The 72,089-nt window shown below is 46.3% G+C and overlaps 1 protein-coding gene across 1 annotated transcript; it reads right to left on the bottom strand.

Annotated features, from left to right (window-relative positions):
* Positions 1-27,767: 27,767 nt before the first annotated feature.
* On the bottom strand, positions 27,768-47,345 carry LOC138250404 (glutamine amidotransferase-like class 1 domain-containing protein 3, mitochondrial). The gene is made up of 4 exons (XM_069205257.1): positions 47,192-47,345; positions 36,600-36,771; positions 35,060-35,264; positions 27,768-28,003 (listed from the first exon to the last, which is right to left on the bottom strand). The coding sequence occupies exons 1-4, from the start codon at positions 47,303-47,305 to the stop codon at positions 27,811-27,813; spliced, it is 684 nt and encodes a 227-aa protein (XP_069061358.1). The 5' UTR covers positions 47,306-47,345; the 3' UTR covers positions 27,768-27,810.
* Between the last annotated feature and the right edge of the window lie 24,744 nt (positions 47,346-72,089).

Raw genomic sequence — 72,089 nt, 5'->3', positions numbered from 1 at the left:
ATTACATGCCTGGGAGCGCCCAAACACATACACTCACAGGTTATTCCTGTACAAGGATATGGGCCCCTTATAAGAGCCATATCCGACTGTCAATATCATTCTCCCAAAGGTATTCATACGGATACAGTTTTACATAAGTAGTAGTGTGTGGGATAGGATGTTACAAGTTTTATGTAGCTTGGAGGAGTTAGTTGGGGTGGGTGGGGAAGGGGAGTGTCGTAAGTTGCATGTTTTAGGTCAGGCTATAATGCGTACCCATGCGGAGCAACTCTTAGTCTTAGTCTTTAACTTGAAAGCGATGGTCTGGGTCTGGGAGGGCACAGACAACTGGAATGCGAAATATGCAGATACATCACACAATGACTCATGGCTCAAACTGTAAACCGCAACACGTACAGCTATGAGATAGTCACGTGGAATGTAAGGGGATTGGGCATGCCAGGCAAAGGATCTCGAGTACTAGTCCGGCTTAGACGCCAGGGTATTCATATTGCCATCCTACAAGAAACACACCTATTGGAGGCTGATCTTCAAGAAATGCGGGGGAAATGGGGAGGACACATTATAGGCACAACATACTCAGCCTACGCTAAAGGAGTACTGGTGTGGATAGCAAGTGGGGTCCCATATGTCCAAACCACACATAGGATAGATCAAGGCTGTAGATATGTGGTAATAGAGGGACAACTAGATGGGAAACAGCTTACGATAATAGGGATTTATGCCCCCAACAGTGCGACATCTGAGTTTCTGGGTACGCTCACACCACCATTACTAGTAAACCCCGAAGCCCCGATCATCTGGGGGGGAGACTTTAATAGCATACCGGAAGTGTCACTAGACAGGTCAAATACACCTCCAAAAGGGCTGTCGAACAGAAATGCCACAGGCCCATTGGTGACATGGGCGGGTGATATGAGATTATACGACTTATGGCGCTTGAAACACCCAGAACAGAGAGAATATTCATTCTATTCACTACCCCCACAAGGTACATACCAGAATAGATATAATATGGGGAACCCTTAGTATATGCCCACTGATCAAGAAGATAGAATATTTGGCCAAAACTTTGTCAGATCACTCTCCGCTGAAATTATCTATAGACTGGGGCAGACAAAGTTCAGCAATTAATGCCTGGCGGCTGCAGGTGGAGGCACTCCAAGACCAGGCTTTTGCAGAGGGACTGAACACAAAAGTGAGACAATATTGGGAAATAAATAAAGACACCACAGATACAAGAGCGATTGAGTGAGACGCGCACAAGGCAGTAGTTAGAGGGCATTGCATCTCAACCACTTGGGGGGTGAGACGCACCCTCCGAGTGGAGGTCAGCAAAATGGAAAAGGAGTTGAGGGAATTGGAGAATGCAGTGGCAAAAAGCGGAATACCATACTCAGCGCTAAAAGAAGCATGCACAAAATATAATGAAGCGGACCAGCGTCTCCGCCGGTATGACTATAAATACTATCTGATGCGCTTACAAACAGAGGGAGACAGATCAGGGAGGTTCCTGGCGTGGCTTCTTAGTGAGAACCGTCAGCAGACCCCCATTGGCACTATACGACTAGATGGGGGTAGGATGGTTAATACTCAAAAAGAGATCAATGGGGCGTTTAAGGATTATTACACAAACCTATACACTAGACGCACAGAATGTTCTGGCCAACAACTGAGAGCCTTCCTTGCTGGGACGATTGTCGCAGGCAGATAGGGAGACGCTGGAAGCTCCCTTAAGAATGGAGGAATTGGAGTTGGTTCTAACGCAATTGCCTAAAAGCAAGGCACCAGGAATAGATGGCCTGCCAATCGAATACTATACCTCTTGCGCAAAGCACTTAAAGCCCCACTTGCTGCAGGTATTTGAGGAGGTATGGACTCGCAAGCTACTGACCCCAACACAGAGAGAGGCCATGATAGTGGTTTTACCTAAGCAGGGACGTGACCCCACTGACGTCAAATCATACAGACCACTTTCGCTTATCAACCTGGATTGTAAAATTCTGGGTAAAATACTGGCCAATAGGATAGCTCCTATTATACACACTTTAATTCATGAAGATCAGAATGGATTCATTCCAAAAACGAAATACATTTTTAAATATCCGGAGGCTGTTGAGTGTTATGGGAGATACCCCTCCAGAGGCGGTAGATGATGTGGTATTGTCGCTGGATATTGAAAAGGCTTTCGATACATTAGGGTGGGACTTCCTGTTTGTCACAATGCAGGATATGGGATTTGGCCCCAATTACATACAGTGGGTACAGACATTGTATGCTCATCCTACGGCCAGGGTGAGGACGGGAGGGGTAATTTCTGACAGTTTCCCGGTCGGAAGAGGCACAAGGCAGGGCTGACCCCTGTCTCCCTTCCTATTCGCAATTGCAATGGAACCTCTGGCGACTCGACTGCGAGCCATGAAAGAAAGATGGGGAATAATTAGGAATGGGTCACACCGTATAATATCATTATACGCACATGATGCCTTGATATATGTGCGTAAGGGATGTGAGGCGATATCCTCATTGATCTCCCTACTGAATGAATATGGTGAAATATCAGGGCTGGTGATAAACTGGGGAAAATCATGTGCATTTCCACTGTCTGGTCTCCGGAGAGAAAAGAGTTAGCCCCTAGGGGACACCTGAAGTGGTGATCAGATCACATAAAGGGAAGCTCAGGCTGAGTATTATACAAAAGTCTTGAAGCATAATATAGCCGCACTACTCAACAGAATAGATATCAATATTACAGCCCTCACCTTCACAGACACAATTTGTGATAAGAGGAAAATATGCAGACAAGATGTTGAATTGTTAATACTCCAAGAATGATGTTTTTAGAATTCAGGGCTCGCCGCATTAGTAATATATTCGGAAAGAGATAACCAGACCTAGATTGTTTTTGTTTTTGTTTTTCGAATGTAACATGTTAATAAGGACTAAACAATTATTTTTATTGTACAAATAGATTCACCGTACATATGGTCTGTATGAAGATAAAAAAATAAAAAAATGGGAAAAAAATCAATAAAATCTTTAACAAAAAATAATATATATTGTTTTTTGGTTGGACACTTGCACACCTTTAGTCTCAACATTTTATTAAAATCTATCGTACCACTCATTTTTCCTCTTCAGCACCATCTTTTCACTCTATTCTAGACATTCTTTCTTCCCCCGGAACATATCAACTCCAAACTAAATAAGTAAATTAGCAAAACCAAAATATGCACATTAATTTCAGATTTCAAAGCAGATAATAGCGACATCAGTAAATCCTCAAAATTCAGTTAACATTCAGATTTCAGGGCTGGGCCATTCCTATCACTAACACAAATTTGAATGTGTGGGAACAGGCTAACGTGGGCAAAAGAAAAGGACAAAAATAATTTAGGAGAATCATCTACTAAGCCAACTCACTTTAAAAATATGCTGGTGTAAGTATATAAGCTGAAAAGGAGACAAGAAACCACATTTAGTTATAACTCTCCTCTTTGGAAAGCAGACAAGTACTTCCTCAGATAGAGTGTTCACCTTCTCCCAGCATCACTAGACATCATCAGGACAGTGCAGAAAACGGGCTGCACACAGGACAAGTCAGCAGTTTAGAATTGTTTGTGTATATTAGTACTGAACAGCATGAGCAAATGGGGCAATTAAGGTAAGAAAAAACTCATTAGATGATTTGTAGGAGGATGGGGTGACAACAGCAGATTGATTCTGGCAGGGCTAAAAGGGCTAAACAAAACTAACAGACTCAGGGTAAAAGCCAAACTCCCTCCAAGTTCCAAAGTCTCTCCCTGATTATTAGAAATATCCATGGTCATCTTGATTGGTCCTTCAGGTGGGCTCATCTTACGCACAAGATTCGGTATCCAATGGCTGTCGGTGGCACCATCAAGTTTGCAACTATTCCGGATTTCGTCAGAAAATTACATTGTCATTTCAATGATTTCATACAGATTCAACAAAATCATACTTTTTCTACTTATTTGTTTACTTCAGAATCCTCTCACGATAAACAGGATAGGCTAAACAGCTCTCATATGGGAATCATTAAGTCTTCTGTCTTGTTCAACAGTTAGAACAAATATTGTTACATAATATTCAATGGAACATGCTCCTCGCCTTCAATACAATAGGACGTTCAATATCACGTAAGCAACCTAGGGAAAAAATCCAAATCAGAGGGAATAGAATTAAGCAAGTAATTTTCCTCTACTGCTGCAAAAATAAAACTTCAGGCCTAATTCAGCTAAGAAAACCTAAATTCACATTAATACAATCAATAAACATAAACCCTATTGCGCACCTTACAATTTGAATCAAATATTCAAAGCAAATTATTTTATTGCAAACATCGTTTACAACATGTTAGAGCAGATTAAACGTGCATTTATTTTTCTGCACACATGTAGCTCATGTTAATGTAAACCAATGTAAGTACGATTAATTTATATTCATTTAATACTCATAATAGGCTTGACTTCTGTTTCTCTTCAAATAATACTTTCATCATTAATTCTTGCCAGTAACTTACTCCTCAAATATAAATGTGCAGTATCTTTTATGTTAAAATGTGGTGTAAAAAATATGAGTGGCATCCATTGTCCACCATAATTTAAACATGCATGTTTTATATTTCTGTGTTATCTGTCTGTAAGACAATTGAAATGAAAATGAATTTGTCATTACACGGTAACGTCTATGCCACTAAGATATTAGTAAAATTAGATCACTCAAGAAACTTGTACTGCCTTCACCTTGAACACCATCTCTCCATCTTGAACACCTGCTCCCACCTAAACTCCTTGAAAAAGCTTCACAGACAAATCCTATAGAAAACACATTCTTAGAGAATGCAAAAGTAAAAAAAAAAAGTGAACAGAAGCAGTATCAATGGCATGGATTACTTTAATTTCTTTTATTTTCTTACAGTTCTTGTTCAGAAAACAACCAGCGTTTTGCCCTTTTAGTTGAGGACTACACATAAGGATCAGGAAGGACCCATTTCAATGTCCATTTCAATTACTGCTGGGTTCAAGATCGAGCGACCCCTCACACCACTTAAAGCTTTGAGAATAGCCCATTTGGTGGCATCTGACTCTTTGCATCATGCCATCCTTACTGGAAACTGCGTTATTGATTGGAAAGGTGGAAGCCTCACACACTCAGGCAACAACCATAATCGTTTTCCAGATGAACAACAGATGCTAAATGTAGTTTAGCATAAAAGCAGTCACGTTTAACGTGGAGGTAATGTGTAAAGTGCATCACACAAACAGTAATAAGGTGAAAAAAAGAAACATTCCAAACCAATTTAAAAAATAGAATACATTTTAATAAATACAATATCAGTGTGGCAAAAATCCACTCCCTAGAACCAGAGATATAAAATGTTAACATTTTTAGTGAAAATAGCACCTAGAAGCACAAAGCATCACACAGTTATCTGGTCGCACGAGTCCAGGAGAAAGTCACAAGTTCAGGCTGACTGCAATGGAGCACAGGCTGGATATAGAGACCAGGTAAGTCCCACTGAAGTTACCTTCTCAAGTCCCGCAGAGAAGAGTTCATGGTGGAGAAGGCTTCTACCACAAAGAGCAAGTTGAGTGTCACAGGCAGTCGTGGCTGTACCAACAAGATCCTGCCATCACTGCAGCTTTGCACTAGGAGGTGGTTGTAGCCCAAAGGCTAGGTCCCACATTGCTGGTCAGCATGAAGAGCACATCTGACCAGAGCTTCATGTTGGTGGTGGTTACAGGTAGCAAGGTTTTGGCACTAACTGGCCTGTGCAAGGGAACAAGGAGACCAAAAATTCAGGAATTTTCTTTCTTTGGATGAACTTCCACTAATACCAGCTGATTGTCCAAGGCCTTGGGGGGAGAGGGAGTGAGAGGGGCAGAATGGAGGGCACATCTTGGGATTCAGGACTCACTCCAGCAGAGACCAGGGCTCACTCAGATTCTGTGCAATTGAAGGAGGGCCTCTAAAGATTGTTGTGTCCCTGTAGCTCACACTGATTAGCCAACTGACCCTTGGAGTCACTATGTAGCCTGGCTACAAGGCAAGTAGGTCCAATCTTCCTTCTTCGGGGAGCAAGGCAGTCCTGAATCTTTAACAGGTCCAGGAGTGTTCCAGAGGTTCACTATTTATGCTGCCTGGTGCCTGCATGTGTGTAGTACTCACCAACCTCCCACCACAACTAGGTCTGAAAAGTTACTTCTCCACCCCTGGCCAACGCTTCAAACTGTCTGGGGGTGCCAAAAGGCAGGATAGCCACAGTGCCAGGTTTCTTTGTGTGCTATGGGCAAAGCCATTTCCATTGTAAGCAGGGCTGAGTGCAGCCCTTCCCCAGTCATTCTCTCAGGATGAGCCTTCCTGTCCACACCTAAGCCCCCTTTGTCTTCTTGTCTGGAAACAATAGAAAACCCTCAAAAACATAGCTATTCAGTCACGTGACCACTGGCAGAAGGCACTGGTGGCTGAGATATGAAAAAGGCAGCTTTCTAGAAGTAGCATTTTAAGAATTTTGACTTTAAAAAACAAAAAAATTCAGACTACCATTAAAGAGGATTTACAAATGCAAATTGTTTGAGTCTAAACAGTATATTTCTATTTGTTCCCCTTTAATTTATTAAAAGTAATAAGGTAACCAGGTGTTAATTAATGGGAGAGATGGGTCTTGCAGTGAAAAACTACTTTAGGAATTTTTCCCTGCCAATGCATGTAAAACGTATGTGCACATGTCCTACTTTTTAAAATACAATGCACTCTGCCCAATGAACCTTTAGGGCTTACCTTAGGGGTGACTTATCAGAACGTTAACAGATCTGGATACAGGAAGCTGAAATTCAGTGTTACCACACAATCTTAATATTTTCACCATACTAGAGGATATTTAAGTGAAGCTTGGAACCTGGTGGATTTCTAAAACCTTTACTGGATTCTAGAATTAGCTTTGATGTTGAAGGCCCTGTAAACTCTATAGTATCTGCATTGAAAAAGAGCAATCAATTCCCAGAACTTAGACAATCGCTGTACTGACTCCCTGTAGACTGCACCCTTAAGAAATCCATCACCCATAAAACCCAAGACAGCCTGGTACCACCTCTCTACTAAATAAAGTGAAACATTTTCCCAGAAAGCAACTTCGGAACTGTTGTTCAAGGTTTTGCACCCTTGAATGTGGGTGGTGGCACGACCCAGCTTCACAGCCTTCCAGACTCCACAAACTGTTTTGAATGCATTCCTCAAGACCTTCCGCAACTCCATCGCCGTAAGCAGTGACAACAGTTGGCAAGTTTGGCTGTTCGATACATGCAACACTATGTATTAATCAGCACATGCATAGTAGATCGAAATGCCTGTGACTAACTAGCTGCTCCTGTCAAATTCATTTTAAACAACCTGTGTGCACCAGACATTTTGCCCATGCATCCAGCGGAGTTTTAGGAGCATCAGGGTTTATGCTCTGGGACAGGCATCAGCAAGCAAAATCAGCTGTTCATCTGAGGGCAGAGTCCGAGATCGGAGGGAGTATTTATAATCATTAATTGGTACAAAGTCAGCAAGGGAGCAGCAACACCATTCTAAGCTGCAAATGGTGCTTAATGGCACAAGTAAACAACTAGATTGTAGGGGGACCAAGACTACTTAGAAAATAATAAAGCGTTTATAAATACAGAAGCTAAATTTAGAATTGAAAAGTTTAATAATGTAATGTAAATGTGAAGGAATTTGAAATTGGAGGCTAAGAATTAAAGTAGTATCCTCGGATTGATTTGCGAGAGCAGTGCAGGTGCATCAAACAGAATATAGTATGGATGAGTGGCCTCAATTAAATTTGGAAAAGCTGCAACATTTCTATTAACATTTTGATTTAGTTAGGGGTTTGAGAATTAAATGCGTCATTTGTTTTTGATTTTTTTCTTCATTTCAACAGTTCTTGATTAAATTAAATTCATACAACAGTTACCACCACAATTATAATCAAAATCCTTGCACAAATAAGCAATATTATGCAGTCACTTTGCAGGTCTATTTATGACAGCTTTCCTATATGTACATCCAGTTAGGTTGATTGCCTACTATATCTAGTCCATACCTCTAATCTCCAGAGGTCCTAGTCGATAGGTACTCTGTGAGTGGATTCCAAATGTCCTTTGGCCTACAACTTTTCAGTTGTTCCTCAGCATACATTTCCAATTGGTCTCAGCAATATGTCATGTCTTTCAACCATTCTGAGAGCGTGGGGGCCTCACGGCTTTTTGAGTGTATTACCACTCTTCTCTTTGCCATCAGTAGGACTATCTCCCCCCCCCAAATTTATGACTATCCACCTGCAGCGATTGTACCAGGCCCAGCAAGCACATCCTAGGCATGCATTCAAATTGTTCCAAGATCATTCCTGCGAAGGACCCGGTCACACTTAGCCAGAATTTGTGCACCCTCTCGCAGCTCCATGCCATATGCATGAACCCGGCATCTTCAATTCTGCATTTCAGGCATGCCGGGTTGTCCCTGAGACCATATCTAAATAGCTGTGATGAGGTGTACTATGTTTGTTGCAAGTATTTAAAGTGTATAATTTGTAGGTTACTGTTAGGTGTTAGCATTCCCGTTAGTGCACAACAGGAACACCATTCTTCAGGACTCAGGGGCACCTCCAGCAGCTCATTCCATTTCTCGCAAGTCTGCTGCCCCGCATGTTCCCTATCCTTGTGAGATTCAGCATAAAGCTGGGTCACCATTTTGCGTGGTGAAGTGTTGGTTAGTAGCGTCTGCAGGGTACATTGTGCAGGAGGCTCTGCGAGAAACAGGGTACAGCGCCTTCAAGGCAGCTCTCAGTCAAATATAAATGAAGGACCATGACATCTTTGTGGGCAGCGCCTGTAGTATATCTGTTACTTCCATAAATATCCCATCTATATATAGGTCTCCCATTTTCTCCAGTCCCTGCCCTTTAAGTAGCACTTCTGTGCCTTTTTTTAATGCAGCGCTGAGAGACCAGAGTGGCATTGTAACAGTAGGGCAGGGGCGTATAGTAGGAATTTGTTTGCCTGAGTTCCCAGCTGTCTCCATGCCAACACCATGCAGTCTACTATATTTATTTCATCAGTCTTCAATAACCTGTGGTGTGTGAACATTGCGGGTAATGGGATGGGGTGAGCATCATCTATTTCAATAGTTAAATGTGCCATGTATTTTGGTTGCTGTATCCAGTAAGGTGCAAAATGTGCTTTGGCGCATAGATAATACAAAGAGAAGCCAGGAGCTTAAAATTCACCTTGCCCATTTGGTAATATTAGTGTGTCCCATTTTATGCGGGGCTGCTTCCCTGCCCAGATGAAAGTGGTGAGATGTGTGCAGTGTTTTGAAAAATTGTTTTGTACGTCTAACAGGTATATTAACAAACCTGTAAAGAATTGTGGGAGGACGACCATTTTAATAATAGCCATTCTATCCACTAGTGACAGAGGGAGCCTCACCTATCTTGTTGTCTGCTTCTCAAGCTTCGAGATCGAGGCATGGCCATTTATCCTTATCCTTGCTACTGGATAGGTATAGAGAAGGCTTACTCATTGTAGAAATGACTGGGGGAACCCCCTAGGCTGTAATATTGTGAACAGGGACACCCACTCTATAGAGTCAAATGCCTTTGCAGCGTCAAGTAGTACTGCTGTGGCATGTATGCCTGGACTCGCCTGATGCAAAAGAGCGAACAAGGTGCGCAGATTGTGTGAGGTGGATCGTTGTGGAATGAAGCCGGCTTGATCCAGCAGTATCAGGTTCATGAGGAGTGGCTGTAGGAGCCTTGCAATTATTTTAGCTAATATTTTAGTGTCCAAGCTAATCAAGGACAGCGGTCTATGAGGCTTGCAGCATTCAGCCATCTTATAAGGCTTAAGGAGCATGATTATTAAAGCCCCTCTGAGGGAGGTAGTTCTTTATGTGCGTAAGTGTTGATAAATTCTTTATCAAATTTGCTTGTGATCTGGTCTGCCCAGGGGCTTTTCCATTTGGGAGCAAACCCACTGCCTCTTTAATCTCTTCCTCTGTTAGTGACTGGGCCGAATATGCTCTCTGCCCCGCTGTTAGCCACACAAGAGTGATATTGTCTAGATCATGGGTACTCACAAACATTTTCACAGGGGCCAAAAAGTTTGGTCTGTGATGTGCCCGAGGGCCGCCTCAATGCCAGAGGAATGGCAGCTGATCGAGGGAATTAGGGGGATTTGGCTGATAGGTATGGGTAGGCGAAGTGAAGGATATACGCCTAGTGAAGATTTGATCAATATGAAACTAGGAAACCTGGGATTAATCTTGTCTTGCCCACTTTTCCAAATTGTGTGATCCTAGACAATTGCTTACTTTCACTTTCCCTCCTTTTTGTCATTATCACATATGAGGACATCAAAATTTCAGCATCTACACTGTGAAAATATGCTCCTGTGTTTGATTTAAAAACGATAATATTGTTCATGTACAGTAGGAGACCAGGCCACTCAAAACGTGCACAGAACATCTGACTTGCCTCTTTAATTCACTATTGGCATATTTGTCAGGGTAGGGTAAGAATTAATGTTTCTGAATTTTGAAAATTATCACTTGTAAATTAATACTTCTCATTGCAATGTTATAATAACTTATACTTCGGCTGAAAGGTTCATCATGTTAACTTAATACACTTTTTGAATTTTGAAGCAACTGTTATATTTTTACACTTTACCTGCAAGATGTCTTTAAAAATGAACCTGTTTCTTAAGTGAAGCTCAGGAATCTCTAGTTACTTCCTTTCCACCAGTTAACCACAAAATATTTAAGATCTTTTATTTTTAGAGCTGAAACAAGTGAACAGCAGCCCTGTACTCCTGTTGCCCAGGGGGCCGCATGTAAAAGTCAAGGGGGGCCGCATGCGGCCCCCGGGCCGTACTTTGAATATCCATGGTCTAGATATTCATTTATTTCAGCCACTGTGACAAAGCTGCAGCTATTATAAAGGTTCTCCTAATATGTAAAGGTGGCTAGTATTTCTGGTGTGGTAGAGGACTGCACACCATCCTCTCACCTCACTTTGGTTATGTAGGTATTGGCCCAAGGTTCTTTTATTTTGGTTGCCAGGTACCTGACAGGCCTACCGCTCTCGCTGTGTGCCTCTTTGTAAGAAATCAAAGTCCTTGCTCCGCTGTCTCGTTATACTTCGTGACATGATCGCGTATTTCTGCTAGTAAATAGGGGCTTGCCGGGCTTTCATACTGAGTCTCAAGCGCTTTGATTTCCTGCTCTGTTTTCTGTAGCCGAGTGCGTATATCTCTCAAAACACCAGCCTGTAAGCTGATCCAGATCCTCCTAATATGGGCTGACAATGTTCAGAGCAGGTGGTGTACCTCCACTGCCCATGTGCTAGTTTCTTTTGTAGCTAACCAATAGTCAAGTAAGGAACATGTGCCATGGACTGACAACACAAACGACCCCTTCCTTCCCAGTGGGTTTCGCATCCACCACAAGTCCACCAACCCCATCTCCTGCAGCCCCTTTCAGAATGTGAGCTGATCATTTACTGTGCCAGACACCCGTGCCTGATGTACCCACAACAGAATCTAAGTGTATGTTTAAGTCCCCTCCCCATAATATGGGTGTCAGGGGTAGCCTACCTATGTAGTCTACTCCAGACGTCAGCATAGAAGTCAGGGTCATCTGTATTCAGGCCATATGTTGTAAGTATGGTAAGTGGGGTGTTATAAACCCTGCCTTGTACTACAATCAGTCTCCCGGCTTCATCCGTCTCATAGTGAGCAGGACACTTTTTGTTGTTTAAATAATCATTTATCACACCCCATTCCCCACACCCCATTCCCCACCCCCCGGCCCTCCCCTCAAGTATGTTGAGACTAATTTGATGCATGCCCATCTGGATCCTATGCTGCCAACTGTGTGGATGGTAAGGTAAGTCTCTTGTAAAGCAGCAATGCGCACATGGTGCCTATCTAAATATGAGATTAGTCTGACTTTGAGGTTGTTCAGGCCTCAGTCATAAATATCAGTTATCCTACATTGGTGCTAATCTTTGGACCGGAAGTTACTCCTGGACGTTCCAGACTGCATGTCCATGCATAGTAGTATACTTAGTGGCAATGCATGACTGGCATGTGGTGTATGAACAAAATTTTGAAACATCCTCCCATTTCAGCAACCCAATTTTGCCAAAGACATCCCCATATCTTAAAATTTCTGAACAATCACTCTCCCCCAATGTAGCAAAACAAGGCACTACAACTGTGCTTCAAACGTATTCAACTATTTGGGGTATCCCCAGCTAGGAGCCACTAGAGTTTCCATACTCTCCCCTCTCCCCCCCATCTCCCATCTCCCCCCAACCCCAACCCCCACCTCATGTCACATATGCAGGATCCGGCATTTAGTTGCATTTATCTTCATGCTGAAGGCAAAGTTCCAACTGATTAGTTGGTTCTCAGTTTCCCATCAAGTAGACCTGCTTGGTCTTCAGCTCTGTATGCTAGGCCATTTACTCCCCACTTCAGTCTGCTGCCTGATTTCCTCACCCATCTTTAATGGTTTTCACAAAGTCCCAGGCTGCTTTCGGAGTTGCCGTTATTTTATGTGAGCCCCGATGCTCAACTCTCAACCTGGCAGGCTATAGCATGGCCTATTTGATTCCCATTTGGTTCAATTTCTTATTCACCAAGATGAATTTCACTCTTGCTGCTTGCACTCCCATTGTGAAGTCCAGGTAAAAAGCCACTGTATTGCCCTGTTTTATTTTGCCTTTCTCCCTTACCATGCGTAGCGCCATATCCCGATCTCGATAGTTTAAGAGTTTCACTACAATGGGGTCCGGGGTTGCCCCCAGAGGGCAAGCTTGCAATGATCAGTCAGCGCATCCTACCACCAGCACGCCAGATAGAGTCTCAGTTCCAAATATCTTTCAGCAAGTTCTCTACAAAGCAGTACAGGGGGACCTGTGTTGATCGATTTAGGTATGCTTGTGATTCTTAGATTATTGCAACAGGCCCTCACTTTGATATCTTCATTTTTGGTACAAATTACCTCCAAAATTGTATCCATGTCTTGTTTAGCCAAGATTGACTGCAGGTTATCTTACGTATCTGAAATCCACTTTTCCACTGCTGAGAATCTGGCTGTGTGCTTTAATTGCTTGCCTACCATGTGTTTTATGTGTATGTTCAGGGAGTCTATTTTGCTGTCAATCGACTGCAGGCTCTGTTGCAGTCATTAAGGTGTTTTCCAAGGAGACTTCTGCACCAGATTGGGAACCTCTAGCTAGATCTTCCTGGGGCTCTTGCACTTCGCCCAGGTTCAAAGGGCAGGCACTGTTGAATTTCATCAGCCTATCCCATTGCAAATCAAAGGTCATTCTAAGAGACTACCACTGCCTAATATGCAGATATGATTCTGCTTATGGTGACAGCCCTCACAAGTATTGCAGTCGCTGGATGATTGAAGTCCTGATGTTGCTAAAATATGCATGACTAAATGATATAGTAATCAGCAGCACTGGTATGAAAGAATGCACAGCACATGCAGTATTCCTATGTGTTCATCCCAGCTGTGCAGCTCTCCCTGCGTCACTCCCATGCTGTGTGTGGGAAGAAATGAGTCAGGGTAAGCAGCCAGCACTACATTCCTCCATGCCAGCCAATCACCAACAGCCCCTCCAGGGGGCTGTGTCTTTGCTTGCCACAACCAGAGTCACTTTCGCATTAGTCACCTGCCCCAAACACATCTGTTTCTCCGGCAACACGCAAGTGCTTCAGCCGCTGTCAGACCACTCCGAAGGGTCCAAAGAGCATCTCCAGATCCAGCATGGCACAGGGATGAAGCACCACACCCCTGGTGTTCTGCCACCACACACAAGTCCACCATTAATGTCAGGACAGCACTTGTGCAGAACAGTCTTGTTCTTTTTTCTCTTTTACCAGTAGGTTGCTGGACCTAGTCCACTGGTTCATGAGCTTGTGCTTCACAGCTCAGCAAGCCACACCCATCAGCACCCTCCCACCATAATGGCAGGCTATTTAGCATCCACCAAAGTGCAGGCAAGCCAATCTGCGCCCGTCCACCCCATACCGCCCTCCTTGTATAATAATTACACTGTTCTAGGGGATATAATTTTCATTCAGAGTCAAAACAGACCGATATCACAATATTAAATGAGATGAGTAATCTCTGCCTCTCCCAGAAAATGTGAACCTACCCATCAGGCAGGGCACACCCTAAACAGGATTTTAACAGACAATCCAGCCCCAACCAATATATCCACTACACCAATAACATGATATCCCCATGAAGTGGTATTGTTATCACTTACATACCCTTCCAGCCAGATAGCTAGTAAACCAAACACTAATCTCAACTTCAGTGGCACAAAATTCAACCTGAAGAATTCAAACTGCACTAGGAGAAAAAAAAAAACTAATCTTTGCAGCAAAGCTCTTCAGGATTATTCAGACTGAAAAGCTGTTGACTGTTCAAATTTCATGATGTCAGAGAAATGGATGAACTAAAAGCTACCTGAGGTTATTCTGGTACGATGGAGGTTCTCCTATTTGTTTACCAAACCAAAAAAATATATATTAAAAATAAATAAAATAAATGGCCTCACTCCCAACCCTGGTCAGTACAGCCAGGAACCTAGACTACATTTTACAGATTAAATAAAATGCTGTAGTTTCCTCTGCATTTTTGTGCAGAAGAAAAAGAAAATGCTTCCTTTTATTCCTACTAATCTTCAGAAAACAATTGTCAGCTCACTAGCACTAGCCAAACTTGATTCCTGTAATGGCCTATATCTGAACATAGAAAACCAACTGGTGAATAGGTTTTATAATAAAACAATAAATAAAAAAAAGGTACAAAATGCTGCATCAAGGTTGATTTACAAAATTCCAAAGCACCAGTCTGTTTCTATAGCCCTAATGAAAACTATGGTGAGGCAGAAGTCTTACTTTGGGAGAAGCTAACGCATGGAATCCCTACACTTCTTAAATCAGCACCAAATCTGTTTTCACAAGCCTTTAAAAACCTGGCTCTTAAATAGAATTGTAATTGTAATATTTTATTTTTTTATTTATTTTAAGAGTTTTCTATAGCGCTAGCAAGACCGAGAGGGTAACAGAGCGCTTTACAGCATGACAGGAAGTAAACATAAGAATAAACATGATAAACATAAGAATAAACATAAGAAACACAACAAGACAAGAGTCATTTTGTACAATGGGGGTACAAGTGGGTTCTCACGGATAGAAGGGTGGCAGTTCGGGGAAGGGGGGGTGGAGAGGGAGGGATCCTTATTACTGAGAGGGGTGGTTTAGGAGGAATTCTTTCAGTAGTTTCTTAAAGGACAGGTGGGAGGTGTTAGATCTGATGTGGATGGGTAAGGAGTTCCATATTCTCGGAGCGTTGTTAGAGAATGAGCATGATCGAGTTTTTTGCTTGTTGGGTTTCGGAAGGAGGAGGAGGAGAGAGTTTGTGCTTCTCAGAGATCTGGTTTGACCAGCTTTCACTAGCTTGTTAGCGAGGTATTCAGGTTTTCCAGTGTGAAGGGCTTTGTGTGTCAGGCAGGCAGTGCGGAACAGGCAGCGGGCCTCAATCGAGAGCCATTTCAGGTTCTTCAGGGCTGGGGAGATATGGTCAAATTTGTTAGTTCCTGTCACTAGTCTAGCTGCTGCATGAAGAGTGGACCTCATAGGGGCGAGTCGGGATTTGGCCGTGCCAGTGAGGATAGAGATCCCATAGTCTAGTCTTGAGAGTGCCAGTGCTTGAGTGGCCTGTTTGAGGTCATCATGGGGTATGAAGGATTTGATTTTGTGAAGAAGTTTAAGGCTGCGGAAGGCATTATTAGCGTTTGACTTAATATGGTCCTGCAAGGTCAGGTTAGAGTCCAGAGAGATTCCCAGGGATTTGACCGTTGTAGATGGGGAGAGAGTGCAATTAAGGGCGTCAATAGATTTTAGCCATTCTTGCAGTTGAGGAAGCTGGTTAGATTTCGAGAGGAGGAGTATTTCCGTCTTTTCATGATTGAGTTTGAGGTGGTTATGAGAAAGCCAGCAAAGGGCTTCTTTAAGGGTATTGTTCAGGTGGTGGATGTCATCTAAGGAAGATAGTTCAATATAGAGTTGCGTGTCATCCGCATAGAGGTGGAAGGGGATATTAGCTCGGGTGAGGATAGTGGTAAGAGGGTCCATGTAGATGTTGAAGAGGGTTGGAGAGAGGACAGAACCCTGGGGGACCCCTCTGGTAATGGGGGAGGTGGGCGAGGTCGAGTTTAGAAGCTTTACTAGTTGTGTACGGTTTTGTAGGAAGGAGGAAAACCAGCGGAGGACAGTGCCTTCAATGCCAACTCTCTTTTGGAGGGAGTCGAGAAGGAGTTTATGGTCGACAGTGTCAAAGGCTGCTGTAAGATCAAGGAGAATGAGTAGGCAGGGTCTGTCAGAGTCAAGAGAGATGAGGAGGTCATCTACAATGTTGAGGATGGCGGATTCAGTGCTGCAGCCTTTCCTGAAGCCAGATTGAAGAGGGTTTAGGAGGCTGTTGGAGTCTATATGTTGGGTTAGTTGTTGGAGAGCACATTTTTCGAGAATTTTGGCCAGGAAGGGAAGGTTGGAGACAGGTCTGTAGTTGTGGAGGTTGTTCGGGTCTGCTCCTGGTTTCTTCAAAATTGGCGTGATTTGGCCTAGTTTTAGGCAGTCAGGGAACACGCCAGTCTGAAGGGAGCTATTGATGATCATTGTCCAAGTAGGGGAGAGGGACTGGTGGAGTTTTTTTGCCAAGGAGGAAGGGAGGGGGTCAGCTAGGTGGGAGGAGGTTTTGGAGGAGGACATGAGTTTGGAGATGTCCGATACCAGGAGGGGTTGGAAAGAACTCCAGTTGGCAGGGGCCGGCCGATGCGACCGGATGGGGAGAGTGATCTCGGTTAGGGGGGAAGAGTTGTCAGAGGGGTATAGAGTGGGGGTAAGATTGACAGTGGATGGGAGGAGGGGGACAATGTTGGTGGGAGAGTCCCTTGCTAAAGAACGTTCAATCTCAGTGATTTTATCGTTGAAGAAGTTGGCAAAGTTAACGCAGTATTTATATAGCACTTACTACCCCCTGACGAGGCATCAAAGTGCTTTTTGGCAAGTAGCACGCTACTCCGGAACCCAACAAGAATTAGTGATGGATTAGTATCGGGAAATATGAGTACAGTTTTATTATTATTATGAGTTAATTTGAGCTGCAGGTTTATGAGAGTTTGTTAGTTAGATCGACTGGAGCACTGGAGGAGGAAAGAAATCCAGAAGTGTTAATTGGGAGTATATCCCTCATTTACTCAACCCAAAGGTTTGGGATGAGTAAAGTGGGATGGAGGAGGGAAAGAGTCTGTGGAAGGGTTAGGGAGATCATAGTAGCAGGGTGAGATAAAGGAGGTCATGGTAGTAGAGTGAGTTTTGGTGAGTTAGATGTGGAAGCGGAGGGAAGAGTTTAGGCAGAGTTATTTAGGAGATGAAAGTAGTAGAATGGTTTTTGGATGAGTCAGAGTGGGAACGGAGGATAGATTGATAGAGACATGACATATGAAGATGGGTAGATAAATGTGATAAGATGAGAGCAGGTCATAGATATCTAGTATATAACAACCCACCCAGGAGCCATGCAATGACCCACAAACATGCCAAGCACAGAACAATATATATATATATATATATATATATATATATATATATATATATACACACACACACACACACCTATGAATACCCATTAATGTACATACAATACATAATTAGAACCATGGGTAAATGTACTTAGTCAAACAGGTTTAAAGAGTGAGTATGTATTTTATTGTTATGACATAGTAGCGATACATATTTTCTAAAGAACTATACATAACTAGAAATAGACACAATCAGAAAAAATATCAACATAGGCATATGCAGTCCATAGTTGTTTGAATATGGTGGTTATAAAGGAAAGAGCCAACTCTTGAGTAGTTTTCTGAAGACAAGAAAACTATCTGTGGCTCTTATAGTTGGGGGTAATGAATTCCATAGTTTGGCTGCTTGAACGGAGAAGGATGTACCACCTATAGTCCTTTTCTTGTATGGTGGTGTTCTAAGGCGGGGTGCCAATCTTGAGCGGAGGTCTCTTTGTTGGATGCATTTGGTTATTTTGTATCTGATAAAAAGCAGTTCTGTTCCATGTATAGCTTTGTGGGTGATACAAAGCAGCTTTAAAGTGCATCTTCTGGCAACGGGTAACCAGTGTAGTGCTCTCAAGGCAGAGGAGATGTGGGCTTGGGGCTTTCCATGTAATAGCCTGGCTGTGGAGTTCTGAATATGTTGTAGTTTTTTCATAATAGATAGAGATGATCCATGGTAGAGGCCACTGGCATAATCCAGTTTGGATAGTACAGACGAGATAGTAGCTTGCACCTTGTGTGGAAATCAGAGGTGGGGGAAAAAATGCGTCGTAGAGTCTTCAAGGTGATGAAGCTTGTTCGTGCTAATTTGTCCACATGGGCATTCATTGTTAACTTGGAATCCATGGTGCTTCCAAGGTTTTTAACTTCCTTGAATAATTGAGGAGGTGGTCCGAGATCGTCAGGCCAGAGGCACAGAGGGTCATAACTTTTCCACTTCCACATATGAATATTTCTGTATTGGAGGTATTTAGTTTGAGATGGCTCCAGGTCATCCACTGATCAACGGCTCGGAGGCAACTGAAGATTTGAGTTATCAATGTTTTTGGGGCATTCTAATTTAAGTAGTATTTGTGTGTCATCTGCATAGTTGTAGCATGTGAGATGGAAATCATTGATCAGTTCTGGTAATGATATCATGTAGATGTTGAAAAGCAAAGGTGAGATGATTGATCCTTGGGGGACCCCTGCTTTTGTGAGGTAGAGTTTGGACAAGAAGAGTGGCGAATAGATGATATTAGATCTTTTTTGAAGATAGGAAGTAATCCAGTCGAGACCAGTCCCTTGTATGCCGGCTTCATGGAGCCCTTGAATTAGGGTGTCATGGTCAACCGTATTAAAGGCAGCCGAGAAGTCCAAGAGAATTAGTGCAGCAACTCCATTGCCGTCGACTGTGTTTTTAAGATCATACCAGATTGCTATGAGTGCCGATTCAATGCCTCTTCCTGGGCGGAATCCAGTTCGGAAGTCTGAAAGTATAGAATGGTCTTCAATGAATTGTGACATCTGGGCGAATGCTGCTCTTTCTATCAATTTGCCCAGGAAAGGACCATTTGTGATAGGACCGTAGTTGTTGGGGTCTTGCGGGTCTAGGTTTGTTTTCTTTAATAACGGTCGTATGTATGCCTTTTTCAGGTCTGCAGGAAAAGTTCCTGTAGTTAGAGTTGTTAATGATTCTTCTTACAGGTGTGGCAGCAGAAGTAGAGGCTGGGTTGGTTTATTCTCAGAGGGTATTTTAGGAAAGGGGTTGGTGCTGATGGTTTTCTTCTGTTTTAAATAGGAGTCCAATGAGTTTGCCTTGGTTGTGTAGTGAGTTGCCAATTTGTATGTGAAATCTTGAGTAGTGGGATGACTTCCTTCCATGTATGTATGTTTTGGAAATTCATTGAGAAAATTATAACATTCCTTGGTTGTAGATTTTGAATTGTGTCTGAGTAGTACCACTTTTTTGATTGACGATTTGTATATTCTGTTAAGTTTGTGTAGCTGCAGTTTGTCTTGACTGTTTGTTTTGAGCCAGATCCACTGCAACTTTCTGATTTGTTGCTTTGTTTCTCCAAGGTGTTGGTTTTCTTTTGTTGTGTTTAGTTTTTCTGACATGTGGTTCTCCTCTTTAAGGGCGGACTGTACGGTTACAAGACCTTGTTTATTCCAAATGTTATTTTTATAGTGGTGTCCTCTAGGGGCTCTTCTGAGCTCTGCAGTAAACATATAGGCGGTCATTCTGACCGTGGCGGTCGGCGGTCACCGCCCGCCAAAAGACCGCACCACGGTCAAAAGACCGCGGCGGTCATTCCGGCTTTCCCGCTGGGCCGGCGGGCGAGCCCCTTCAACAATGAAGCCGGCTCGGAATGGAGCCGGCAGAGTTGAAGGGGTGCGACGGGTGCAGTGGCACCCGTCGCGATTTTCACTGTCTGCTAAGCAGACAGTGAAAGTCTTTGTGGGCCCCCAGGGGCTCCACGGCACCCGGTCCCGCCATCCTGGTTCCAGCGGTGGACACCGCCAGAAACAGGCTGGAGGTAAGGGGGTTGGAATCCCCATGGTGGTGCTGCAAGCAGCGCCGCCATGGCGGGTTCCCTGGGCCAGCGGGAAACTGGCGGGAAAGCGCCGGCTCCCCTTTTCCAACCGCGGGTCAGAATCGCCAAGGAAGCACCGCCAGCCTGTTGGTGGTGCTTCCGCCGCACTCCGCCATGGCGGTCATGGACCACCAAGGTCAGAATGACCCCCATAATATTCACTGCATGAAAACTCGCCCCATAATGCTTAGCAGGGCATTACTTTTACAAAACGTTTTTGCTCATAACTCAGCTGTGCTGGTCCCAGGACATTGGGACTACCTTCACAATGTTGTCTACATCATCTCTGGGTCCTCACACTAGGTTAGTGGGGGGCTCCAAAATAGCTCCTCCCCCTTTCAGTGTCTTTTGCTTTCTCACAGCTACAACTTTTGTTTTACAGCTGCTAGCCCTAACAATGTCCTCTAGGGTCTACATATATGGTTACACTACATTACTTTCGCCTGTTTTCTTTCACGGGGTTATGCCCTCTAGAGGCTAACAATATGGTTGCATGACCATTTTTCTTACAAATTGTTTTTGTTATGGTGCCCTCCAATTTGTGTTTTGTGCATTACAGTCCAATGGCAAAAGTTTATTTTTGATAAAGGTTTATGATAATTATTTATGTTTTACTAATCAATCCATATTATAATTAAGACCATAGTTCAGACCAACTTAACATCCTTATTACACTATGACTGTTTGAACACTCTGGATATGTTTGGGTGACCCTTCTAGTTTATTTCTCCTCTGTGGCTGTCTTGTCTCTTTTTTTTTTTGGGGGGGGGGGGATTGTGTTAGCAAGCCAGCAACTCTGATGGTGTGGTGGTGAAAGTGGTCTTCTATTGGAGATTTAAATTAGGATGCTAAATGGCAAAATTGTCATGTTTTGCTGCAAAAAAGGGAAGAAGGTAAATGGAAGTGCTTCAGTTATATGCAGGGCCACTAGAATTATACAGCAAGAAAAGACAAAATTATGAGGCAGGGTTGACCAATTTATGTGGCAAGAGAAGTCCAGTTATGAATTTATAATGCCAGTAGCTCTAACTCAAGCGAATAAGAGACTGATTGCATTGCAAATGCTTGTTCCCAATTGGCAAAAACTTTAGCGCCCACTATACGTCCCTACTACATGGTACCCCTGGTACCTAGAGCCTGGGGTACCAAAGAAGGTTTCTAAGGGCGGCAGCATGAATTGTTTCGCCCTAAGGGTCCCCTCTATGCACATAAAAGGCAGCCATTGCAGGTTGCGTGTCTTGATGCAGAATAAAGTGAAAACATGACATGGCGCACAGCCTGTGCGCTATGTCCCCTAAACACTGCATGCAATATATGTAAGTCTCCTCTCTAGGAGACCTTACGGCCCTAAAGCAGGGTGCATCATATTACATGTGAGGGCACACCTGCATGTGCAGATGAATAAGGTGGTTCACCTAAATGGAGGGAGTGGTTAAGCCAGTGCCAAAACTCCCTATGGCTATTAGAGTACTTCACAAGCACAGATACCAGCTTTCCCACCACAGATAGTGGACAGGACTGGGCTAAAAGGGAACTGGTGCATTTTTAAATGGGGGAAACTTCAAAGAGTGGCTTTAGAGACACATTTGGGTCAAATTACTAGGTCTCTGACCCCACCAAATCAGACTTCATGCTCTAGAACTGAACCTCTGCCAGAAGGACTGCTATGCAGCTCTAAGGACTTAAATGGACCCTTCAGAGAGGACTGTGTTTCTGCTTGTCTCCCTGCTGCCAGGGACAGAGTCTGTACAACTCTCCTGGCACTGCTAACTACTTTCTAAGAAGCTCACCCTTGCCTGAGGTACCCACATCAGGCTCTGGGTGTAATAATGGAGTTCCACAGTAAATCTTTGCAAAAACAGACATCCCCTCGAGTGCAGGAGAAACTCGCCGCTTCAACACAGAAGTTGGACAAATGATTCCCAGCCTACGTGGCCCAATGACTGGACCCAAACAATGCATCCCATTCACTTCAGAGTTAAACACCAAAGTGGTGATCTGGCTGCATGGAAGATAAATGCATCGTGCCTGCTAGGTCACTGCTTTGCATCAACAAAAGCTCTGTTTCAACAGACCCTGCGTGGGTTCTGTAGCTGGCCTACCCTCCATCGCAGTAGGGTGGAACTTTAGATTTGCACTGGTCCCTCTTGACCTCAAGTAGCCTTTTGACCTCTAGTGATGTCAAAGCACCAATCTGGATTTAATCTTTTAAAATTCATATCATGACTTACTGGTTGCATGTTTAGAATTTTGGTCGTGTTTTACTCAGATAATCTATTTTGCTATCCTGGTGTTAAATCATTTTGTGGTGTTTTCACTGTGTTACTCTGTGCACTATTGCACAAGTACTTTACACACTGCCTTCTAAAGAAAGGCAGCCTGCTCTGTGGCAAACTACTAGAGGGTGAGTGCAGGGTAATTTAGGTTGTGTTGGGACTTACCCTGACTAGGAATGTCTTCCCTACTTGGTCAGGGTGTACTCCTGTCATGTAGGAGACCCTATTTCTAACAGAACTGTTAACGCCCACTGACTAGTGGGCACAGTACTAGAAGCACTCCCAACCTCGAGTTGAAGTTTCACACTACTGGAAGCATTCTTGCACTGATTAAGTATATAGGCTTGCACTATTGAAATTAACCCCCACACCAGCCAGAGAAGCAGTCACATCACCAGCATTCCTGCCCCTTTAGTCACACCACAAAAGCACTCAGATTACCAAAGCCAGTGGAATCAATTCATAACTGAAACTCAATCAATCTATTTATAAAGCGCACTACGTACCCGTTAGGGTTTCAAGGCGCTGGGGGGGGGGGGGGGGGAAATGGGGGAAGTGCGCTGCTACTGGTCGAAGAGCCAGGTCTTGAGGAGTCTTCTGAAGATGAGTAGGTCCTGGGTTAGTCGCAGGTTGGTTGGGAGAGTGTTCCATGTTTTGGCAGCGAGGTAGGAGAAGGATCTGCCTCTGGATGTCTTTCAGTGGATGCGGGGGACGGTGGAGAGTGCGAGGTCTGCAGAGCTGTTGGGTGGGGGTGTAGAAGTGGAGTCTGTTGAGGTAAGCAGGTCCGGTGTTAGCGTGGGTGAGGAGCTTGAATGTGATCCTCTTGTCAACGGGGAGCCAGTGGAGTTCTCAGATGGGGAGTGATGTGGTTGCGGCGAGGTACGTTGAGGATCAGTCGGGCAGATGCGCTGGAGGTGCCTTGTCGGGATGCCAGTGTATAGTGCGTTGCCGTAGTCTAGACTGCTGCTGACGAGGGCCTGTGTTACTGTTTTTTCTTGTGTCCGTTGGGATCCATTTGTAGATCCTGCGGAGAGTGTTGTAGAAGGAGGAGACTGCGTTGACCTGTTTTGACATGTAGAGGGAGGAGTCGAGGATGAAGCCCAGATTGCATGCCTGGTCGGTGGGGTTCCTAGAGATGTTGGCCACCAGGAGTCGTCCCAGGCGGAGGGGTTGGGTCCGAGGATGAGGACCTCCGTCTTGTCCGAGTACAGTTTCAGGCAGCTGTTTCTCATCCATTCGGCAACGGCCTGCATTCTCTTGTGGAGGTTGGACTTGGCGGTGTGTGGGTCCTTGGTGAGGTAAAGGATGAGCTGGGTGTCGTCGGCGTAGGAGATGTTGAGGTTGTATCGGCAGGCTACTTGGGCAAGGGGTGCCATGCCGATAGTTTATTAATTGTCAGTGTGGCATTATGAATGCCAGAATAAGCACGACTGGATAAGTCAGTGCAAGTGTGATTGAGTGCATAGTTTGCTGAATGACAAGGAACAGACATCAACTTATGTGCCTGACCCATTGGATTTGGCAATGCACATTCCATTCTGGCAACAGAGGTATTTATATTTGTTAGCAACTGACGCAGAATCATTTCCGAAAACCTTTTAAGTGAAGCACATGGAAAGGGATCAATTTGGCTTAAACGCACCAATATATTTTCTTCAGGGTGCAGGCCTCATAGTCCTACTTCATGCCTTAGAAGTGGACTGCAGAATTCATTTCTGGCATTAAGAGTAGCATCAGTGAGGCCATTGGGCTGCCTGTGACAAGAAAAGTATGTTGGGCCCCTACTAACAAGGAGCTAAGTGAGCAACCGATGTGGACTACAACTGAAAAAGCCAGAGGAGTTTGCTTTCACTGCTTTTATGGTTAGTTCTTAAGGGTGCCTTTGAGTACGCAGAACAAAGAAAACAAGGGTTTCATTGGCCGACCTACAAGCAATAGAGTCAATATGGAGACTGCTCCCAACCAGCCAGAGAACCAAGAGGGTGACTCGTATGTTTCAGCTTCCAAAGCCCTTTGACCATGCACACTTCCCCCTGCCACCCAAATTAAATTTGAGTGGCTAATCGCCACAAGAACTGTGTTTCTCATTTAATGTAGAATGCCAACTTCCAGAGCAAATGGCAAGTATACTGATCAGCGCATTAGTAAGGCAATGGGAAACAATGCAACAATATTCAAGAAAAGAAATGCAACCCTACCACTGTATTAACTTGTTTAGCAGAAGGTTAGTCCAAATCTAAGGTAATTCTTAATTTTATCAGCATATCTGGACTTTCAGAATGCCTCCAGACAAGTCCCCTCTAGCACACAGCTAGAACAAGGGATTATTATTCAATCTTTGAGCGTGTAGCTTCCCACAATTTGCAGGGAAATAGGATGTAGGGGGTGAAAAACTATTTCCGCAAGTTTCTTAATGTCCAGATTTTCATGAAGGTGACTGTGCAGGAGCAGCTCTACTCCATGCCTGGTCTCCCTTACCAACACTCCAGCTGCCTTGCAACTGGAAATTCACCCCCTGCAGTTTACAGTTGCAGAGTGACCCACACACTAGCAACTTAAAACTGAGGGTGTGGGCCCTCCCGAAGCAGACAGCTAGCTTGAGCGACAATCAAGGAGTCAGCTCCCAGACACTTGGAGCACTGAAAGGTGAGCAGCCATGCCACAGCAGAACTTACAGTGCAGGCATTATGCAGCTAAAGACCTGTGGCCTGCATTGTGCCCTGAACAGGGGCAGTGTTCACCTCAAAGCAACCCTCCCCAGCAAACGGCATTGGGAGGAGAGCAGTGAGCACTCCAGCAGGTATCGAACATCACAGGTCAAACCACCTCTGACCCATGCCTACATAGAGGACCTGTTTGCTAGCTCCACAAGGACATTTCCTTGCTCAGAGATGAGGTCTTGAAAGATAAGACATACATGTGACACAAAATAGGAGATTTAGGACAGCAAGTTTCCACCCTAGAGATGCAAAAGAGGAACTGGATGTGTTCTGGTGTGAAATGGTGAATCTGCAGGACAAAACCCTCACCACAGGTCACCTGGAAGACTTGGGAAACAGATCTTGGAGGTCCAACATCAATACCTGGGGAGCCCGCAGTGCTGCAGAGAGGAGGTGCTCAGTGTGAAGCTACAGGACCAAAACCCCACACTGCAGACCCCCTGGAAGACTTGGAAACCAGATCTTGGAGGTCCAACATCCACACCCCGGGATCCCCCAGTGGTGCGGGGGTTGGGGAGGGGCATTGAGACCTATGTGAAACACCTATTCAACCATACCCTCCATGACCTGGCCATAGCAGATATACAAACACAGGACCCACAGGGTTAATAGGGCCGCTGGTCCCAGAAACACCGCCTCGGACATTTTAACTTGCCTGCACTAGTTTTGCCAATTAAGTGGCCCACCAAATGGGTTCCATTTAATTGCAGGGTGACAATATGGCTCTAGCAAGAGCTGGCACTTGGCAACCTGCAGTACCACTGACAATTAAAGCCCTTAATAAACCTATTCTGGCAGAGCAAATTAATATTGATGCACGCACCCCTTCCTCCTGCTTTTCACCTGAAACAATTCCAAGCAAGCTGCTCCCTTACAGAGGCAGCATCAACCCTGATGAACACAGAACTGGTGCAGACTGCATTCCAACAAGAATCTTAATTGGCGGCAGGCAGAGTCCATAATGAGCTGGAAGATAGACCATTGAATCACAGAGCATTAGGCAAGACCATCCAAGGAATAACTACAACACCAAAGAAAAGAAACCCTGGATAAGCTAAATGCAGGCAACTTACAGCCCCAAGACCCTTTCCTCTCTGAACCCTTCATTGGTTGTTAGCTCAGTAGCCCATCCTGGAGGTTTGGCTACACCTACAGGAAAGTAGTTCCTCTATTCCCACCACTGATCTTACTACCATAATTTATCCACCCTTCAGGTGTGCAATTGTCATATACCCAAAGGCACCTTTGCCTTTATAGCTCACTTTGTCAGGCAACACCCCAAATGGCTTCCTGCAAGTGGGGGTTGGGGTAAAACCTCTGCCTGTAGCAAACTGCTATTGTTCCTGAGCCTGGAAAAGAATTAAACACTACTCCCCGGAGGCCGTCTAGTGGCCAACAGCTGTGAGGTCACTAGAGAAACTGAACAACAAAGTGTCAACTTTATGAAAGTTGCCTTTCTTAAAAAAAAAAAAAAAAATAATAATAATTAGGGAATACAGTTAGAATGTCAGTTAATTCAATACCTTGAAATACTCATTTTGGTAGTCCAATTCAGAAGTTAGCCAAGCTGAGGAGTCAGGCTGTAACTGTCAGTCAATGGGGCTAATAACTTACACAGCAAAATACACCATTTTAAAGTTCTGCCGTTATGGCATATTGAAAATAGATGTCCTATTTACTAACTTACCTACCTTAGGGAACAGCAGGCCTTCCTTAGGCGAAGTTTACATAGATCGTGATGCAGGGCCTTTGCCATTTAAACCAATTGCACAGTGGAAATAGTCTTACAACTGCTCTTCCAGGTGCTGCAGCCTGGAAAAGGGGTGGTACGGGGGCGTGGGGGGAAATCATGGGGACACTGCCTTACATACCTGGGGTACCATATACTAGGAGTTTACAAGTCTGTTTCGGCCAACTCTGATAGCTAACAACATTTTTCCCCAATTAGGAAGTGTATGCTCTTTAAGGCTCAGTACAGTGCACATTGTGCTTCATGATAAAGGAGCACTTGAAATCATATACACTTCACTGGTACAGGAAGTCTGAGTTTCTGCATTTAGCCTTAGGCAAAAAAGTGGTAGTTCCTAAAGTTTAAAAAGCTAGACGGGGCGCTTGCTCCATCTGTGGCAGCTAAACATTGCAGAGGGACTTCGAAAGACTCATTTAAAAAACATGTCTTATACCGGTCCATAGATATTTTGATCAGTTGCTTTTGTTTTCTTTTAGCTTAGGGCAGTTTTTTTTTTCTTTTTAATTAGCTCTTTGTTGGGATTCTGGGTAGGGATTTGGAATTCCCTAGGTGCAGAGCACTGATACTTGCAGGTTAAGCTCACTTTACAAATCTCTCATTTCCATGTGTTGGAACACTAACACAGAGGTCTGGTTGGCAGCAGACCTCAGTTCCATTTAATTCAGAACTATAATTACTCGAATTCTTCCACCTAATCCCATCCCAAATATGCTCACAAAAGACATTTTTAAAATGTTTTATTTGCTTTTTACACAAACTGAGTTTAGGCAATCTTCAAGAGTTCATCCACTAGTGTGCCAATACCATCGAAAATCTCATGTAGAGGTGCTTTGCACATAAAGGCACATGTAGTAACTATTCTGTTAGCCTCATCCACATGGCATTCATGAACATCTTTACTAATGTGTTTGGCTCCAATTTCTTCTATTGCCAAAGCTGTTGCAGCATCTGGAAACCTGAAAAAACAAGATGAACAGTACACATTGTTACAATGCAACACAACTGTAAATAAGGCAAAACGAGCTTTCCAAAAGGAAGCCATTTTCAGTTCAAATGGTCATTTTATTACGCAGATGGGGAAGCAGTATTTAAAGATATTAGACCTTGTGAATTTGTAGTGTGGACAAATAGAATACATTTCCAGCTCAGTCAATTGTTTCAATGTATCAAACATTGATATGGTTCTAGGGTATGCAACTGGGATGCTCATTGTTCGATACTGTGCCACCAAACAGACTAAAAAGGGGAAGGAGATTTATGGATCACTAAAATAAATGCTTCAGACAAATTTAGAGGGACATTATATTTCAGTGATTAACAGGATATGGATTTTCCATGGTTAGGGCAGAAGCGATCTTACTGAAATCAGCAAGATACTTTCCAGTGGGCTTCCAAGGTTCTGTACCTAATCAAGATACAAGAGTAGGTGCTGGAGGTTCAGGTCTATAAAGGTCTTTAGAGCGTCTGCCATCAGAGGCTTTAGATTTTATTCTTTACCCTAGCTGTATGCATCAATTTATTATTAAGTCATCTCTTACCCATTTTATTCCCACTCGAAGACTATTAGTTACAGGTAAAGCACTGATGTCCAATCAACATGGTTGGCTCAAATTCAAGGACCCTCAAAAATAAAGACATCTCTACAGTAGGTAGAATTAAAGATGAATACAAGTCACTACAAACAGGAGCAAGACCAAAAGCCCAGCCAAGAAGCTTCATAAGAGATTCAGAATGTCTAAAAATCTACAGCTGTCAAACTGGCACCTCAGATTCAAGAGGCTTGTAAAACTAGCAATGCATTACCCAAACAAGTCACACTGGATTTGTAATGTGACAAAACACGCTCCCTGTTGGACAACAAAAAAGATCTTACCAGATAAACAACCTTTGTCTTTCCAAGACTTTACAGCCGCAGAATTATGCGGACCGGCTTAAAGCCAGCAATCCTTTAACATCTGCATCTACACCAGTTAAGAATATCAATAACTCCCTTAACATAGGAAGTTTAGGAGGAGGGATATTAAAACTGGCATACAAATGCCCATTTAATTCCAGGCCATCATGATGGCAAATACTAGAGGATAATCTCCAATGTCATTTCTTTAGCAAGAGAACAGCCTGTCAGACCTCAGTTCATAGAAGGAAACAAACCGACTAGCAAATAGGATCCCAGCCAGAAAACTGGACCAAATCAGAAGCAATCACAATTTTGGATCCCCTAAAAAGAAATGGTAAAAAGGTGCAGCTGCATTACTACGGAATTTAGCATTTCACACTGCGCCTACATACATTGATTCTTATTAAGTCAGTATAGATGGCAGTCAACTAAGTCTTATCTAAGTCACACCTACTTTCTCAAACCCTACTGCATTCAAAGCAGTGTCCCACAAAGATCTATTAAAGTCCCTTTACTTTTTAAAGGGACATTAAAACCACTACTAAATTTTAAGTTTCCAACTCATCCGCATTAACTAGGTCCATTTGGACTAATCTGTCATCTGCAATCATAGAGCTATAGGAACATTAAGACTCAACTCCAGTCAGGTCAATGGATGATGTAGATTCAGTAGGGCAAGGCTCTAAAGCAGAAAAAAAAAAAAAAAGTTGAAATGATCTGCATTGAACAGAAAAAGTTACGATCCTCTGTTTCTGGCCAAACGGCCTGACCTCTGCAGCAGTCTTTGATCTGGACTACACTCCCCTAATACTCAAGCGGACTGGGGAGGAGGGGGAAGCAATCCTTCATCCTCAAAAGATTTATTAAAAAAAATATATATAAAAAAAAAAAAGAAAATTCATCCTTTCCAAGCTTGGCTATGCTAACAAGTGACGCACAACTGTCAGCTCACCTATCAGAAGTCGATAAAAACACAAAACTCAGCAAAGCTATGATGTAAATATATGAAAACATCTGCCCAATTCTAAACTGTCTGCACTAGCTTCTAAGTGTCAAAAGATACTCTTCAAAGCTACCATGCATTGGAGCAATATGAGCACACACACACCTCCCAGACACTTATTTTCCAGCCTGGCATTAATTCCTGTTTACAGAAGAGCCACTGGTGGCACTATGTCCACAGAAGCCACAACCTTATAGAGATTCCTACCTATAAAAAAAAAGTCCAAGCCTGTGATTATCACCGAGTTCAGAAGAATGATTAACAGCAAGTTACTCCCATTGTGAGCCACCACAGAATCCACATGGTCTCAATTTTCGGCCTCAGGTGCACCTGAAGGACTTTCCAAAAGGAAGCAAGACTCAAGAATACCTTGGTATCTTCAGACAGGGAGAACAAGCCCCTGAAGCATGCCACCCAAATCAAGCTAATTCATAACGCAAATCCTAACAATGGCCCAATCCTCCACATGTTACTAGGCAAAACGTAAAGAGCCAGCTATCCGGAAATAATGCATTCTCCATGCCTCATATTACAAGTTAAGTAAGACTTCAAAAGACCAATCTAGATCTGTGTGAATATATATTTATTTATTAAGAGATAAAAAAAAACACAATTAGCTAAACAATATAAAATCACCAGCCCACAGGTAACAGCCCTTAAACGGTTTACTCTGTACACATCCTCAGGCTGCATCCCATCTCAAACTTACTTCCACCATACATTTAAAACCCTTTATAGTTCATTCTTATTCTCTATCCTTACTATAGAATTAGCCTCTCAGTTAATCTTGTGCATGCCTTTTCTGCTGGGCACTCAGTCACATGCCTATACACCTTACTCTGTACTATATTTCAGCAACCCATGCAGCTGCTCACAAGTAAGCTTCCTTGCAGCCTTTTACCTTTCTCTAGTCTAGCTACACTTCCTAGCCTTTACTAACTGCTCATCACAGATTATGAACTGCTTCTGTTTAAACCCCCATTGCTAGCCAACATTAGTCAACCTCCTCTAGCCCATCTACTCATGTTTCAACTTACTAACTGCACCAAACGTACTAACCTACTACAAGAAAATGGGAGGTTATGTCCAATAATTTCCCAGGAGCACAAGTCTAAACCAATAACATCTAATAACCATCAGATTAACCAGTAACTCTAGGTTATGGTGTGGCCACAATGTGCTTCAATTATGAGTCTTACGTACCACAGTAATTCAATTACAAGGCAACAGGGTTAAGTTTACTGTAGCACCTATTGTTTAGGTGATCTAGATGGTGTAGGACATTCTCAGACACAGCTAAAGTTTGATAATTAAAGGAAGTTTTCATAAAAGAGGATACAAATTGATGCGATTCCGCATTTGAAATGTTATAGGAACTGAAATTGCTAGTTTGTCTATATAAATGACTCTTGACAGCTTGACAATCCTTCACAATCCAAAGACATTTCATAAGTGACTACCAAAGGAATTCCAGCAAAGGATAAACCAAAAAAAGATTGTTTAGGAATGCTGTGGAAATGGAATATATTCCATTATGTGCCCTGAAAGGTTCTTGGCAAAACAAGGCAGAGCTGCAAGGTTTTATGACCCATTGGTCCAAACTAATATTTGGGTGGCCATGATAGAGGTTTGAGATATTGTCAAAGAAGACTATGAACATTCCTAATATATTCAAATGTTTTAAAAAGTAATTACACGGAAATTAATGCTCAACGAGTAGTGGTAGGATTTGAGGCCATGTTTTTCTCTTGGAAAAAGGATAGCAAAGTTTGGTAAGCTATAGGAAGCCTCAAAGACTTCAGAATTACTATGTGTTAAACAATACTCCGTCATTACTGTACTTCAGAAGCACTTTGAGGAAAAAAGTTGCACTTAACGTTAATCAGTGAAAGTAGACTGGAAATTGGGTTTCGAGGTGAAAATATATTCTCAATTAAATTAAACACCCAATGCAAAACTAAGGCATAGACTGGAAGATGGTCAGGAGGCACTCAACATGGACACAGGAGATGGTTCTATTATTGCTATGCCACAAATAAATAAGGCACGGATTCATAGATATGTTTGTGTATTTCAGTAACTAATTGCAATGGTCATGCTCAAACCACTTTTACTGTTACCCAGGAGAAAGGCTGCATTGGAGTGGGGATGATGTCAACATATGAGCACTGAATCAAACTGCTGCAATTTGATTTTTGGTCCATTTTAAATGGTTTCCCCTACAGAAACCAGATTTGAGTGGTGAAGCATCTATGCAAGGAAATTGCAGGCAAACCAGAGAATGTGTAGAAAGGTGCACATGGGCTGGAGATCTCAACACCAGAAGATTCAGAGTTCTGCAGCCTCCAACATGTTAGGAGGTTAATATACCACAGGCCTGGAGATTTAACATAGTATTGGCATAAAGTGTTTTCACTTAGCCAAGTCTTAAAACGAACGGATGTTCCACTTTCATTTACGCAGAAGAATTAATTTTCTGCTGCACGTAAAACACTGGTGGCAATTAAGTGGCTAAACTTCTGCCAGACTCCCTTGCCAACTCTGCAGTGTTAAAATATGTTTCTGAATGTAACCTATCCTTGGGGGTTAGAATGCTATAAATGAGACTTTAGCTAGATGCTGCAACAAAGGGTGAAAGTTCTGTACTCTACCAGCTCTACAGAAATGCTATGAAGGAGGAAAGGGTATAAAAACGCTCCCATACTAGTGAAGAATTGAGTAAAACTATTGAGGGCATGCTGCCCGTCAGGAAATGTACATTTAGAAGCATTACAACACTAATTCAAAGTCCATTTAAAAGTAAACTGAATTCTAGACTGGTTTTGTCCATTGTGAGGACAACTACTTTGCATTACATTTGTACATAATAAAATTTCAAGTAAGCCCATTATGGCAGATGTTTCCAAAACTCAAACATGCCTCAGACTAACCCACAGCCAGTGGTGCCAAGAAGAATCAGTGACCACACCAATGAAGAGCACAAAGTGAATCAATGCAATGACATTCTAGGGAGGAAAAAAGGTCCTCCTCATACTAGTCAGCACTGAAATCATTCAGCATGCAAGAGTATTCTAAAAAGTGATAAACTGCTGAGAGCTGTTGGGCATAGTGATAAGCAACTTCATGTAAAAGGCACAATAAAGCAGAGAGAAGACAAAAAATGCAAAATTGTGGTACAAATAACAAAATGCAATAACTTGCCTTCAATATGTACAAAAGACCCAAATCATTAGAATACGTTGCAAAGTGGCAATTGATTGCAAGCCTGCTATGAACTGCAGGGTGTAGTTGAAATTTAACTAATTTGTTCTATGAAATGTCTACTTTCATTCAGGTGGGTTGGGACAAATACATGAATTCTAGGACAGAATGGGAGATTTCTCAACTAGAAAGAGAAAGACTACAGAACTCAAAATAGGGTGCAGAATGGCACTGTCACCATGAACTTCAACTTCTCAAAAAAAAAACTTGCCTCACTCGAGGAGCAGAACGGAGTTCTGTAAATGGTCACCCCACTTGCCAATACCACTATAGATGAAAGCAGACCAGATCTTCCCAGTATCAAGCAACTGAACAGTTGCACAAGATAAATGAAAGTTAAAAATCTAATTTATGGAGACAGAATAAATCAGTTCATTTTAAAGGGATGTGTTGCTGCATGCCTTGCATATTCAAAATGAACATGACTCATGGCTGCAACAGGAAAGTGTAAAAAACAAATTTCAGGAAAAACACCAAACAGCATAGGCACAACTAATTTGTGCAAAATACTATTACCATAAGTGCATAAGTGAAAAATGCATTATACCAAAAAGCTAAGGGAGAGAAGAAAAAAAAAAAAAAAAAACCCCACACACACACACACACACACACACACACACACACACACAGAGGCATTGACAAATGAGTTCTTTACTGTGAGAAGAGATGAGCAAATGTGCAGACTGTCGCTTGTCTGTGGCAGAGTCATTTTCTGCTATAAACAGGTTTATAGATATGTTATATGGGCCAGAGTATTAGGCTGCCAGTAGTTGGTAAGAGCCATCAACCAGATTAGAGTTCCAGTTGGCTTGTAGGCCCTTTGAGTCTACCATGTAAGCCAGTTCTTTTAAAGCAATGAGTCTCAAAATGAGTCCAAGAACAGTAGTGCAAGTAAATTTACACTCTTGCGGTATCTCCAAGGGAAGCCATGTGTCTCACAAAACTCCTTTCCCCATAATCTCGCCTGTAGAAATATTACTTTTCAGAGTGCTTACCTTGTAGCTAAAGCTTTGGGACTACACATTTCCAACACGAATGGTGAAGGCTTGATGGTGGGGGCTTGTCGGTTCCTTCTGTATTAGAGCTCTTGATAATCCTAGCTCAAGCAAAGGAATTTGCAACCACCCTGCAACCATGCCAACACCCATGATCTGTAGGTGAAAGCACAAGGTCTAGCAGTGTATGAATGGAGCAGGAAGGAAAAGCCTAGTGTTCACAGTAAACAGCACTTCCTGGGCTCACTCCCAGTTTCAAAAGATTAGGGCTTTGATGGTCTTTCCAGAGAGGGCAAAAGGCCAATTTTTAAATGGGGACTAGAGGAGCTGCATTTCTGAATGCAGGTAGAAATCTAGTGGCTGGAAGAGAAAGAAACAAAGGGTAAAAGTGCATGATTAAGAGTTTGAATTTAAATGTGCAATGTAGAAGCCATTTTTCCTCAAAATCTGGAAATCTAATCAAGTCTATAGTGATGGATATGCCCAAAAATTAAATTCCACTGAAGAACTGGAAGCTACAAAGTTTAGGGGGACCATTCTTAAAGCCAATGCCATGTATGTGTGATCTTCTACTCTAAATTTAATTAAAAGCACGAAAGTTACTCCCCATGTTGATATTTACTTTAATAAAACCATTTAAAAAAAAAATAAGAGTCAAAAAGACCTATCCACATTTCTGCATGAATGTCCAAAAGCTTCATCGTATGGAAACGATAACCACTTAGAACCTACCTACCCTGTAAATCGTAAGAGCTTGAACCTGAAGTTCCTACAGGAGCCTCTTCTAAAGTCTAGTTTTTCTAGTATTGGAGTTAAAAGCGTTTTTTTTGTGTTTTTTTTTACAATAGGATCTTACCGTCCATCAACATTCTCATTCTTGCCAATCGTGACTTCACAGCCTGGGAATATCTTAGCAGCCAATACTGGAGAAATGCAGCACAGTCCAATGGGCTTCTTCGCTTTGTGGAAAGCTTCAAGGGTTGACTTCACCTGGTCATTAACTGTGCATGCATTGCCATCCACTGCCCATGAGGACAGGTTTTTTGCCACACCAAAGCCACCTGAAATTGAGAGGTGAAGCTAGTCTTAGAACGTGCAGTTAAGAATAGCAAGGTGGGCTGCGCTACAGATTGGAGACAATTTGATGCAAGACAGACACCCAATGTAATGTTCCTGTACCAGAAATTTAAAATGCTAGAGTTCAATACACAAGCCTTGATTATCAGGGTAGCTGCATACAAACCTTGTGAGTTACCTCAAACCAGCATCCTAGCCACAAGGCTCTCAAGCAGCTATGCATAATCCTTTGCAACAAGGTCAGCAGCCCTTACGGACCATTCTGTACCCGAAGAAAATACACGTGTTACAAGTCAATACTAGTGGATTTAAAAGCAAATCATTTTCACTTCCCTGGCTAGAAAGTCGCTTTCAATTACTCTGTAGGTTTAACTGAAGCACAGGATGCCTGTGCTACACATCCAATTAATGCATTGCTGAACCATATCTGCTAGTCTAAGCCATGATTTCATTGTTGGAAACGAAGCACACGCAAGCACAAAGCTACGCTAAGAAGTGTTAACAAAGTGACAAAGCAAAGGAAATCTATAAAACGGTACAGTATGCAGCACAAATAAGCTTTAAGAACCTATCAAAGACATTTAGTAAAGTAGATCAGCATGCATAAAAGCGCTAAAATGCTTCTGTGTGGCAAAAGATCCTTCTGTTGAAGGCTTAAGCACTCCTTTGTCACCAAAAGATTGGTCACGAGTTAGATGAGAAAATCCAGAGTCCGTTCCCACATTCTCAAACCAATGGCCAATCAGTCGAAATTCAAACACTATGCCCCACATCTACAATATAATAAAACCATGCATACTTCATGACAGACCCTGCTGATCTGTTGCCTCATTAACTTGGCATCCATTTTCCAAGTCGTACATTTGACAATTATTTTTTGTAACAGTTCACCCATCCATGGAAGAATGGTGCAAAAAAAAAAAAAAAAAAAAAAACAACGTATGATGGCTTTTCTGACTGTAGAAAGGGTAACTCATTTTCGACTGATAGCTTTCACTATAAACAATGCAGAATTTCAATACTAAAAAAAGTAGTTTAGGTGTGAAGAGCAAATGGGAAGGTAGTGTAAAGAAGCAAAGCGGTTTAAACATTCTTGGCGAAATTGCAAACTTTAACACTAGAGTTCTCAGCTAGAAAATGAAAGCCCCTTTCTACCGTCAAAGACGGCGGAATGTGAAACATACCTGATTTTTTCCGTATGTGGCCCAAGTTTAAATACACCGATTATCCAAAAATGGTATGCAATAGACAGTTTCACCAAGCTACAAAAGCTAGTTGGGCACAGACAAAAAGTTAAAGTTTACGGTGCGCCGACTTACCAGGGAAAATAACAGCATCGAAGTCATTGATTTTAATGTCTGCTAAATCATCAATATCACCACGTGCTAGTCTGGCACTTTCAACAAGGACGTTTCTCTTTTCTTCTGTGGGGCTTCCTTTCAAATGATCAACGACATGCATCTGGTCAATGTTTGGTGCAAATATTTTTACCTAATAAAAATAAAAGAAATTAAGCCCAGGAGGCTCATTAGCTTAAACCCAAATTCTCTCCAATTTACAAAAACAAATATTCACAGGCCACTTAATAAGGTCTGTATAAAATCAGTGCAGGAATAGCAGCGCAAAACTGGAGGAAAATTGAGCTGGGTGGGATTGTGGCGAGACCATGATATAATCCATTACTACCTGTCAGATAAGTGAGATTTGGAGGGGGGAAGAGAGAAGAGGTTTCCTAATTAACTTCCATTGAGAAGGAAGTTAGAGAACAAGCCAATACAGCACTTTTGGCTGTGGAAATCAAACTATTGGACCTGGTCCTTGTGTCACTCACCATTTTTTGCATTCCTCCTCTATTTCTGACTGCTGTGTTGGCTTTAAGACTGAGCACCTTACCACTGCTAACCAGTGCTAGTGTGCATGTGCTCTGCTTGAAACAAGCTAACATTGGCTTATCCACAATTGGCAAATTTAAATTACCCAAGTCCCATGTAAAGCGTGCTACTACCTGTGCCTGTAAATTAAATGATACTGGTGGGCCTGCAGCATTGATTGTGCCACCCACTCCAATAGCGCTACAAACATGGTTCAGGCCAACCATCGCAGAGTGTTTACAGTTTTAAACTGCTATGTCAACCTGGCAAGTTAACCCTCTTGCCAGGCCAAAACCTTTCAATTTAATACATACAAGTCACCCCTAAGGTAGGCCCTAGACAGATCAAGGGGCAGTGTATTTAAAAAGTACATGCACTTTTAAGTTGTACACGTCCTAGTAAGGAAAAAATAGGAATTTGTTTTTCACTACTGCAATGCCCATCCCTCCCATAGGAGAACCTATTAATGACCTTATTTAATTTTAAAAGTGTAGTTCCCAGGCGAGGGGATGGGCCCCCCAGGTCTGTTTTTTCTGGAATCAGAACTTATGGTGAAGTGTGATTTTACATTGTAGTTTTGATAATGCCACTTTTAAAAACATTAGCATGTTCTTACTTTAGCCATCTGGCGCTAAACTGGTAGGAGATGGCCAGGATTTTGTGCACTCCGCCCAGTCACACAGGAAGCTTAGATGTGCCGATCAGCCTTCAACATACTGATGGGCAATTCTGGACAGGGTGGAAAAAAAAAAAAAAAAAAAAAGCAGACACACCCGAATGTATGTGGCTATCAAAGATGTCTTTATCCTGCACCAGCCCCTGCCAAGTGGTGCAAATCCAGTCATGGACCCTTGCAAGGGGGTGTCTGAAGTGTTGCACCTGCCAGAATATGCACATGGACACCACTGTGCCGATCAGAACCAATGCATTTGACGCTGAATAAGGATCAAGTACACCTTATGGCTGTTGACGCATCACTGCTGCGAGTATTGGGAGCACCACATTGCCACCACTCCTGATGCCTTTCTGACTTTGTGCAGTTTGGAGCAGACATATCGTCTGCCTACGTAACATGCACACCATGAAATCACATCCCTTGCTCCTCATCTTGTCCGACGCAACTCTTAACCAAGTTACTGTTTTCAGCAGACCAAAGCTGATCCCTATACCGACCTGGACTCCCAACACAGTCAGACTTTTCAGATAGGTTCCTAAGCATTACAACTAAGTTTTTATTTTTTTATAAATAGTATGTCCTTTGCTGTGGCATCGGTCAACAAATTAAAGGGTCCACCATCAAACACCCATCCTAGTGTCTAAACTAACCTGTACAATGTACGTATTTGGACATATTATAGATTAGTGTTTCTTGCACCACTTGCGATTTCAGTTACTTTGTCAGTAGGAGAGTTTCTATATTCCAACCCCCCCCCCCCTACTTCATAGTGAATGTAGCCACACTTCCTGTTCAGGGCTTTTGCTCCTATTCTAAATAATGCCATACAGGCCTGTTGTAATGTAGCAGATAGCCATTTTAGTTTAGGTTTCTTCACTTTAATCTTGCTTCTCACAAGATTTGAGATTTCAAATGAGCTAAATCGTGTGTCCCTCTCAGAGGCTCATAATACCCTACTGTTCCCTTTGCCATCAGCTTTTAATTTGAAACCACAACTACAATTTTGGTAGCGTGATCTTGTGTGCATACCCAAGGGCCTCTGACTTTACAAAACTATACCATTCATTTACCAAAAAAAACATTCCCTAAGCCTTTCATAGTTCAACTCCATTAGAATTGGTCAACATACACCCACCTACAACCAGCGGCTGGTGGGGAATATGAGAAGCATTGCAGGTAGGTCTTAAGCACTGGCCAAAAAAGTATGACTCAACTTAGCCACACACCCCTCTCCCAAGGAGTATTCTTGCAATGGATCTATCTGGTGCTTGGCCCTTGGTAGTAGGTATTTCCCCACGAATTGGCAAGTTTATTTACTCATCCGGTGGTAACGGTTAGCCTGAGAATTCGCAAATATATGTGGGAGGTTTGTTCTTGAAATTCCTTGACAACAAGACAATATATAGGTCCAACATCTTTGTAGTAGTCACCTCGCACTGTTATTAATAAGCTGAGTTTCTCCATCCAAAGAACATGCCACAGCCTGTTCAACAATGCTTGGTGTGGTGGGCGCATACAGGTTTCCCAGAGCGTAAGAATTGTCTGGTTTGCTGCCCTCAGCACAATACCTATTTGCCGGCCTTGAGTGGCTAGAAGAGCAGATTTGGGAGCCCTAGGAGTGTATGCCCAGAATCTAGGGAGGGTTGTGTCTAAGCAGCTGTCTATGTTGTTCAGTACTGTCCTTTAGAATGGCACTAGTTTAGGGAAATGCCATAAAACGTGGAGTAAAATCCCCAGCTGTCCACAATGACACCAGCACTGCAGGCTACAGCCTCTATCGAGTCTAGGTGGTTAATATGTTTAAAACCACAAAAACCCTACAATTTTCAGTTTCGATGCCAGTGGTGTTACTGGCCATGTACCTAGCTCTAAAGTATATGCCACCCCATTCTGTAGAGGACAGCTGTCTCAAGTTCCTATTCTCAATGCATTTGCCGGGGGCTTGCCAAGTGAGAGAGCTGATAGCAGTAGGCTGTACAATTCAGACATCACGTGCCCATCATTAGCTTTCTTAATAAGCCATTTCTCAAACACCGTCAGGGGTCAACTCTCCCTTCCTGAGTGGGAAGAGAGCCAGTGTCTAGCATAGTCGTTCTGTCTCTGTCTCTGAGCTCACACTGACAGCAATACGGGATTAAGCAAGAGAAGAAAAACAGGAAGAATGCAGAAAATAACAGGAGCTGGCCCTGGTCCCAACAGCAATCAGTGACTCCACGTGGGGAGCCATACACCCCCCCCCCCACCTCCAATGTGAAGGAAGCCCCATATACAGCATGTGCATGGGAGGTGGGGTGGAAGGCACAGGGCCAACCCCACATATCAAAAGCATTTTTGCCACAGGGGGTATTGAAGCACTGGTCACATTTTTGTTACCTAATCAGAGTCACTTCTTGTGGCTCTCCCCTTAAAACACTTGAAATTGGTACATGCTTTACATAAAACAATCCTCAAAGCCAAAGAAGTTCTGCTGGCACAGCAGGAGAGCAGATACTACAATATGCACTGCACTCAAGAACTCTACCCATAATGCTTTGTAGGGCTTTACTTTCACATAACATGTTTGCTCATAACTCAGCCTGTGGTGGTCCTAGGACAATGGGTCTAATGTCAAAACAGTCAACAATCTCTGGGTCCCCACACTAGATTACTGGGGACCCCAAAATAATAACCCCTCCCACCATTCAGTATCTTATGCTTTCTCATAGATAGAACTTGTTTTACCGCTGGGAGAGGTTTTGTTTTAAAAGCCTTCTTTGTAATATTGCAGTATGCCTGCTAGACACCATCTATGGGCTAAGCATATGCTTACACTATTGCTTTTGTTTGCATGGGTTATCTCCTCTAGGGGCTAACAATATGGGTACATAGACATGTTTCTTACAAACACTATTTTTGATATGTTGCCCTCTACAGTACAATGCCAAACATTTGATAATTGTATATATGTTTTTATAATGTCTCCTTATTACAAATATGACCATAATTCAGGCCAACTTAACGTCCTTTCTACACGGACTGAACACTCTTGATATGTTTGGATGACCCTTCTAGTTTCGTTCTCCTCTAATTGTCTAGTGTCTTTTTGGGGAATTGTGTTAGCCAGCCAGAAACTGATGGTGGGGTGGTGAAAGTGGTATTCTACTGGAATTAGAAGGGCATATTTAAATTAGGATGCTAAATGGCAACATTTTCATTTTAGGGAGAAAGTGAATGGAAACAATTTAGTTATATGCAGGATCACTGGAATTATACTGCAGGAAGAGAAAATTATGAGGTAGGGTTGACCAATTTATGTGGCAAGGAAAGTCCAGTTATGAATTTACAATGCCATAGCTGTAACTCAAGCAAATGTGAGACCTATTACATTGCAAACGCTTGTTTATTCTTTTTTCTATACTCTGCTCAAGCAAAGTTCCAAGATGGCTGCCAACACTTCCTGGTTTGACTGGTTGATAGCCAATCAGATTGCAGCACTAGATCAGGAGAGAACAAATAGTGTGCATCCCTAGACATATGAATTTGGATTTCCTTAAGTCTCTCAAAAACTACTGATTAGATTTGCACCAAATAAAAGGGCTGTTTCTGGACCAAAAGCTACTTTTCTTCCAAATTTGGTGTCATTCCATGCACAATCACTGTTTAATTTTTCTCATAGGTATTAACATAGGAAATGCTCTAAATTTCACCACCTCTTTATCTCAGCCCCCTCCTGAGAGATCACCCCAACACCTTACAGATAGGAGGCCACGTGACTGATTTTTGGGTAGATTTCATGAAGGTTCGTCCAGCGACACCAAAGATACAGAAGCAAAAAACAGCTTTTTCCTATAAAACTAGATCCCAACTATAACTACGGAACAGTGACTGCCACTAGGTTATATATATATATATATATATATATATACACACATATATATATATATACACACACACACACACACACACACACACACCCCCCTAACCATTGACATAGAAATAGGAGTAAATGTTGGCACAAGTCAGTGAATTTTAATACAAGACCGGAGGCTCATATTATGCCTTCTTTTCTTACTTTATTCATACAACAGCCAAGATCTACAAATCCCAGAAAACCCTGGGCAAAAACTACAAAAACATCACAATGGAGGTAACCAATCCCACGCCGAGTGTAAGTACAACTATCTTAACTGCGAGCAACAAGCCCTCTTTTCTTGCTGCTCGCAGTCAAGATAAGTACTCTGCTCGCTTATTTTACGTTATTTAAAAGACAATGTTTTTAAGGCCTAGTATGTCGTATTTTATATGTTAATTGTTTATTTGAATTGAATATTTTGGGGCTCCCTTCTTCTCCCATTTCTGTTATTCACCTCAGACATACGGACAGTGATGAGGATGACTCCTTTGACATTTCTATCAAGCCTTGGCCTTTGGAGAAAAGGCGTAAAATTTCTCCCTCAGATGTTTTATCCCTCGCACTGTCTGAGGACTTCGTGGACCAGTTTGGGGAACCCATGTTCGACCCTACATCGATCCACCATCCTAATTCCTCCGAGTGGTTCCCCCCCCACCCATGTCTCGGATTACGTTTCTTTTTATTTAAGGCATGCCTTGGATAAGTCATGCAGAAATCAACTTAAATCCGAATGTCCCAGACCCTCCCTCCCATCTAAGGTGGCCGATACCCCCTCTATTGACCCAAACATGTTGCTATTTACTAAGTTTGGAAAAGATCCAAAGAAGGGGGTCGATAGGGCCTGGTCTAACTGCCAGGACAGATTGATTTGGTTGGTCCTTTAACAAGGATTTTGGACCTTGCTGAGGAGGGTGGTCAGGTGGACCCTGTAATGTTGTCCAACTGGGCTCAAAAGGCAATTTGTATGCTTGGCAATGCCAACGCCTATATATCGCAGGAGCGACGCAAGAGCCTTTTGCTCAAGATTGACCCCAAGTTGAGTTCCTTATCCACCAAGGAAGAAGGACTTCAGGCCGAAGGTCTTCTCTTTGGCGATTCTTTCATTAAAGAGGGGAGCAGATAGGTCTCTACATTTGCCAGCATCGACAAAGCCCAGTCTTCTATGAAGAAAATATTTTCCCAGCAGGTTTTTGGCAGGGCCAGCAGAGGAAGGAGTCACTTTGTCAGCCGTTACTCATCTCGAGGCCAGTTCCTCAACCGAGGATCTTTTAACCAAGACTCCCAGCAACATTATCAAGGATATAAACCCCAGTTCTATCCCTGGTGTTTCCGTGGAGGCTGCGGCAGGGGTTTCAAGCCCAAGAATGATCTCACAGGTAAGAATTTCCAGTTCTGGCCTTCCTCCAGTAGGAGGCAGGTTAGCTTCTTGTCTAGACGCTTGGTTGTCTCTCACGTCAGATCCCTGGGTATTGCAGATGGTGCAGGGTTATTGCATAGAATTTTACCAGCGTCCCTTTCAGACCCACCTTCCTCCTCCCCTTCATTTTTCAGACGATCAGTTTCTGTTGGTAGATGGCGAGATTCAGTCCCTACTTGTGAAACAAGCTGTAGAAAGGGTCTCCTTCGGGGTTCCTAAGCACTATATTTCTTGTTCACAAGAAGAACAAGAAGTAGCGACCAGTCATGAATTTAAGATTGTTCAACGACTTCGTGGTGTATCATCACTTCAAGATGGAGACGATCCTCCATCTCAGGGACATTCTCCTACAGGGAAATTGGCTAGTCCGTCTAGATTTCCAGGACGCCTATCTTGCGGTTCTCGTGCATCCAGCTTTCAGGAAGTTCCTTCAGTTTCAGTGGGAAGATTCTTTCTTCCAATTCAGGACGCTGCCCTTCGGCTTGTCATCAGCCCCTTGGTGTTTTACCAAGATTCTCAAAGCGGTTGTCGCCTTTCTCAGGGCTCAGGCTCATTGTCTATCTTGACAATTTCCTCATTATGGCCCAGGACAGATCTCGTCTTTTGGTCCATCTGGACCTTTGCCAGAATCTGTTAAGTCTGGGTTTCCTTATCAATCCAATCAAATCAGTACTTATCCCTTCTCAACAGTTGGAGTTACACGTTTTTTTGGTGAATACAGTCGATTCGGTCCTTCAACTCCCTCAATTGAAGGTAGATTTGATAAAGAAAGATTCAACACGCCTTATCCATTTCCAGTACCTCCCTCAGGTCTTTGGCTCGTCTGGTGGGCCTACTCTCCTCCTCCATCCAGGCCATCTTCCCAGGGCCTCTTCACTACAGAGCCCTTCAGAGACTAAAAATGTGTCATCTACGTCAGGGCCTAGCTTATTCAGATTCCGTTCTAGACAAAGAATACAGGGAAGAACTCCTTTGGTGGCTCAGTCATTTAGATGCCTGGAACAGAAGAACAATTCTCTGCCGCCCCAGATCTTGTCTTAGAGTCAGATGCAAGTCTGACAAGCTGGGGCGCAAGATGTGGTCAACTCTCGACTGGGGGTTTATGGTCCGTTCAGGAGTCAACACCGCACATCAATTGTTTAGAGATGCTTGCAGGTTCCTTTGCCATCCAGTCCTTTACAAAAGGCAGAGTAAGGTGCACAGTGCTTCTTCGGATGGACAACCTGTCGGCGGTCAGGTACATAAATAATTTGGGAGGTACCGAATCCAGACCCTTAGCCTTCCTGGCCAAAAGCCTATGGGAATTCTGTCTGCAGAGGAACATTTCTGTCAGGGCAGAATATCTGCCAGGTCAGCTCAATGTCGTGGCTGATTGGTTTTCCAGACATTACTACGATTCAAGCGACTGGCATTTGCATCCTTCTGTATTCAATCGCCTTTCTTCCATCTTTGGCACTATGTCAATAGACCTCTTTGCTTCCCTCCTCAACTCACAACTCCCTTCTTCAGTTGGAGACCGGACCCATTGGCTCTGGCCACGGATGCCTTCCTTCAGTCGTGTCCCCCTTCTCTCCTTTACGCCTTTCCTCCATTTCTTCTTATTGCTCGGGTCCTAGCACAAGTTCGCAGACAGAGTTCATCCCTCGTATTGATCACCCCGCTTTGGCAGTCCCAGCCTTGGTACCCAATTATTTTGGAACTAGCTGCGGATTTTCAGTGTTGATTCCTCCCTTTCCAGGTTTGCTCTTGAACCCTCAAGGCCTTCCTCATCCCTTAATAATAGACAAACCCCTTCATCTAGTGGCCTGGAGGATTTCGGGGCTTCCTGGAGAGCCCCAGGAATTTCAGAGGAAGCTATCCGCTTTATCCAGCAATCATGGGCCCCAGGCACAGCGAGGGTTTATAAATCAGCCTGGTGTAGCTGGTGTCTGGACAGGAATTCAGATCCCGTTTCAGCGCATGTATCCTTAGTGGTCAATTTCCTAGCTTCTTTAGCGTCGCAGGGTAAAGCTTATCGGACTGTTAATACTTACCGATCGCCAATCTTGTCAGAACATGTCAGAGTGGACGGAAGACCTATTGGGGAACATCCTTTAGTCTGCCGTTTGTTAAAGGGAGTACGTTTTGTTAAACCATTTATTCCTAAATACAATGTTATGTGGGATGTTAATACTGTGCTTCGTCTTTTTATTTCATGGCCGGATAATGTCAGTTATCTCTTAAACATTTGTCTGCTAAATTAACAATGCTTTTATGTTTGGTTTCTATTAAACATGTCTCTGATGTGAAAGATTTAGATGTTTTCTCTTACTGTTTTTCTGCTCTAGGGGTTTATTTCCAGGTTAATAGACGTATCAAGACTAATTTATCATCTGTGTTTTATCCTTTTTTCCCCTCTCAACCCAAGCTGTGTGTTGGCAATTGTTTGAAGTCTTACGTTTCTCGAACTGCAGATCTTAGAAACGTTTCTTCTTCTTCCCAGTTGCTGATTTCCTTTCAAAAACCACAAGCCGGTTTCTGCTCCCACTCTGGCCTGTTGGGTTAAATGGCTAATGTCCCTTGCAGGCATTTCTACCCTTTCTTTTGGTGCCCATGCCGTGAGAGGGGCTGTTGCCTCTCGCGCCTTTTGGGCAGGGGCTGTATTGCAGGACATTCTCAGATCTGCAGATTGGTCAAACGTTAGCACTTTTAGAACTTTTTATTGTAAACCTGTTGATCATCCATTGGACAATGTTATTTATTTGCTTTAAACTAGCACAATATGAGCCTCCGGTCTTGTAATAAAATTTAGATTTTCCTAGCCTTGGTGTCAGTAAGGCTAGATTTTATTAAAGACACGGAGGCGAGTATTATCCCGCCGCTTTGGATTTTAACCCTCCCTTATGTTTCCTTCACAGTTGCGTTACCTTCAACCAGCTCTGCTACATCCAGATGATTATCATGCGGATTCGCTGAGTTCCAGTTCACCTCTTCGTTCTTCATGGTTACCGGTTCGATTAGTTTCCTTCCTCATGGACTCCTTCTTGAATTTCCTGTTGGCTCTATTGACTATATTTGGTGATGATTCGGCTCTCAAATGACTTTGACTGACTCTCGCAAGAAAAGAGGGCTTGTTGCTCGCAGTTAAGATAGTTGTACTTACACTCGGCGTGGGATTGGTTACCTCCATTGTGATGTCATTTTTGTAGTTCTTAGATGCTGTATGAATAAAGTAAGAAAAGAAGGCAGAATACTCACCTCCATGTCTTTAATAAAATCTAGCCTTTCTGACACCAAGGCTAGGAAAATCTCAAGTATCAACATTTAATCGTATTTTAATGATTGTCCCAGTTTATGTAGTCTTGAAATTTGGTCACCCTAGAATGCAGCTACATAAAAAAAGCTGTGAGGCACATGTTCATGCCACTTTGCTCTAACTAGGCAAGAACTGGCAATGGAAAGCCCAACTCATTTCATGCGACTTAGACGATTTCAAGCCACAGTGATCAGCTTCCAAAACGAAAGTGAAACCGGCTATATCCATGTGCGCCTTCTTCCATCTAATTAATTCAGAGGACGCTGTCGCGAAAGGTCTCGGCACCCATTGCTTGAAGAGAAAATATAAGGGCCTTAGTTACTCAGCATACTATAGTGTATGTGTGCTACGTTCCCATTTAATTTAACATATACATCCCTGTTCGAGAGGGGCGCGAGTGCTCATTTAAAGCCCTGAGATGACAACACTTGAAAAGCAGGTCGCTGGTATTTGGGGCTCCCCTCCCTTTTTGTTCACAACGGAGGTGAACCAGCGTCCTATTTACAGCCTATGACGGTAAATATCAATAATAGTGACAAACACACATTGTGTGGACGAGAACACAAAATGCACCGTGTGTAACACAAAAAGTCTCCGGCGCTGAAACAGTGTATCTGAGAAACGATTAAGTGAGATGCTTCGGCTACACCCAATACCCCACAAGTCAATCAGCGGCGTAACGATGTACATCCTCCAAGACGGACCGAAGGGTCGTAAGCAAAACAGCCTACCGCAGACAACGTCATTTAGCTTTACTTACCTCAGCTTCCTTTCGGCTGAGATGTACCAGCACCGCCGACGTCTCGTGGATTTCGCTGCCATCAAATACACCGCAGCCGGCCAACACCACAGCCACACGCTTCTTTACTGCCATATTGCCGACTAGAAAAACTAAACAAGAAAGAAGCAACCGCAGGGCGTGGTTAAATAGCAAGGTTGTATGTAGAGCTAGAAGACATACTATATGGTCTCTACCCCCTTCACAGTGTTACTCCTTACGAGCACCATTGAACCGAGAAGGAAACACCCCTAGTGTGTGCTGGAATTTAGGATTTATGTTACCGCTGACTTGCAGCCCTGCCTGATTTTACATCTCACAGGGTACAACATCTTTGCCGCGCAAAATATGCTCGTTAGTTTCTTTTTCAAAGAGTGGCCTATTAGTAACCTATTGTTGTTTTGTATTCTAATAGGAAGACCCTGTGTTGTGCTTGAATAAAATACATTTTACTGTCTGTCTTTGTATTTTCTCATCAAATATTAATCCTTTAAATGCAAATCGCTGGGCAAACACCATTTTTAGATTTTCCTCAAAACCTCTACAATGGTTTGCAAATGTTTCCCAGTAGGATAAATTGTGACATCTTGAACCAAACCATTTCTTTTCAGGCTGCAGTTTGTTGCATTGTGATAGGTGATGGTTATGCTGTATTTATTCCAGTATGGATTAAAAATATCCAAATGTAATTTATCCAAAAGCATACGACTGGCTAAAGGTTTCTTTCACTAGCATATGACTTGTTGCCCTGCCTTTCTCACTTTAAAAAGTACAAGCTGGTGGGGGCGTGGTGAAGATGGCGGAGTGACAAGACGCGTTTTGGACCTGCAGTGCTCTCGCCTCCAGCTTACCTGAACTATCCTTCAGATGTGGGCGGTGGGGTGAGACGCAGTGGAGCCCACAGAGAGACATCAGAAGCAACAGCACAGCTGTGGAGCCCTGGTAAATTGGCCCAGCGTTGCTGCTGGAGGAGACCGGCTGGAGGCCTAGGCTGCACGTGGACTCGGCTGCAAGGGCTCCAGGGGGTGCCCCACAGCAGCAGACAGCGGAGTGGCCCTCAACACGGTGGAGCAGCCTGCTGTGACTTCCTTGCGTGGGCACCACAAAGTGAGACAGGTGCAGCTGTGGGCTGATGATCGCTGCCCCCTGGGGGTTTGGGGCCCAGGCAGAGACCAGGTGGTTGGAGACATCCTGCCCAGTTCCTGGGTTTATTAGGCACCGCCTGGATGGGGCGCCCTCCCTGAGAGGACCACATGGAGACCCTGGCTGTGGTGGACCGGCCCAAAGTGAGGGGCTTCCTTAGGTGCTGACAGCAGACCCGGCTGGAAGACACGCTCAGGCAGGGGAGGGTCCCTGGCCCGAGCTACGTACTGGAGGCTATATTGATGGCAAGGATACCTACCCCTGGACACAGCAACAAAGTGAGTGGAGGTCCCCAGGGGGCCGGGAGCCGAGGGCCCGATGGAGCTGGGGGGCGTAAGCTTCCTGATTTCTGGCCCGGGGGGCACCCTGACTTGAGGGCTGGACCTGGCATAGAGGGGAGAGGCCGGCGCTGCTGGCGGCACAGCCTGAGGGACGCTTGGGTCGAGGTGAAGTCCCCTCAGGAGGCTGTGAACTGCTTCTGAAACCTGGGAGATCCCAGAGGACAGGTCTGGACCGGCTGTCGCTCACGACCACTTTTGGGTCGAGGTGGGGGCCCGGACGAGGGCCTATGGACTAAGCACATGGCTAATCCCCGAAGTAAGAGCGACTGCACCCTACTGGACATGCTGATCGAACCAACTCGGGTCGCGGCTGGAGAAGGCCGATCAGCCGCGGTCCACGAACATGCACCTGAGGATGGCTACTGTGGGGGGGCCCCGGTGACCCACTCTTTCCTGGAGGCCCTCTTCTCCTCTCTGTGGGAGGATATCCACGTGATCAAGAAAGAACTCTTGTCCGACCTTCACGAGGTCCGACGAGTTGTGGATGCTATCGGTGAGAGGGTCTCCCACCTGGAGGATCAAAGCACGATCGAGCAGTTTCAACAGGGGATCCTCAGACTCAGGGACCAGCTGATTGATCTACTTTCGCACATCAAAGACCTGGAAAACCAGTCCAGGCGTAATAACATTTGCATGAAAGGGGTGCCTACGGGAGCAGAGGGCACAGATATCGAGGCTTCTGTTCAGGACCTGTTCGGGACTATACTGGAGGCCTCCCCTATATGGAGATTCAGATGGTAAGAGTGCATAGACTGGGTCTGCCCTGCCGCTCCCCAGCACCTCCAGCGGATGTCCTGGTGTGCGTCCACGACTACAAACCCAATGAGGCAGTCAGGGAATGCCATCCGGTGCTCTTCCGGGACCACGAACCGATCCTATATCAGGACTTGGCATCCTCCACATTGCAGCAGCTCATTCACTATAGCAACTATCTATGCCCCTAAGGTAGGCCAAGAGGGATTGGTTAGACGAGCCCCGGCGGGCTTTATGGCCATAAGGGGCCGTATGGTGCTGGTGGGAGGGGACCTAATCCTAGTCTTTAACAATATCTTAGACAGAGCCACTCAATGACACGGACAGTTGGGCTCCTTCTCTGAGGAGGGAAGGACATGGCTACAGGAACAGGGGTTAGGGAACATATGGCGCATTGCACATCCTCAGACAAGGGACTGCACGTTCTTCTGTCATCGCGCATAACACATACATGAGTATTAACTATTTTCTGGGCTCTGGAGACCTACAATCCCTGATCAGGTCAGTAGAGATTGATCTGCATTCCCTGTTGGATCATGCCGCAATCTCACTAACACTGATCTCACCAGTCAGACCCCGATTGTGCAGACCCTGGCGATGCCCCAGGTAGTTACTCAGATTAAAGAGACCCTGAATGAATATCTGTGGCTTAACGATACTCCCGACGTGTCCACTTCCATCCTCTGGGATGCCCTGAAAGCAGTTGTGCGTTGGGAACTTATCATGATATCGGTGGCAGACAATAAGCTTAGAGAGGAAAAGCATGATCGGTTGAGTCAGAAGGCAAGGAAACTTGAACATATCCACCACCATACGGAACCTCCGAGAGTCTGGTACCAACTCAAGGCAGAGTGCAAACAACTGGCGGGACTTGGCACGGACAGGGCCGAGTACGCTGCTCTTTGACTCTGCCATTACTTCTATGTGGGAGGGGACTGATGTGGGCGACTTCTGGTGAGCCACTTGAAAGCACAACAGTAAGCTCGGATGGTGCAGTCTCTGACGGCAGCCAATGGTTCTGAGAACAGGGAAGATGGTACTATTATGGAGACCTTTAGGGCCCTCTACCAGTAGCTTTATATGGCACAGCCATTGCCTCCAGACTTCACCCGCTAGTTATCTGCGAGAGGCTGGCCTCCCGAGACTTGTTACGGACCAGGCCGAAATCCTAGACCACCTGACCAAGATAGAGGAGGTCATGTCAGCAATTGCACGCCTCTAACCCCTTGAATTCCCCGGACCCGACGGCTTCTCCACACTGTTTTACAAGACCTTTTGCCTACAATGAACTCCAATATTAACTCACCTTTTCAATGCAATTACCTCCCCAGACAATATCCCCCCTTCTATGGAGGAAGCTGCTATTGTGGTCATCCCTAAGCCGAAGAACGACCCTAGGCAGTGTGCCTCTTATCGCCCCATATCCCTTTTGAACGTAGATGCAAAACTCTATACCAGCATCCTCGCTGCATGACTTAACCTCCTGCCTGAGCTGGTTCTCCAGATCAGGCGGGGTTCATCCCTGGCTGCCAGTGCACTGAAAATACGAAGTGCCTCCTCCATTTAATTGTTAAGTCTCTGCGCTCACACCATGAGCACATGCTCCTATCAGTGGACACAGAGAAGGCTTTCAACAGCGTCCACTGGCCATTTATGGAGGCTACGCTGTATTGCTTCGGGTTCTGTGAAAGATTCTGCTCCTGGATTCTCAGCAACTACGGCTCCCCTGAGCAGCCATTTGGGTAAATGGCCAGGTGCCAGGTAACTTCCCAATCGACAGAGGTACGAGATAGGGTTGTCCGCTTTTACCCCTGCTCTTCACGATTTATGTGGAGCCCCAGGCCCAACCAGTACAGGATAGTTCTGCTACCATGGAGTGCACTTTTGAGGGAGAGGAGCACACCATTAGTCTGTACACGGATGACATCATAGTGGCTCCGGAGGACACCCACCACGAAAGCTTTACTGGTCTTTCTGCTGGAACTTGCGATGTTCAGGGAGGTGGCCGGGTTTCGGGTGAATGTTGGTAAATCGCAGGTGCTCAACCTGCCCTATCCTCTGGTACGAGGTTGAACTTAGCACAGGCACACCTAATAAGATGGGCAACACCCTTGCTCCCCTTCCTAGGGGTGCACCTGGCTGCTACGTTTCGGGAGACAGCACTCATTAAGTACGATGCTCTGCTAAAATAAATTCAGACAGATCTTCCCCAGTGGAGTTCTCTGAAGCTTTCTTGGATGGGACGCGTTGCGGCCATGAAGATGTTGTTCTTGCCAAAAGTGATGTTCTTATTCCAGTTTCTGCCATTGGATCCCCCAGCAGGCGCCCTGGGCATTCTCCAATTGCTCTGCATGGGCTGGGATAAGACCTCGAATGCTCAAACAACTAATGTATCGGCCTGCACGAGAGGGAAGTTTAGGTATGCCCAACCTACAACAATACTATCATGCTACGCAGCTAACATTTTTGGTGGAGTGGTCACGGAAGAAGTCATGGACCGGGCGGTCGCTGGGACGCCCCCTGCAGAGGATTCTCTTCCTCCGTATGGCTGTGAGACAACAGATCCTCAATCTTTTCCCCATCACGCATTCGACCATGGGAGTTTGGAATAAGGTAGGGGAAAGGACAGACCTCACCTCCTTTCCCTCCCCTCTCAAGCCTATCGTTGGCAGTGCTGACTTTGCCCCGGGTATTGAGCCTGTGGCCTTTCAGCAGATGCAAGTGGCGAGATGCCATTTGGCCAGGCATATGTTTGATAAAACAGGTCTGCTGATGTTTGTACAGATGCGGTCCAACTACAGGCTCCCTGAGACAGAAAGTTTGTGCTACTTCCAAGTCCAGCACTGGGTATCGCAGCTGTTGGTTTGACACGAAGTTCAGCATGGTCTTACCCATTTGAGAAAGGATTGGTGACAAAAACCTTTGGTAGGCACCTGGTGCCGGAGCTATACGGACTGTTGCGTCGGTCAGTCCCATACTCCAAGCCCGTGAGCAAGCAGCGGTGGGAGTCAGAGCTAGGGACAGAATTGTCTCAGTGTGAATGGGAAGATATATATTTCAGCACCAGGCACACAGGTGCCACCAAAATAGCCACCTACTGGTATCTAACTCCTGTCAGGCTGCATAGAAGTAACTCCTTCCGTAGTGACGCTTGTTGGAGAGAATGTGGCTCTGCAGGCATTCTCCTGCACCTCCTAATAGGAGCTCATTGGGCTAAGGTTTTGGAGGACATAGACATTCATTCTGAGACTCGGTTGCTCTGTTTTCCGGCGTATACTGTCCTGGTTCTCCCTTACATACTCACTTTTTCTCTCCAATCTTGCAGAGGCCGGCAGATAGGGCTGGCATTGGGGGTGCGCTTCAAAACATCATAGCACACTGGGGCTCCACTGTTACACCCACACATCAGGGCTAGCTGAACCGCTTATGGCACTTGTTGGGGATGGAGAAAATGTTCCTTACACTCTCTGCTCAGGGAGATTCGCATAGACAGTCTTTTATGAAACTCCTCTCAGCAGAATTCCGGGAGCTCACCTGCCCTAGGTACCTGAGACTGGTCAGGCTCACAGACTCAAAGGTTCACACATGTCCTACACCCCCCAAGAGCTCCAGGGTGGCAACTCGACAGTACCAGCTTGTTCTAACAGTTGGGATTAGCGGGCCCTGGTTGGGGGAGAGGATGGGGAGGGGGTTTGGGTTATGTGGTCTGATTTGGAATGTTACTGTTTTCCCTTTATGCCAATAAAGAGATTTGAACTATAAAAAGTGCCAGCTGGAAATTTGAAGCATGTGAGTTTTGCCTCAGCTAGCGTTGCGCTTCGCTTGGCAGTCGTTATTAACAGAATGGGTTCAACTAAGTAACTCAGGAGCCATTGCTGAATTGTGTGGCTAGCTAAGTAAGGTTTAGTGTTTAAGTGTGCTAGACCAGTGGTTCTCAACCTGTGGTCTAGGGACCCCTGGGGGTCCACAAAGCCTCTTCAGGGGGTCTGCAACTGTTTAGAAAATTAAATATATTAACGGATTAGGGTGGTCATTATGAACAAGGTGGGAATCACCGCCGGCGGTGACGGTAACTACCGCCAACATGCTGGCGGTCCAAACTGCTAAATAGTGAAGCACATGAGAAACAAGTAACAGTCAAGCCACACACCGCCAGCATTGGAGTGGCGATGAGGACGAAGGAGGCCGCCCAAAGGCCGGTGGAAAGGTCCTACCTGCCCACCAAATAATGAAGCACAAGCCTGCCGTCAGTTCCGGGGCGGGAACCACTGTCACGCTTTGTGGTGGAAACGAACTAAATAAAAGGAAACACTCACTGGAGGTACACACAACACGCCGAAGTTGACATGGAGAGAGAGTTGCAAATAATGCCAGTGCTGCTCCTTGCCATATACCTCCACGACCGTGACCGCAGATGAAGATGACGATGGTAAGTACCGCAACCTAGTACACATGGGGAGAAAGGGCATAGGTACGCAACCACCCCACCCACCCCGCAATGCACTCCCAACCGCTCACACCATCCCACACCATACATACCAGAACAAGATGTACTTGCCCGACACAAGGCAACAAAGACCGGCACCAAAGTACACACATGTGCTCACCACACCCCCACAATGAAACGATGAACAACGTCACTGTATTGTGCCAACAGTACCACTGGGCACTCAAACTTTAATAGAAGTAGAACAATGTAATGTCTGAATAAGGCCACTGGCCAGTCCAAAAAGAATACATGAAGGGCCCAAATAGGCCGGACTTGACTCCCACATGTGCACAGTTTACTCCACTGTAAAGGGACATCAATGGGGCAGCCAGGCACCTCAGGGAACGGGTAGAGTGGGTGGCGGGAGTGGGGATTTACGTCTGGAAGGGGGGGCTTGGGCTTACATTTGGGAGGTGGAGGGGGTTTGGACTTGCCCTTTGAAGGTGGGGGAGTGGGCTTGGATCAGGGGTTGGCAGAGGGACCTGGTCAACACAGGGCTTCTTCCTCCCTGGGGAAGGGGCACGGGAATGGGAAGGTCGGACGGGGGCGGACTTGGGCGTGGAAGGAGTGGACTGGGCAAGGAGATGGGCACGTTTAGGGACGAGACGGGGTGGGCCAGTGGGTTAAACAGGTCAACACAGGAGAGGAAAAGTTTCTTAGGGGCGGTTGGGGTGGATTTGGAGGAAGGTGTGGGATTGGAGGACGAGGGAGTGCTTGTACCAGGTGTAGGTGTGCCAGACGTGGGTGCCTGAATAGAATGCTTATGTATGGTGGATGTGTGTTGTGTGGGTGTCTGTGAACTTTTGAGTGTTTTGGGGTGGGGGGGACACAGTGGGACAAGACAGACTGCCAGTGTACATGCTTGTTGTCTGGGTGTCTGCAGGTCTGGTGAGTGTGCTGCATGTGTCAGTCAATGTAGTTGTGGTGAGTGAAGGTGTGGTGTCTGGGGTGGATGACTGGATGTCAGTTGTTCTGGTGACTGCAAGAATGGGGTAGCAGCAGTGACTGAGGGTGCAGTGCTTGTGGGTGTGCATGGTGAGGTGACAGACAGGGAGGCGGGAGAGGTGGACACACTGGGGGAAGTGGATGTTGTGTGTGCCTTTGTATGTTGGGTGTATGTATGCCTGTGGTGGGAAGTGTGGTGCTTGTGTTTGTCTGTGTGGTTCTTGTGTGTTGATGTGTGTGCATGGCTGTCTGGACGTGTGCTTGGGATGGGTGAAGGTAGTGGGTTGCTGGAAGGGGTAGAGGTGGTTGGAGGGGGACGGAAAGACCAGGGACACTGGCTGCCGTCAAACAGGAGGCCAGAGCCTGAAAAGATCTCTGTAGGCCAGACATGGCACAGTGAATGCCTTCCAGGTATGCATTGCATTGCATTGCTGCATCTGGGATGCTACTCCCTGGATGGCATTCACAATGGTTGTCTGCCCTACAGAGATGGTCCTCAGGAGGTCAATAGCCTCCTCCGTGAGGGCAGTAGGGCTGACTGGGGCAGAGGATGATGTGCCTGGGGTAAAGGAGATGCCCACCCTCCTAGATGGGGAGCAACTGGGAGGGCGGAGGTGGCACGGGGTGGCAGAAGATGACAAAGAGTGGGTGGGCCCACTAAGGTCCGCCACCACTAGGGAGCTGCCATCGGAGGAGATATCAGAGGCACTACTGCCAGTGGTAGCTGCCTCCCCCGTGGTACTCCCCTCGCCCTCCAACCCACTGGTTCACTTGGCCTCCACCGACTCTGCCTCCATGGAACTGTGGGCCGCTGCATCCCCACTAGCCGGTGCCACTGCTCCCTCGCCAGATGATGCTGATGTACCCAATGGACACAAGAGCACAGGGGTGGGGAGACAAAACATAGAAGAAATCTGTAAATCCCTGAATGAATGTACATTTCTGGTTCCCACACACTCCCATCCAGCTCACACACCTACACGCAGCACCTACAACATACGTCATGACTGTGCCCCTGACAGGGGCCACTACCCCAGAATACACCCCATTACCCACATGAAACACGGACCTGAGAAACTGTGTGGACTACACACATGGGGGACAGTGCCCAGACAATGCACCCACCAGTCCATGGGCCTACAAAGCATCCAAGATTACAGTAAGGTGTACCCTCACGGGCCTATGTGGACCGTCCACACCTGTCCCATACCATTTCAGTGTCTATGGGGGACAGGACTGCAAAACACACCTGTCAGAGTGCCTGGCAATAGACAGCATACATACTACAGCACCCAAACACATCCATCAAAGTAGTATTAAGCATTGTTGGTACTCACCCCCTTTTGGCTGCTGTGCTGCCTTGAAGCGCCCATCCAAATCCTGATAGGCCACTGCCAAAATGCAGGCCATTAAGGGGGGGAGGGGGGGTCAGGGTCCGATGGGCACCCCTTCCTCGTTGGGAGGCCTTCCCCAGCTGGGCCTTGCAGTTCTTCCTGGCCCAGCGCCTCAGGTCCTCCAATCGCTTGCTGCAGTGGGTGCTCAGCCGGTTGTAGACCCCCATGGGCCGCACATCCTTGGCAATGGCTTGCCACAGTCCTCTCTTCTGATGGGTGCTAACCTGAATAGGACACACGGAGGATGATGTGCCTGAGGTAAAGGAGATGCCCACCCTCCTAGATGGGGAGCAACTGGGAGGGCAGAGATGGCACGGGGGTGGCAAAAGATGACAAAGAGTGGGTGGGCCCACTAAGGTCCGCCACCACTAGGGAGCTGCCATCGGAGGAGATATCAGAGGCACTACTGCCAGTGGTAGCTGCCTCCCCCGTGGTACTCCCCTCGCCCTCCAACCCACTGGTTCCTTTGGCCTCCACCGACTCTGCCTCCTTGGAACTGTGGGCCGCTGCATCCCCACTCGCCGGTGCCAATGCTCCCTCGCCAGATGATGCTGATGTACCCAACAGACACAAGAGCACAGGGGTGGGGAGACAAAACATAGAAGAAATCTGTAAATACCTGAATGAATGTACATTTCTGGTTCCCACACACTCCCATCCAGCTTACACACCTACACGCAGCACCTACAACATACATCATGACTGTGCCCCTGACTAGGGGCCACTACCACAGAATACACCCCATTACCCACATGAAACACGGACCTGAGACACTGTGTGGACTACACACATGGGGGACAATGCCCAGACAATGCACCCACCAGTCCATGGGCCTACAAAGCATCCAAGAGTACAGTAAGGTGTACCCTCATGGGCCTATGTGGACCGTCCACACCTGTCCCACACCATTTCAGTGTCTATGGGGGACAGGACTGCAAAACACACCTGTCAGAGGGCCTGGCAATAGACAGCATACATACTACAGCACCCAAACACATCCATCAAAGTAGTATTAAGGAGTGTTGGTACTCACCTCCTTGTGGCTGCTGTGCTGCCTTGAAGCGCCCATCCGAATCCGGATAGGCCACTGCCAAAATGCGGCCCATTAAGGGGGGGTCAGGGTCCGACGAGCACCCCTTCCTCGTTGGGAGGCCTTCCCCAGCTGGGCCTCGCAGTTCTTCCTGGCCCAGCGCCTCAGGTCCTCCAACCGCTTCCTGCAGTCGGTGCTCAGCCGGTTGTAGACCCTCATGGGCCGCACATCCTTGGCAATGGCTTGCCACAGTCCTCTCTTCTGATGGGTGCTAACCTGAATGGGACACATAGAGCAGAAAAATAGACGTCAGGATGTGGGCATCTTATACAGATGAAATGTCGTCCCCTATGGAGCGGACATTTCTAAAAGACAAGTAACCAACTCACAACCAGTACATGCCACACAATCTATGGCTGTGCAATTACAAATCGAACACACATGCATACAGACATCTGCCCCCATCACACACATCCAAGCAAGACATCCGCCAACTCACCTGCTCCTCTGGTCGCCCATATAACTTGGCATACAGGGGTAGGATCCCGTCCACCAGCTTCTCGAGCTCCTCCGTGGTGAAGGCTGGGGTCCGTTCCCCTGTGACTTGGGCCATTGGAGTAACCATAGTCAGGACTTGCTTGTACGGGAGTGGAGTACCTGCTTGCACGGGAATTAGGAGTCAAGTGTCATGGGTGTGACGACATGGCATACATTCAGCGGCAGTGTGCACCGTCACCGCCAGTGGCGATCGTGATAGGCCCAGGTTCCACATTGACAACCATTTAATCCAATGAGTGGGTGCACAGGGTTGAACACCGCCGTCTGCCATGGTGACTACCGCCAGCGGAATGATGTCACTTCCACTCTCTCAGACCTGGTTGGCAGGAGGCTGCCATCTTTCTAGCACCACATACATATATTCTGACTAGGGGCCCCATTCAGGGCATCCAAATCTCAGCCCTAGTTGCTTGCTCACATGACTGACTGATCCTCACATGCACCCATCTTATGAAATGTGTCCACACTCGGATGCCATTACAACAGACTTGACCCTGCACACACGTGCCTAACGTACATTATGCATAGCATCTGTGTAACCTACGTATTGCACATCCATCAATACATTTACAACCTGTTTGGGATGTGTATGTGTGACCCTCATATGTGTTCTTTCCTCCCCTTAGGTACAGACCCATGTCACGAGGAAGGGCCCCATCTGTACACAGACCTCTTGTTGATTTGGAAACCATGGATGAACGTCACATCATTGTCACCTACAGACTGAATCGTGCTACAATCCATGACCTATGTGCCTTACTGAATCCTGTACTAAGACCGTCTAATCGGAATCAGCATGCCATCCCTACTAAAGTGCAAGTGCTATCTGTACTCCATTTTTTGGCTACAGGGTCATTTCAAGTGACAGTGGGCATGGGTGCAGGGTTCTCACAGCCAATGTTCAGCCTCATCTTGTCGAAATTCCTGGATGCATTTGTCCAACACTCGCAGACATATGTCCAGTTTCCCCAAAGAGCTGAACTACCTGCTATGAAGTCTGGACTTTATGCCTTTGCTAACATCCCCCATGTGATAAGTGCCATTGATGGAACCCACATAGCTCTCATCCCCCAAGAGAGAATGAACAGGTGTACAGGAATCAAAAGAACTTCCACTTCTTGAACATACAGTTGATGTGTACTGCTGACCAGTACATATCACATGTAAATGCCATGTTTCCAGGATCAGTCCATGATTCCTTTGTCCTGAGGAATAACAGTGTGCCACACATGATGGAACAACTACAAGGGGACAGAGGTTGGTTCATAGTTGAGTGTGTATGACACTGGATCAGTACACAGCTGACAGGCAGGCTGTATGCAAGTAATGGCAGTTTGTTAATGTCCTCTTTTGCCCACTTTTGCAGGTCATTCTGGCTACTCCAACTTGCAATGGCTCCTGACACCAGTGAGGAATCCCAGGACAGATGCAGAGAGGAATTATAATGAGGCCCATGGACGTACTAGGAGGGTGATTGTGCGCACTATAGGTCTCCTGAAGGCTAGATTTTGTTGCCTCCATCTCTCTGGGGGATCCCTGTTCTATGGCCCTGAGAAGGTGTGTAGAATAGTGGTGGCCTGCTTAATGCTGCACAACTTGGCTGCGAGGAAGGCTATTCCCCCCTTCTAGAGGAGGAGGGTGCTGTACAACCAGACATGCAACCTCTGAGAGGGGATAAGAGTAATGGTGAGGATGAAGAGGGGGAAGATGTAAACTCCAGGAACCAGCTGATCCACCTACACTTCTAGTGACTATGAAGTACTGTTCACTGATGCTGTTGTCTTCACTTCATAGTGTAGGTCTGACTCGTGATTGGTGATGTGGTGTCTGTAGCCACTGACAATGTTAACTGAAGACTGAAGTGGCATGTGGCAGGGAATTCGAAATGGTGTACATTCTAACTTACTTCAGACACTACAGTGTGTGGGATTTCCTTCCTGCAATAAAGGTATGATTATTAAATTGACTGCCTAATGCATACACACTCACAATTGTATACTCATAATGACAGAGGACATTCGATTTGGTGTAGATGTGTTTTATTAAGTGTCACAAATTTGTAATTTTTCTGTTCAGTGATATGGAGTGGGATCATGGTGCATCTCCATACTCTTGTGCATGAGATCAGCTGTTGGTGGCAGTGGGTATTGGTCCATTGGTCCCTTGGTAGATGGTGTATTGGTATTGGCGGGTCAACATGATGGCACAGTAGCTCACTTGGGAGACAGTTCAGGGCAGAGTCACTTCTTAGCGGGAGCCTTGGTCTTGGCAGGTGTTCCAGTGCCATAACTGGGTCTGAGGGCACTTTTGAGTGACTGGTGCTGGGCTGCAGGGCTAGGGGTGTTGGTCTCCTATGTGTGCTCTGGCAGTGCCACCAGTCCAGTAGCTGCTGAAGATGTATATGGCAGGGCAGTGTCCTGACTAGTGGTAGGGGCTTGCAGGTGGGTGAAGGTCTCAGGCTGGCTAGGTTAGTGGTGCTGTAGCACCCCTGCAATGGTGACCATGGTGGCATTGAGTTGTTTCCATTGCTCCGTGGCCTCTTGGTGTTGTGCTATCTGCAGCCTTTGATTCTGCTCCAGGGTGGCCAGGATCTGGCCCATCCTGTCCTGGGTATGGTGGTATGCTCCCAGGACCTCAGAGATCACCTCCTGAGCTGCAGCATCCATCCTTTGGCCTTCCCCCGGCACACTGATGCCCTCCCACTGGCCCTTGCCCCCTGTGCCTGTGTCCCCTGCACAGGTCTGGCAGTCACACTTGCACTGTGGCCATCTTCGTCTTGCCTGTTGGTGGGTGGTGACTGTGGCCTCTGTAAATGTGGTCCGCCAGTCTGTGGCCTGGAGACACTGGTGTTGGGTTGTTTGGCCTCAGCTAATGGTGTGGACTGGGTGGTAGGGCTGTCAGTGGGATCCTGGGTTGGGCTGCTGGAGGGAGACATTCCAGGGCTGTGTGACGGGCCAGGGTATTCCTCACTGTCCATACATCCCTCTTCAGTCTCCTGAGTGGGGCCTCTGTCTCCATGTGGGGCGCTGGCACTCCTTGGCCTTTCCGTCCGGGTGGCATGGGTGGTGGTGCCCGGTGGTGGGAATGGAAATGTATGTTACATGTACTAATTCTGAAATGGATGCACAGCTCTGCCCTATTTTGTGCTTTCATTCCTTTGTCTGGCCATGCAGGGTCCTTTTGTGGAATTATCCTTTCATTTTGCGTGGGGGGTGGAGGTGCATTGTGGGTGCAGTGGTGCCATTGTGAATCATTGCAGGGGTAGGTGATTGTGCACAGGGGGAGGGATGTGGCCCTGTTAGTGGGTTTGTGGGCATGTAGGGTGACTGGATGTGGATGTTGTGGCCTGGGTGGGGATGTGGTCCTGGTGGTGTAGGGAGGGTTGGGGTGGTACATGCATTACAGGTGTAGTGGATATGTAGTAATTGTAGTTGTCTTACCCGAGTGCAGTCCTCCAGTGAGCAGTGAGGCCCTCCCTTCCAGTTCCTTCTCCTCCCAGTCGGTATAGTCGGGGTGTAGGTGGGGGTCCTCCTCCAGTCTTCTGTACTGCAATGTTCTGCCTGGATGCCATAGACCTCACCTTCCTGCGCAGGTCATTCCATCTCTTGCAGATGTCGTCCTTTGTGCATGGATGGTTTCCCACTGCGTTGACCTTGTTGACAATCGTCTGCCATAACTCCATCTTCCTGGCGATGGTTGTCTGCTACACCTGTGCCCCGAAAAGTTGTGGCTCGACCTTGAGTATTTCATCCACCATAGTCCATAGCTCCCTATCTGTGAAGCGTGGATGCTTAGGGGGTGCCATGGTGTGTGTTATGGGTGTGGTGTTATGGGTGTATTGGTGATGGTGCTGTTGTGTATTTGTGCGTGTGAATTTTGTTATGTTGTGTTCAGTGTATGCATGTTATGTTGTCAGTCTCATTCGTGCAATTGGTGTTGCAAAGGATTGTTGGGGTGTGTATGTGTGTGTTTTATAGTGTTCTGGATGTGTGTCAGGTGTATGGGTTTCAAACTTGCCAATGTGTGCATTTCTTGTTGTTGGATCTCATTGCTGGCCGTGGCAGTCCGTAACGCCAGTGGTCGTTCGAAATCCACCTTGGTGATTTGTGCATCATTATTTGGTGGGCAGAGGATTTTTCTGCATGGCGGTGGGGGGGGTGGAGTGTTCAGCCTTTCCACCATCATGGACCCTTGAGGTGGCTGGAGGTTGCTGGATTTTTGGAGGTTTTCGTTTTTGGCATCACTATACAGCAGTGTGCTGTTCACCGCCACTGGCGGACTTCTGTTCACCATCACCACTGCGGTCAGCGGTGATGACTCAGTGGGGGGTCCCCAGAATCCAATAAAAATTCAGTGGAGGTCCCTAGACTCCAGTAATGATAAAATGGGGGTCAACAGAAGTCAAAAGGTTGGGAACCACTGTGCTAGACTAAATATATTTTACAAGCCTATAGTACTTCCTATTGTTTACCCTGGCATGAAAAGTGACTGTTTAAGCATGGCGCGTGCTGGCCGAGTTTCTAAAAATGTGCCATGACTCACTGAAATTGATTATTTTGATAAATACCTGAATGGAGTAACTATTTCCAATTTGCAAATGTCTGTGTGTGCGCCATTTGAAGGCCGCATTCATGAATTTCAAGGCTCTACAAATGACTCCGAATGTGCAGCTCGCATCACATTAGGCTGTCCATAGCGGTGGCAAGAACCATATAATTAGAGATTCCAATTAGTGCCAATTAATTTTAGTATGTCTGACAAATGGCATTGTTCTTATTTAGCAATGTGACTCGATTCATTATGTGAGCAACATCACTGAAGCTTGAGATTCTCCGACGCTGTGTCCAAGCCAAATATACTTGGAGCGGACATGCATTGCACCACTTTGTAAACCATTGCGCCACATTATGCCTGCGCCACGCATAATGTATGCCAGGGAGGCCTTCTGCCATTGGGGGGCCGAAAAATTACACAAGGAAATCTAAGAGGTTTCCTTGCGCCATTTTCTGACACTTTTAACACCTGATAAGAGCAGGCGTTAAAAGGGGGCATGCCATTGAATACAATCAGCTCCTATGTACTCTGCACGAGTAGCACCAACATTTTGTCACTACTCCTGCAGAGTATATCAATAGAGTCAGGAATTATGACGCTATTGCACCCTACTCTGCGCCATGGTGCGATGTATTTTAAATACGGCACATACATGGTGGAGGTAGGAGGGGCGCTAAGGGGCGCAAGGAAATTGGTGCTGCACCCGGTGCAGCACCTCTTTTCTGAAATCAGCATCTAAGGCCCAGATTTAGGAAAAGTTAGTGCAACATTTGCACCATTTTTGTGACACAAAACTGGCACTAACTTAATGGCATATTTATATGTTGACGCTAGAGCAGTCTAGCGTCAAAATATCCCACTTTGCACCATTTTTTGGGAGCGACACCTCACCTTGCATCATTTAACTTCAATAATTTTGCAAGATAGGTCTTCCCTCCCAAAAAATTATGCTAGGCCGCTAGTGCCAAATTTAGAACCCGATGGAGAAACGATGCATGCAAATGACTGCCTCCAAAAACTGACACTTCTACATAAGGGAAACACAGAAGGACCATTGGAAAGCAACTGAACACCATAGAAGTGCTACTGCTACATCTCAGCAGCCATAGAAGATTACAGCGATGACGCCAAGTGCCACCAGCACCACTGCACCAACTGCAAACACCACCACAGCAGCCACAAAGGTAGTGTAGAAGGTGGGAGAGCATCTTTCACCAGTGTGCAAGCATCCTCAGGGAAGAAGAGGTGATCAGACTCTACCGTCAGAGGCGAGAGTCCACTGTACTACTGCTCCACCATATTGTGCCAGACATCACAGCAGGAGTGCAGAGTTTCTACCAAATTGCTGACTTCTCACATGTGTTGGGTGCAATGGACTTCACCCATGTTCAACTTATCCCTCCTGCAGCAACCAAACACCTCTACAGGAACTGAAAACATACCCACTTCATCAATGTACAGGCTATCATGGACCACCGTGGAATCATCACAAACATCCTTGCAAATATACTGGAAATGTCCATGATGATTACATCTTCAGGCACTCCACTATAAACCAGAAATTCCAGGATGGACAACATGGCCATGGCTCATAGATAAGATACCATTCAAATCATAACACACACAACAACACACCAAACTTGTAGTACAAACAATGCAAACACAACACCAAACACACACGGACAGCGAAACACAGATGTATAGACCACAACACACTACACTGTATACAATGCACATCACCCTCACATACGTCCATATCTACAGGTCCCTGGCACCACCTGACTGACTCATCACTGGACGGACAGGTGGAGCAATGTCCCCTATGAATACAAAAGCTGGACTCAAACAACTACAGGGCAGATTTAAGCAAAGTGATGTTGCACCCAGTGCAGCACCAATTTTCTTGCTCCCCTTAACAACCCCATAACACCACCAAGTGTGCGCTGTATCAGTGTACCATGGTGGTAGTTAGGGAAATTGTGTAAAAAAAAATTACGCTATTTCGGAGCTTTGCAGGATTAGTGTCAAATCCTGCAAAGCCTATTGAGGCCCATTATGAATAATGATGTGCCTCCTTTTAACACCTGCTCTGACCAGGTCTTAAAAGTGCCGCAAAAAATGACACAAAAGAAATCTTTTAGATTTCTTTGCACCATTTTTATGGCCCCCCTAATGGGGAATGCTCCCTTTACATATGTTATGCCTGGCGCAGGCATAATGTAGCCTAAGGGTTACAACCTGGTGCAATGCATGTGTTGCACAACTTTGTAAATTTGCTGCAGCGATTTTGGCCTTATTGGGCCACATTAGTGTAATAGATCATCCTAATGTGGTGCAAGGAGGAACTAGGGGCTCTTAAATCTGCCCCTACCTGTGTTCACAGGTTCACAACAAAACACAGATCCTTCACACAAAACACTTACCAAGAAATTGCTCTGCTATGTGAATTGCATTGGTCAAACAAACATCAAACTACTCACATATTGGCACTACCCCACATTTACTATGCTGTAGCAATCACAGGCAGCATTGAAATCTATTGCCACCCAAGTGGTCCCATCACCATCTACATGTCAGAAAAATATTATAGGTATACTCATTGTGTACAACTTTCCCTTGTGTGGTGCATAGGCCAGCACACATTGAAAAACAACACCACCCTCACTGAAAGTTCATGTGCAGGAATGGACACCTCACAGCACACCAACAAACATACCTGTAAATACCACAGTGGTCATTACAACCCTGGCGGACGGTGTAAAAGGTGGGGTAATACCGCAAACAGGCCGGCGAAAAAAAAAAGGGAATTACGAACCTGGCGGTAACCGCCAACAAAGACAGCCACTTTAACACTTCGCCCGCCACGGCGGTACAGACAAACAGCGTGGCGGTCACCGCCAACAGACATGCGGGAGACAAAGTACCGCCCACACTATTACAACACACCAATCCGACACCTTTTCCGGGGCGGATTCACCATGGATAAAAACACTGCGGAAAAAGCCTTTGCTATGGGAATACGCTCACCTCAACACACTCCACGAGGAACAACGACTCCATGGAGCCGGAACTCCAAATACTACCTGCCCTTGTCTTTCTGCTCCTGTACGAACAACAGCGACGTAGGCGCAGAACATACCGGTGAGTACTGCATCTACGACACAGGGGAGGGGGGAGGCAAAAGTTAGGGGGACACCCACCAAACACCCCCACCCCACCCTCGCATATTACAACATACACACCAATGCAGTCAAAAATATCACATTAACAATCCACAATCCCCCCGGAAGAATGCAAAGACAAAGCGAGATCCGTTCAAATATTGTAATGTGCCAATATACATGTCATATAAAAATATACTGAATCATATTTCAAAATCTGTCATATTTATATATACAATACAAGAAGTAGTGCAGATATGTACACAACAATGTCCGTGCACCAACAGTCCAAAAATGCATGGGCGAGGCCCACAATAGATACCTGACCAAAATCCGAGAGAACACTGCCGGGGCATCAGATTGAAACACTACAGGCACCTCAGGGGGAAGGGAAGTGGGGGCACCTCAGCCACATGACTGCAAAGCCAGATCCACGACGGGGCTCCATGCCCATTGATGTATCCTGGGGAGTGCAAAGCCACAGTCTCTCAAGTCTCTACAGTGGGTGGCTTGCCCACTGGACCATCCTGGGGAGTGCAAAGCCACTGTCTCTCAAGTCTCCCAAGTGGGTGGGTTGCCCACTGGACCATCCTGGGGAGTGCAAAGCCACAGTCTCTCAAGTCTCTACAGTGGGTGGCTTGCCCACTGTGCCATCCTAGGGAGTGCAAAGCCACAGTCTCTCAAGTCTCTCCAGTGGGTGGCTTGCCCACTGTGACATCCTGGGGAGTGCAAAGCCTCAATTTCGCAAGTAGATAACATCCGCCAGTGGCTCGTGAGGGGGACTGGTGCCCAGACTGGATGAGTCTCCCCGTGAAAGTTCCTGTCCTGTCACTGTCCCAGCTGCACATGGGAGAAGGATGCCTGATGTGGCGGCCTATTCATACCCACACGGTGTTTGCCCTGATCAGCGGTCTTCACCATGGCGGTCTTGCCCTTGTTCAGCGGTGCTTTGCCATGGCTGGCTATGGACTGTTCAGCGGTCTTCACCATGGCGGTCTTGCCCTTGTTCAGCAGTGCTTTGCCATGGCTGGCTATGGACTGTTCAGCGGGAGCCTGAGATGGCGGTTCAGATACTGACATTGGTGTGTGGCATGACGAACTCCACACTGGACATTGATGTGTGGCATGACGAACTCCACACTGGACATTGGTGTGTGGCATGACGAACTCCACACTGGACATTGGTGTGTGGCATGACGAACTCCACACTGGACATTGGGGTGTGGCATGACGTTCCATCATCGCCCAGCGGGGCTGTGGGATCCTGGTCCCTCCTGGGCACTGACTCCGGCGGTGGTCTCCTGACCAGTGACGATACTCGGGCCCTCCTAGGCACTGACTCTGGCGGTGGTCTCCTGACCAGTAACGATACTTGGGCCCTCCTGGGCAATGACTCTGGCAGTGGTCTCCTGACCAGTAACGACGGTGCTGGTGGTTGTGTCTGGATCGCCGGAAATGATGGCGCACTTCTCCGCCGTGACACTCACAACAGGCTGGGTAGACTTCCTCGGAACGTTCCCCACCTTCTTTGGAGTTACAGCTGACTCACCAATCTCCTTCGATCCCATTTCACTTGTTGTCCCACCAGGAGTCTTGACACGTTCCCGTCGTCCACTCTCCAATTTTGGTGCCTTTACAGGGGGTGGGCTGACAGTGCCTTGGCTCCGGATCCTACTGCCTGCCCTGGTGGACGGTGCACTCCAAAAACCTGGAACACGCACCACTGGTACTGGAGGCTTTTTGGCTGAGGCGCTACGACGGGACTGATGAACTGGAGGGGGGGGGGGCAAACAGGTCAATTTGACAGAGGGACAGTTTCTGACGGACACTGGGATGGGTAGTTGGAGGGGGTCTGGGAGTAGAGGAGGTGGTTGTAGGAGGTGTCACTTTAGGTGTTTTGGGTGCAGGTGCAGGTACTGGAGGCTGTCGTGAGGTGGATGGATGTTGGGTGAGTGATTGGCGGTGTTTGTGTACTTTGGAAGGGGGCATCACAGACACACTGGCAGAGGACTTGAAATTTGACTTACCAGTGTCCGTTCCTCCAACAACTCCTGCGAGGCCCTCAGGATGCAAGATGGACAAGACTTGCTCCTCCCATGTTGTTAGTTGTGGGGGAGGAGGTGGGGGTCCGCCGCCAGTCCGCTGTACCGCGATGTGGTGCCTGGATACCGTGGAACGCACCTTCCCCCGTAGGTCGTTCCACCTCTTCCTGATGTCCTCCCTATTTCTTGGGTGCTGTCCCACAGCGTTGACCCTGTCGACTATTCTTTGCCATAGCTCCATCTTCCTGGCTATTGATGTGTGCTGTACCTGTGATCCAAATAGCTGTGGCTCTACCCGTAGGATTTCCTCGACCATGACCCTGAGCTCCTCCTCGGAGAAGCGGAGGTGTCTTTGGCGTGCCATGGGGTGGTGTGTGTGATGTGTGGGGTGCTATATGTGTTGATGAGTGTGGTGAGTGTAGTGGTATGTGGTGTTTTGTGCGTGGGCGTTGTGTGGGTGATGGTGTAGTGTGCCTCTGTGTGATGGGGTTCTCTATTCTGTGCTGTCTCTCTCTGGCCTTCTCTCAGAAATTCTGGTCGTAGGGGTTTGTGTGTGATGTGGGTGTGTGTTTTATATTGTATTGGGTGTGTGGGAGTGGTGTGTGTATGTGTATCAGGTGTGTGTATTTCGAAATGTCCAATGTGGCTGTGTTTTGGAGCTGTGTGTGTATCTTGAGCGCGGCGGTGTGTACCGCCAATGGAATCCCGCGGTTGAAAGACCGCTGCGTGGATTAGTGGGTCGTAATCGCGTTGGCGTGTTTCTGTTGGCGTGGAGGTGGAGGATTTGTTTCTGCATGTTTCTCGCTGATCTTTGGTGTGGCGGACTTGTGTGGGTGTCTGAATTTCGGCGGATTCCGAGATGTGTGTCATAATAGCTGTGGCGGTCTGCCGTGGCCGCGGCGGTGTATTGGCGGTCTTCTGCACGGCGGTAAGCGCCTTATACCGCCAAGGTCGTAATGACCCCCCACATCTCCATACCATGATATAAGGGTGCCAACAATGAACTCTGGCAGATGTACTATTGACAATGTACAGGAAAAGCCAGAAATGCACATCAATGAGGATACGTGGAACGTAGCAGGGCTGGGCTCCTGATGCAGGGCAGTGAAGAAAAGCACAGCATGACCTGTCCTGCCCCATAGCTGTCTGAAAACTCTTGCATACATCACAACACATCCCATATAACTTTCCCACACTGGGCAAATGAACTTCATGCACATACATATGCCAGCCAGCAATTGCCAACAACAACACTTTGTGCAAGGGAGGTGTTTCAAGGGCAAAGAGGTGGGATTCACATGCAACACACAGGGTTCTACACCTGTTACATGGCACACAACACACCAAATAGGTACACATGTCCACTACGTCACTCTTCTGCAGGTCTAAAGTAAAGGCATTAAGGGCCACATGTCAGAAAAGTGGGGCAGCATCTAAAGCAGTGCTACTTTACTTGCGCACCTTAGTGCCCTCTTACACCCTACATGTGTGTGCCATGGTCAATATATCGCACATCATGGTGCAGAGTAGGTGGAATAGTGTCAACAAAATGGATGCCTTCGATGGACTGTGTAGGATAAATGCCAAATATATGGTACAAATCCTGCGCAGTACATAGCGCCACACTTAAAGCAATGGTGTGCCTCGTACTTACGCCTGCTCTTTGCAGGCGTCAAAGGTATTAGATACAAATTACGCATTTGAATCTCTTATATTCCTCTGCACCATTTTACCTTTTGCCCAGTGGGGGAACACACCCTATGCAGACATGATGCTTTGCACAGGCTTAGTGTGGCATAAAGGTACACTAAGGGGGTCATTACAACCATGGCGGTCGGTGATAAAGCGGCGGCCAACCCGCCAACAGGCAGGCGGTCCAAAAAATGGAATTCTGACCCTGGCGGGAACCGCCAACACAGCCCGCCACCTTAACACTCCAACCGCCACGGCGGGACACACAAACAGCGCAGCGGTCACCGCCAACAGGCAGGTGGCAGACAATGTACCGCCCACACTATCACAACTCACCAATCTGCCACCTTTTCCGGGGCGGGAGCCCCGCCCATAAAAACACGGCGGAAATAGACTACGAACGAGAAAACGCTCACCTATACACACTCCATGAGGACGGAGAACAGCATGGAACCCGAATTAAACATCCTACCAGCTATTGTCTACCTGCTCATCTACCACGAGTACGAACGCCGGCGCAGACGACAACGGTGAGTACTGCACCTACGACAGGGGGGAGGAGGAAAGCTTACGGGCACACACATATGCGCCCCCCCCCCAAACTATCTACACACCAATGCAGAGCACCAAGTCACAGTGACACCACCCAAACCCCCCGGAATAATGCAAAGACATAATTAAAGTGAGAAACAAAATTTATGTATAAAAGAGGTTCTTTGAAGTCATGGTAAAATAGCAATATGAATTGTAAAAAATCAAGTAAGAACATTGCGAAACCGATAAACATAGGCAATAAGTCCTGCACAGTCACTTAAATTTCCACTGTCCGTGGGCCAAAGTGTATCAACACATGGGCAAAGCCCACACAGGAGACCTGAGTCCGTTGGAGAGAACACTGCTGGGGCATCAGATGACAAAACTACAGGCACCTCAGGGGGAAGGGAAGGGGGGGCACCTCAGCCACATGAGTCCACGACGCCAGATCCACGAAGGGTCCACCATGCCCACTGTGCCATCCTGGGGAGTGCAAAGCCACAGTCTCACAAGTCTCTACAGTGGGTGGTCTGCCCACTGTGCCATCCTGGGGAGTGCAAAGCCACAGTCTCACAAGTCTCTACAGTGGGTGGTCTGCCCACTGTGCCATCCTGGGGAGTGCAGAGACACAGGCCATCAGGTGGATTACAGACTCCACAGGTAATGGAGGAGGCAGGGTGCCCCGAGTGCAGCGTGAACACTAGCTCGACACAGAACCGGCACTGTTAATGGGCCAGCGGTGCTTGACAGGAAGGGCTCAGCGGAGCGGTGCTTGACAGGAAGGGCCCAGCGGAGCGGTGCTTGAGACGGCGGGGCCCAGCGGAGCGGTGTTTGACAGGAAGGGCCCAGCGGAGCGGTGCTTGAGACGGCGGGGCCCAGCGGAGCGGTGCTTGACAGGAAGGGCCCAGCGGAGCGGTGCTTGACAGGAAGGGCCCAGCGGAGCGGTGCTTGACAGGAAGGGCCCAGCGGAGCAGTGCTTGAGACGGCGGGGCCCAGCGGAGCGGTGCTTGACAGGAAGGGCCCAGCGGAGCGGTGCTTGAGACGGCTGGGCCCAGCGGAGCGGTGCTTGACAGGAAGGGCCCAGCGGAGCGGTGCTTGAGACGGCGGGGCCCAGCGGAGCGGTGCTTGACAGGAAGGGCCCAGCGGAGCGGTGCTTGAGACGGCGGGGCCCAGCGGAGTGGTGCTTGACAGGAAGGGCCCAGCGGAGCGGTGCTTGACAGGAAGGGCCCTGCGGAGCGGTGCTTGAGACGGCGGGGCCCAGCAGAGCGGTGCTTGAGACGGCGGGGCCCAGCGGAGCGGTGCTTGAGACGGCGGGGCCCAGCGGAGCGGTGCTTGACAGGAAGGGCCCAGCAGAGCGGTGCTTGACAGGAAGGGCCCAGCGGAGCGGTGCTTGAGACGGCGGGGCCCAGCGGAGCGGTGCTTGACAGGAAGGGCCCAGCGGAGCGGTGCTTGACAGGAAGGGCCCAGCAGAGCGGTGCTTGAGACGGCAGGGCCCAGCGGAGCGGTGCTTGAGACGGTGGGGCCCAGCGGAGCGGTGCTTGACAGTAAGGGCCCAGCGGAGCGGTGCTTGACAGGAAGGGCCCAGCGGAGCGGTGCTTGAGACGGCGGGCCCAGCGGAGCGGTGCTTGACAGGAAGGGCCCAGCGGAGCGGTGCTTGAGACGGCGGGGCCCAGCGGAGTGGTGCTTGAGATGGCGGGGCCCAGCGGAGCGGTGCCTTTCAGCACGGCGGGGCCCTCTTCAGCGGTGTCTTTCTGCACGGCGGGGCCCTCTTCAGCGGTGCCTTTCTGCACGGCGGGGCCCTCTTCAGCAGTGCCTTTCTGCACGGCGGGGCCCTCTTCAGCGGTGCCTTTCTGCACGGCGGGGCCCTCTTCAGCGGTGCTTGTCCAGTCATTCAAGGGAGCCAGACCTGGCCAGGACTCCCTGCTTAGTCGCCCTCCGACCGTGCCGTTGCTGGACCCTTCGGTGACGGAGTCCTGGGCCCGTGGGTGTCCTCCCTCACACCCGGGATGGGGCTTGTGGGGCCCTCCTGGTCTGTGCCCCTGCTGGCTGACTTCTCCGCCCTGCTGCCCTTGCCCTCCTTCGATGAGGCTCTCTGGCCCTTGCCTCCCCTGGATGTTGTGGCAGGTGACGGCCCAGGACTTTGCTCCTTGGGGGCAGCCGTGTCAGTCTTCTCGCGGCGGCCCTTTATTTTACGGGTCCTCTTTCCAGGGGAGGGGCTGGCTGTCCCCTTGCTGCTGGCCGATG

The sequence above is a fragment of the Pleurodeles waltl genome, chromosome 8 (genome assembly GCF_031143425.1).
Source record: "Pleurodeles waltl isolate 20211129_DDA chromosome 8, aPleWal1.hap1.20221129, whole genome shotgun sequence".
Taxonomy (NCBI): domain Eukaryota; kingdom Metazoa; phylum Chordata; class Amphibia; order Caudata; family Salamandridae; genus Pleurodeles; species Pleurodeles waltl.
This window is presented reverse-complemented; position numbering and strand designations above follow the sequence as displayed.

Bases quoted from the DNA above. Each gene is read 5' to 3' on its own strand.
- LOC138250404 (XM_069205257.1), bottom strand. From the start codon at position 47,305: ATGGCAGTAAAGAAGCGTGTGGCTGTGGTGTTGGCCGGCTGCGGTGTA. The intron at 36,772-47,191 runs GTAAGTAAAGCT...TATTTTTATTAG, and splicing joins TCAGCCGAAAGGAAGCTGAG to GTAAAAATATTTGCACCAAA. The intron at 35,265-36,599 runs GTAAGTCGGCGC...TCTCAATTTCAG, and splicing joins CGATGCTGTTATTTTCCCTG to GTGGCTTTGGTGTGGCAAAA.